This window comes from Natator depressus, chromosome 6 (assembly GCF_965152275.1).
Source record: "Natator depressus isolate rNatDep1 chromosome 6, rNatDep2.hap1, whole genome shotgun sequence".
In the NCBI taxonomy this organism is placed as follows: domain Eukaryota; kingdom Metazoa; phylum Chordata; order Testudines; family Cheloniidae; genus Natator; species Natator depressus.
The window spans coordinates 80,164,684-80,236,772 of record NC_134239.1 but is presented as its reverse complement, the minus strand read 5'-3'; positions in this window follow the sequence as shown (position 1 = coordinate 80,236,772).

Below are 72,089 nucleotides of genomic sequence, written 5' to 3'. Positions count from 1 at the left end.
AAAACGCTGGAAAAATTTTGTTTGAAAATTTTTGCAACATGGTCAGTTTTTTGGCCAGATCGATTTATAGTGATAAAGGAGACAGCCAATTAAATTTCCAAACATCATAGTAAAAATAAGCGATAACCCTCTCATTAACTTGGAGGGCAGGACAATGTTCTATGCAAAATGAAGATGATGAAGAGAAAGAGACACACTAGGATTCACAGCTGGAATGATGTTACATAAATAAATCTGTTATTTATAATTATACTATTTGGCCCCAGAGAGTGTCCCTTAAGTGCTATACTGAGGTTCAAGGCCAGAATTTGAGCCATAGCATTCTGTTTCCCTGAAATCCATTAGCATACTAAGTGTTCATTGAATCCTGATCAACTATAATTTTTTATTTATAATTGTTACAAAAATCTGTAGAAATCAGTAAGTGTTGGCAAAGGGAGGCCTAAAAGATTTGGAAATTTGGCTTGGACAAGCATTTATTAATATTAAAGGTAAAAGCTGGAATTTGCCTCTTGGAGGGGAAAAATGTACTTCTGGGAGGGAAAAAAACTAAACTTATCACCAGACTAACAAGCCATGTTCAGATAAGTATCCACACCTCATTGACATATAATAATTCTGGAAATACAGTACAGTATACATAGATTTTTCTGGTGCTATTTCTATATTTTTATTTCTGAAACTGGGAAGTGAAGAAATAAACAAAGGGTAAAAACAACAAAAAGAAACAACAACCAAAAAAATACCACTTATTTAACCCCACAGAGCTGGTCAGAAAATGCTTTTTTTTGTTTTTGTCTTTAGTTTTTGCCTGTGGAAAATTTCAACGTTTCAGTGAAAAATCAGAAACAATTTTTTTTGGCCCAACCCCCAGAACTTTTAGCTGAAACTGAATATTTGATATGGAAATCCAACCAGTGCCTCATGTGAGTTGTAGATCTGTTGCCTCATGCTTTCATTTTGTATGGACTAAACTTTCTGGCAGGACTCCCATGAGGCACTACAGTCCACCCTCCTCCTAAGCAGTCACTGTGCATCATGGAAGTTGCTGTTCTCAATATATTTACATTTGTTTGACTGTCCTGGAGCACTTTCTGCACCTTTACGGAGGTGTAACCATAGCCACTCTGCACTACTCTCCTACACAAAACAACCAAGAGATAATGAGTTCTTTGATATATAATGTCCCCAGATAGCACCATTGAGGCATTGCATCTCATCATCTGAAGTGAGGTCCAGCCTCTGGAGAGACATATATGGAGCCTGAAGTGTTTTTGCATAATGTGTGTTGTATCAGTGATGCATTTCTTTCTTAGTACTAATCTTTGTTGTTGAAGCAAACATGGGGTCTTAGCACCAATCTATAAATAGAATAAAAACACTGATATTTCCCAACACCATTTAAACAAGGAACTTACCTGTATTTTAACCAGTCTTTGAACCATGCAATTGGATAGGCCATAATTAAGTCCCATGAGCACAACAGAGTTAAACTGGGTCACTCAAATGGTAGCTGTGGTCTTGGTGGGACCTTAATGATATGTTCTGTAAAGTTGATGAACTCTGTGCAAAACAAAAGAATGATGTGCCTCTACTGAATGAGATTTGTTCTAATGGAAAAAAAAAGGAGTTTCCATAATATTACTCAGTTTAATTTTTTTTTAATTTTTGCATCAGCTAGGCTAGTGCAAAGGGGCTATAGGGCACATGTAAACCATGGAGGAGAATAATCCCATGCAAGGGGTCTCTATACCAAGTGTAAAGCCAGCTCCTTTAGCTCTGTTCCACCTCTGCAGGAGTCCCTGAAGCAAAGAGTATTCAAAGATAGGGGTGTGTTCCAGGATGTTCTTATGCCTTTGTGATTCTGCACCTCTGCAAAGGCCTATAGCGGTCATTGCAAGAGGGGAGAAAGTTAGGACACATGTGAGGGCTATCCTAGTCTGAATCAGAGGCAGAACTGGCCCTCGGTAGCAGGTGAACAGGGAATGCACAAGCTACATCTTCTCCTGTGTCCATGTGCTGGCCCTGGCCCAGGGATGAACTTGGCTCAGAGATCTTATTTATTTTCTCTGTCTCCCTTGGGTTCAGGAGTCAGTGAGAATTCAAATCTTACCTTGCAGATTTATTAATATATACGCAAAAAGGTCTGTGTCTCATTAAGATGCTTCTTCCACGCACTGGGCTCATTAGTGGCTATGCTCTGATTAAAGCGTAATGCATTTCTGCACTGCCCTGGAACAGACTAGAAGGTAGACTGTGACTTAGAGAGTCACAGTTTGTCTCCCAGATTCCCCCTGCTCCACATGGAAGCAATTTTCACCTAACCTATACCTCGCACATGTACTTCATGATGCTCTTCTCTCCATGGTACAGATAGCTGGCACAAAGAAGGTAGGAGGCATCTTCATGAATTCATGGAGTCTCCAGAAGAGACCATTAGTCTGACCTTCTTTAAATCATTGGCCATTAAATTTCACTGTTACTCCTTTATTGAGACCCCAAACTGTATTTCTCTAAAACATGACTGGTGTTTGATTAAACCATATCTTCCAGAAAGATATTCGGACTTGATTTGAAGACATCAAGAGATGGAGAATCCACCACTTCCCTTGGTAGTTTGTTCTAATGGTTAATCAGCCTCATGATTAAAATTTTTGGACCAAATTTCTGTTATGAATCTGTCTTGCTGCAGCTTTCAGCTATTGGTTCTTGTTGTGCTTTTCTCAGCTAGATTTAAAGAGCATTTTAGTAACTGGTATTTTCTCCCTTTGAAAATACTTATACATCTTAATCAAGGCGCAGGTTGAGCTCTATAAATCCCTCACTATGAGGCATTTTCTCCATCCCTCAAATAATGTTTGGATCATTTCTGCATCCCCTCACCTTGTGCCCCCTTATTCCCGTGAACTGTTGCACACTGTAGGCAACAGTCTGGCCCACTATAGGAACATTATTTCTGTTTTTATTTTTTCATTATGCACTTTTGGTGGAGTTATTGAAAGAAGTTTAGTTCAAAGAAATGAGCTTTGGATTTTGCTCAGAGGCCATTGAGATCCATGATCATTTGGTTTTCTTCAAGTGGTGCATGTGCAGGGAGGTTGTGGAAGCTCCTTCACTGGAGGCTTTCAAAAGGAGGCTGGATAGCCATCGGCCTTGGATGGTTCAGCCACAACAAATCCTGCATCTTGGCAGGGGGTTACACTAGATGACCCTTGCAGTCCCTTCTAGCATGATGACTCCATGATTCTATGTATCAGTGACCCATGAACTGCAAAGTGCCAATGTTGATATATAGGATATGAGCAACAGTGGTTCCAAATTTAGACCTGGTGTAAGCTGGCATAATTTCACTGGCTTGCAGTTCAAACCAAGCTTGAATTTGGCTCAGTGTTTCCAAACAGACTATTTGTTTCCTCAGCCCTTTATGACACACGGTGGATATATCGATAAATTGTGACTCAAATCAGTCTTGAATTAGAGAATGTCCACACACAGAAAAATAGTATATTTTATTCCTAGACAACATGTATTTATGTGGTTATAAATGTTTATTTATGCGAGTGAATTTCGAAGAAATTTAAGGAGGAACTATTTAGATTTGTGTATTTTTCTTAAAATTTCATAAAATACACAAATAGAGAGCATAGCTAGTACTATGCACTGTGACTGGGTTCTGATGATTCAGGACACTATTTTTCAAGTGAAATAGCTGGTATTGTGTAGCAAATTTTTCCTTTCACTGCTAGAGTCTTTGAAAAGAAGATGAATATAATGCAGCCTGTTTTTGCCTTCTATAAAGAGTCCTTTAGGAAGATAATAGCAGGGAGAGAGCATCATAATAATAAACACGAGTTCAGTATTTGTAAGAAATATGTCCATAAAATCAGTTGAAGTTTGTAATTCTCCATATGTGTCACAATAACTAGAACTTGAAGCAAAGTTACATTTACTAGTTCTAAACATCATGTCAATATATCTTCTAAGAGTAAAAAAATTGTTAAATGTGCATGGAAAAATAAACTCAATAAATTTGATCAGTTTAACAAAAGAGAACAGCCATTGATGATCCCAATGTAAAAGATTACCCTACTCTTTCTGAACTCTTGCCCATCATAATACAAAATTATTTCTTAAAAAATATCAGTTGTTACTAGTATGGGTGGTTGAATAATGAATTATTTTGTTAATAATTATTCAATGAAAAATTGCCAACATTCAGAAGTATTTGCAACAAATTATTTGGATAGATTTAATTTCAATGTGTAATTCACTGCATCATCAGGAAGCAATATGGCTTGTTTTTTAATCATTTCTTTTTCTTTAGAGGTGATATTTTTCCCTGGGAGACTGAAAGTTAATCATGATACTGAATTGTTTTTTTGCCATCACATATGAAAAATTACTATGTTTTAAATAATGAATATACCTTGCATACAAAGTGTAATAGGGTAAATTGTCAGAAGGGTAGCCTTCATTTTGCAGGTAATATATATGGCTGCATTTTTGAACCTATCATTTGAATTACATGAGGAAATCTCAGTAGTTGCACCTCTTAATGTTGTGAAAGTTGGTGCAAATCATGTATCAGAAGCATAGTTACTGAGATTTGTGCCCATAATTCAGTTTGTAGACTCAAATGTGGGCACCTCTGCTAACCACAATGGTGGCAGTATCACATGAGGAAGAGCAGTGTCCTGTTATATATTGTGTCTCAGGCATTGAGGTTTTATAGGTCAAAACTAGACCTGTTTGAAAAATTTCTGATGGAAATTTTAAGTTAAGCTGATGTCACAAAATGTATACATTTGCGGCAAAATATTAATTTAGTCATAATGTGACAGAAAATTATTGAAACATTTTGTTTCGCTAACATGAAAACTTTTCCTTTCAACTTCATCATTTTTATTTTATGTTGTATTCCAATTTAAATATATTATAGCAAAATATAATATAAAAGTAAAAGATATTTCAACTATTATTATGTTATATATGAAACATTTCACCCCATCAAAATATTTTGAAATATTTCATTTAATGAAAATTCCAAGATTGACTTTTCATCCTAATTAGGGAAAAATACAATTTTGAAATCTCAGAAATTCCAGTTTTTGACCAGCTCTAGTCAAAACAAATACCTAAAAAAAAATCAACCTGAAAAACAATATGCAACCAGTGCAGATCATACAACACTGACATATGGGCTCACAAAAAGAAAGATTCACCACCAGCTTTATTTTCTGAAAGGTTTTAAGAATGCAAGGTGGAATTTTTAAAAATTACCTAAGTGAAGTCCTATTGAAAGTTAATAGGGATTTTGCTCCCAAATCACATAGGCATTCTCTTACATAGCACATCACAGTAAGTCAATCTTAAAGTGAGAAAGGTATAGATGTGACTTGCTTGGTCCACATCTGAAGAAATGGTCACAACCTCTTGGTCATACATAGCTTAAAAAAAACCACCCTGGCTTTTTGCTACCTGATCACCTAGTAGTAGTTTGGAAATAGCAGATGGGAGCCTAACCAAAAATCCAGACTGCAAACCCAATCAACCAGCAGTGGGCATCCTCCTTCAGTTAGAAGGCTGATGTCACCCTTACTATATCTTCTGTTGCTTTCCCCAAGCCAACCAGCATCAATTCTATTCGACTGAGTCTTGTAGACATTTTCATGTCACATTGGTGTTCCACAACATGTTTTATCTCCAGGTGGATAGAACCATACATGAAGAAATCTGACCCTACTCTATGTCGGACTAATTAAATCAGACCTTATTGTCTGCTGTTCCAGATCAGATTTTTCCTTGATACTTCTTTCCTGAATACATTTAACTAGCGCTATTGTATTTTTCAGTGTTAATTAGTAAAGGATTTGGGCTGATCCAAAATGAAAAGGTGGTCCAAAATGGAGAGTTTGGGAACAAAAAATAAATTAATAGACATGAAAAAAGACTGAAAAAAACTCAGACAAAGGCTAAACGATACTAAAGATAAGACACAGAAATGGAGATACTTTAAAAAAACAAAAAGATATAGCAACAAAGATGCTGAATGTTTCTAAAAGAAGGGCAGCATATGAGGGCATGAAAAACCAAGTGATGTAGCTCTTTACAATTTTCTCTCAAGATGATTGTTCAAGGAAGCAAGCACTATGAAAGGTAAATATGTGGTCACCAGATTTGTCCTTAAAATAGTCAGGATCCAAACCATTTAGGTCAAAACCTTAAACTTTAATCAGAAACCAACTGGAAGGCAGTGCAGACTATGGAGTACAGGTGTAATATTCACTTTACATGAAATAACACTTACTATCCCATATTCTGCAGAAGCTATCATTACCAAATTGTTGTCAGGTGTCACTCCATTTTAGAGATTATTGCAGCAAGTAAGCCCTCAAGTGACAAACAAATGCATCCGATGAAGTGAGCTGTAGCTCACGAAAGCTCATGCTCAGATGAATTGGTTAGTCTCTAAGGTGCCACAAGTACTCCTTTTCTTTTTGCGAATACAGACTAATACGGCTGTTACTCTGAAACAAATAAATGATAGAGCTGGTCAAGAATTTTGTTTGATGAAATATTTCTGTCAGAAAGTGTTGATTTGTCAAAATTGAAACTTTTCCACAGAAATGTATAATTTTTGACAAAACTTTTTAATCAGGAAGATTTCTCAGGTTCAGGATAGAATTAATGGTCAGAAACCAGCAAGAGAGAGAGAGAGAGAGAAAGACCAGAATAGCCAATAGCTTGGCAGTTAGGACAGTCATGTGGGTTTCCAGCATCTCAGATGATCACCCTAAACTCCAGGCTGTAGAGCAGTGGTGGGCAAACTAGAGCCTGAGGGCCACATACGGCCCTCCAGACATTTTAATCCGGCCATCAAGGTCTTGCCGGGGAGCAGGGTCAGAGGCTTGCCCCGCTCCGTGCGGCTCATGGAAGCAGCAATGTGTCCCTCTCCGGCTCCTATACATAGGGGCAGCCAGGGGGCTCTGCACGCTGCCCCCACCCCAAGCGCGGTCCCTGCAGCTCCCATTGGCTCGGAACTATGGCCAATGGGAGTTACAGGGGCGGTGCCTGTGGACGGGGCAGTGCGCAGAGCTGCCTGGCCGCACCTCTGCATAGGAGCCGGAGAGGGGACATGCTGCTGATTCTGGGAGCTGCTTGAGGTAAGCGCCACCCGGAGCCTGCACCCCTGACCCCCTCCCACGCCCCAACCCCTGCTCCCCCTCCTGCCCTCCCAACCCCTCATCCCCAGCCCCGCCTCAGAGCCCGCACCGCCAGCCGGAGCCCCCACCCCCTGCTGCACCCCAACCCCCAATTTTGTGAACAATCATGGCCCACCATACAATTTCCCTACCCAGATGTGGCCCACGGGCCAAAACATTTGCCCATCCCTGCTGTAGAGCATCTATCTTTTGGACCCAATGAATATTTAATTATTTATATAAAGTGGAACACATCCAACAGGGGAGATTAAATTAGGCCAAGCCAGGGCTTGAACTCAGGTCTCCGAGAGTGTAGGGGCGTGCCTTAGCGGCTGAGAAATTGGGCTTCTTAGGTTGCTGCCTGAAAAACTTAGAAAGGTTTCATGTTCATTCTGATGAAGAACAAAAATAAATTTTCTCTTGAATGAGTGGATATTATTTATTAGTAGTATTAATTATAATTTATTTATTATTTCTTCCCATTTGTAGAGGATCTATCTAAATCTCTGCCATTTCTGCTAATCCTCACAAGGTAGGACGTAGAGGAGAATGTTTCAGTCACAGCTCCCAAGCCTAAAAAAGGTTTCTTTTTGGTTTAGAATAAACCAGAGCATGTATATGGCTGGGGCAACAACCCTAGAAATCCTTTAAAGGGTTTTGGGCTGTATTATAGACATAATGTTTGGATGTGGGTTTGAAATGCCTTGATGAAAAACCTGAATAATAACATGAATTTAAGAAACAAAGCATTTATCTTCTTTTTTATCTCAATGACCAGTTTAAGAACAGTCCCCAAGTGTCTTTATTCTAGGGATTCCAGTTTTTTTTGGTCTCATTTCTGTCTAGAACTGACCATAAGACCTTTCATCTGAGATTTTCATGTAGAATCTACAGCAGATGGAACTGGAGCAGAGGCACACTTTTAAAATTGGCAAGTTGGGTGACGAGCGGAAAGAAGCATGACAGAAACATATTCTAGCAGAAAAGCTTTTCTCTTACAGTGAAACAGGTCAACTTCCACGGGACTGAAAAATATTTTACTAACATAAAAACAGTTTGTCCCTAGAGAAACTGAAAATATCCTATAAACTCTGTTTTATTTTAGCAGAAGGTGCAATCAGAGATTAAACCATATACAGCATATTTTTCATTGCCAAAGGAGATAACTACTGTTCTATTACAAGTCATATGCCTGTATTAAATACTAGCAAAGTCATATAAAGAAACTCATATTACTAGTATTTGTAGATTTCATTGGAAAGCAGAATCATGTGTAGGAACTGCGGTCAGTTTACCCTGGGGGTAACTCCCTGATCCAAATACAGTTATGCTAGGAATGAATTTGTCCCGCTGGTTTTAATTTTTGCCATGTTTTATTACTGCAGTATTATTCTGTCTCTTTAAATGTATAGTGATTATAATCATTGGACAGTGACATTAGTACTGTAAAAATATTACAGATATAAAAGTCACATAAGTGAAGAAGAAACTCGTTGGAATTACTTTAACTTTCTAAACCTGAAACTGCACTGGACTGAAAATCAGCAATTCCAGATTTGCCTAACAGTGCATTACGCTATTAAATGTGCAGCTCTAGGACTGGGATCGGAAAAAAGGATCACTTGGGAATCCTGATGAAAGACCATGTTTTAGACAGTGTGCTGTACTCAGCTCCATTATTATTTTCTTCTGGGATAGGAGGCAAATACTGAAACTCTGCTTTGCAAGTAGTCTGACATACTTAGTAGTATCTACTTTTTCAAGCCATGCTAAAATAGGTCTATATAAATTTAAAAAAAAAGACAAAAAAAAAAGAGATTTTGTCATCATCATGCATTAGCTGCTATCTTCAATCTCTTGGTCAAGATGAGAATGTGTAGTTTAATTTGTGTACAGACAGGGTGAAATTCAGTCCTGTGCGGAGGTCTGCACAAAGAGGAGGCACCACTTAAGCCACCAAGTCAGGGCATAGTGCTGGATCCCTGCAAAAGGGTGACTTTCACCTACTGATTAGGAAGGATATTTTTAGAATGGAAACCAGGGAAGTGCAAACCAAATCTTCTAGTTTACAAAATGCCCTGAAGTTCAACCATTTCCAGGAGATCAGCCAAACCTTTTGTGGAAGGACTGGTTAAGTGCTGTGGGAGTCTACAAACAGAACCCCATATTGTTTTATTCCAAAAGATTTGGCCTTCTCTTCTGGATTCAGATGGCTATTCTATTAAAATCTTGTGTGCAATGCACTTTTGGGTGCTTTAGACAGGAGACATTCAGTGAATTCTCTGTTCTCGTGGGGGCAAGATCAATCAAATTAGAGGTTCACTGAGTGGCATCCACATTTGAGGAGAAAGGGTGTAAGAAGAGAAAGACTTGGGAGAATCAAAGAAAATGGTTGGAAATGAGGATAGGAGAGAGAAGATCTCAACGTTTTAGAGGTCAGATAAGGTTTGGCTAGGTGTCCAATCAGTTGTGGGTTTCTCAAGATCTCAGAACTTTTTGAAGTTCTTCCACAGTTGATGAAAATAGGGTTGCCAGGCATCTGGTTTTCAACTGGAACGCCTGGTTGAAAAGGGACCCTGGAGGCTCCGGTCAGCACCGCTGACCAGGCTGTTAAAAGTCTGGTCAATGGTGCTGTGGGTCTAAGGCAAGCTAGTCCCTACCGGTCCTGTCTCCATGCTGCACCCCAGAAGTGGCCAGCAGGTCTGGCTCCTAGGTGAGGGGGCCAGGGAGCTCCATGCGCTGCCCCTGCCCTGAGCACTGGCTCTGCACTCCCATTGTCCAGGAACAGTGTGTGGAGCCTCCTGGCCTCCTGCCTAGGAGCCTGACCTGCTGGCTTCTTCCAGGGCGCAGCGTAGAGCCAGCCACAGGCAGGGAGACTGCCTTAGCCTCAGTGCGCCACTAACCGAGAGCCGCCCCAGGTAAACTCATGCTCCAACCCCTCCCCCAACCCTGAGCCCCCCCAAACCTGAAGCCCCCTCCTGCACCCTGAATCCCTTATCCAAGTCACCAAACCCCAGAGCTCGCACCCCCAGCCAGAGCCCTCACCCCCCCTTGCACCTCAACCCCCAGTCTCAACCCGCAGTACCCTCCCACACTCCAAATCCTTTGGCCCCACCCCCCAGCCTGGAGCCCCCTCCTGCACCCCAAACCCCTCATCCCCGGCCGCACCCCCAGTTGGAGCCCTCACCCCCTCCTACACCCCAACTCCCTTCCTCAGCCCAGTGAAAGTGAGTGAGGGTGGGGGAAAGCAAGCCGCTGAGGGAGGGAAAATGTGGTGAGCGGGGAGCAGGGCCTCAGGTGAGGGGTGGGGCAGGGTGCAGGGCCTTGGGGAAGTGGCAGGGCTAGGGTGTTCAGTTTTGGGCAATTAGAAAGTTGGCAACCCTAGATTAAAACTATGTCCATCCTCGTATTTGCAGTGTCTTTTATAAGCTGATAGTATTTCAGTGGGAATCCCGGTTAGATATTTCATTGTATCTTCTAGTCAGTTAACTTTCCATTTATTCATTACCTTTCTCTATCCTCACATCATTAAATATGCCAATACAGCTCAACAATGCAAACTTTGCCTGATCTGACAGTTTAAATAATTTTCATCTACAATTTGTCAGATAAGTCCAGCTTTCACTTTGTTCTTTATAAGTCACTTCATAGATAATTTTAAATTGTAATTTTTTTATATTTGTGTGATCATTTTGGTTTTTTACCAGGCAGAAATTGTAATGATAAAAAGAGGAGACATAGCATACTGAATACAGCTATGATGACTACAAAATGTCCTCTTTCTTATAGGAAAACATGTTTGTCGTAGTGCTTAAAAAAAACCCTGTAGTTTTTGTTCAAATTATTTTTTTTCAAAGAGGGACATAATCCAAATCTGCTGGAAACATTTATTATTTTAAAATGATAAAAGTGAATATAAGATTTTTTTTAAAAGCATAAGTCCTTTAATTTAATCTCTTTGAGTTTTATCACTTTGTGGATAAAATAAGTCAATATTTATTTTATGATACAGAAAAATATATTTATTTTCCAAAAAAGGCTATGATGCATATGAATATATACTATGAGTATAGTGTAAAAGTATAAGTAGACAAGACAAAAAAGAATTTGAAGACCAACTAGCAAAAAACTAACAGAAAAAAACCCTCAGAAAATCAGAAGCAGGAAGCCTGCCAAACAATCAGTGGGGCCACTGGAAGATATAGATATTAAAGAAGCACTGAAGGAAGACAAGGCCATTGTGGAGAAGCTAAAGAAATTCTTTGCATCGGTCTTCACTGCAGAGGATGTGAGGGAGAGTCCCACACCTGTCCCATTCCTTTTTAGGTGACAAATCTGGGGAACTGTTCCAGACTGAGATGCCAGTAGAGGAGGTTTTGGAACAAATTGATACATTACACAGTAATAAGTCACCAAGACCAGATGGTATTCGCCCAAGAGTTCTGAGGGAACTTAAATATGAAGTTATAGAACTACTAATTGTGGTATGTAACCTATCACTTAAATCAGCTTCTGTACCAGATGACTGGGCGATAGGTAAAGTGCTGCCAATTTTTAAAACATCTTCAGAGGCAATCCTGGCAATTATGGGCCAGTAAGCCTAACTTTGGTACTAGGTGAACTGGTTGAAACTACAGTAAAGAACACAATTATCAGACATATCGATTAACAAGATTTGCTGGGGAAGAGTCAACATGGCTTTTGTAAAGGAATATCATGCCTCACCAATCTACTAGAATTATTTGAGGGACTCAACAAACATACGGACAAAGTGATCCAATGGATATAGTGTGCCTGGACTTTCAGAAAGCCTTTGACAAGGTCCCTTACCAAAGGCTCTTAAGTATATTAAGCAGTCATAGGATAAGAAGGAAGGTCCTCTCATGGATTAGTAATTGTGTGAACAAAAGGTAGGAATAAATGGTGAGTTTCAGGATGCAGAGAGGTAAATAGTGGTATCCCCCAGAGGGGTTTCCTGGGATCATATTCATAAATGATCTGGAAAACAGGGTAAACAGTAAGGTGGCAAAGTTTGCAGATGATACAGAATTGCTTAAATTAGTTAAGTCCAAACCAGACTATGAAGAGTTACAAAGGGATCTCACAAAACTTGGTGATTGGGCAATGAAACAGCAGATGAAATTCAATGTTGATCAATCAAAAGTAATGTACACTGGACAACATAATCCCAACAATACATACAAAATAATGGAGTCTAAATTAGCTGTTATCACTTAAGAAAGAGATCTTGGAGTCAGTAGTTCTCTGAAAACATCTGCTCAATGTGCAGTGGCAATCAAAAAACCTAATAGAATGTTAGGAACTATTAAGAAAGGGATAGATAATAAGACAGAAAATATCATAAGGCCACTGTATAAATCCATAGTATGCCCACACCTTGAATCCTGCATGCAGTCCTAGTTGCCCCATCTCAAAAAAGATATATTAGAAATGGAAAGGCTCAGAGAAAGGCAACAAAAATTATGAAGGTTATGGAACAGCTCCTATGTGAGGATAGATTAAAAAGACTGGAACTGTTCAGCTTGGAAAAGAGTCAACTAAGGAGAGATATGATAGAGGTCTATAAAATCATGAATGGTGTGGAGAAAGTCAATAAGGAATTGTTATTTACACCTTCACATAACACAAGAACAAGGGGTCACCCTATGACATTAATAGGCAGCTGGTTTAAAACAAACAAGAGGAAGCATTTATTTACACAATTCACAGTTAACCTGTGGAACTCGTTGTCAGGGGATGTTGTGAAGTATAACTGGATTAAAAAAAAGAATAAGATAAATTCAAGGAGGATGAGCCCATTAATAGCTATTAGCCAAGATGGTCAGGGATGCAACTCCATGCTCTGGGTGTTCCTAAGCCTCTGACTGCTGGGACTGGATTGCAGGGATGGATCACTTGATGATTTCCCTGCTCTGTTCAGGCCCTTTGAAGCATGTGGCATTGGCCACTGCCAGAAGAAAGGACACTGAGCCAGATGGACTTTTGGTCTGACCCAGTATGGCCATTCTTATGTTATTATGTTCTATCTAAGCTATGAATAGTTTAATTGCCACACTAGAATAGATCAGTGGTCCACCTCATCCAATATCCTGTTCCTAATAGTGATCAGTGCTAGGTGGTTCAGAGGAAGGGCACCCTCCCTATCTACTTCCCTCTCATAGCTACTATGGCAATACTATACCATAGGAGACATGTATGCCCTTTAGTATGAGGGTACATGCAGATGATATCTGATTCATACAGGCGTTTAGTGCTTCTATAGATACATGTCCCAGTATGAAGTCGGATCCCAAGTTCATCTTTACTGCATGGCATGGAACACATCAAAGCCATGGAAATTCCAATGAAAGGAAATATGGCTACACATTGTTTCCTCCATCTCTATTAAACTGCCACAATCCTCTCTGCAAAAATTGCACATGGAAAAAAGGGTGCAACAGGCAAATAGCCATTCTAAACATCAGGTTTCCCTGTGTAACTAGACTGAAGTCTGTTTGGAGCAACTTTTACTAGCCCTCCACACTGTGACTCATTTCAGAAGGGTAATAAAGCACAGGTACTGTCTGTGAACCAGGACAGCCAGATACACTGGTACTGCTGGAGCTGAAGTTAAGAGGAAGAGACCATCCAGTGGGTTGGATAAGGGCCCACCACATAGGGAAGGGCTAGTGTGTCTTCTGGCTGTCCAGCCTTGTTTAGCCAGGATGTTTTGCAACCCCACTGGTCTCATGGAACAGGGTTGGAAAAGAGGGGCTGTGGGAATGCAGTTAATGACTAAACATACCAGGTTTTGGATTAATCTATTCTCCACCACAAGCTTGTAAGTAGGAGGGAAACAGATGCCTATATACAAGTTCAAATGTCCTGTTACAACTCCCAAATTCCTGTTTTTAACTAATTATTATAAGGGACTATTTATTTTCCTTGACCATCTTGCCTTTGATTTATTTTTCTTTTCTGTTTTCTGCCCTACCAAAAATCAAACATCATTATATCCATCTGTCCACATGGCATTGATAGATTTCCATGAGAGCATTCAGCAGTCAGGAAGAGTGAGAAGAAGTGGGAGCAATCCCTAAAGGACCCTCATGTTATTCTTCCTCAAGCTGGGCCAGACTGTATGGGAAAACTGTTTTATTATGTCAAAAGAAAAGGAGTACTTGTGGCACCTTAGAGACTAACAAATTTATTTATAACAGTAAATATTTGTTATAAATAAATTTGTTAGTCTCTAAGGTGCCACAAGTACTCCTTTTCTTTTTGCGAATACAGACTAACACAGCTGTTACTCTGAAACCTATATTATGTCAGGGGTTCTCAAACTGGGGGTCGGGACCCCTCAGGGGGTCATGAGGTTATTACATGGGGGGTTGTGAGCTTTCAGCCTCCACCCCAAACTCCACTTTGTTTCCAGCATTTATAATGCTGTCAAATATATAAAAAAGTGTTTTTCATTTATAAGGGGGGGTCACACTCAGGATTGCTATGTGAAAAGGGTCACCAGTACAATAGTTTGAGAACCACTGTATTATGTATTCTAACTGTATATTGTGTTATGGTATCGTTTTAAAAATTTGTTCACAATCGCCATTTTGAATTCTGTAACGTTGTTTTTTGGGAGCCATGTTGGTCTCCCTTCTTGTTGGGCTTTTGGCACCCTTTTTTCTGTAAGGTGGGAAAAGACTGGTCATGTGATCCGGTAATTCTGCCCACAGACAAGAGAGTATATAAGCTACTTTCACAGGCTATAGGGTGCAGTCCATCATGGTGGCAGCCCGTGTCCGTATTGGTCATCGGTCGTCGTGAGCAGTCTCCGAGAGACAACACGTCAACTCACCCCTACTTACCTGAGATTGAGGGATTCTGGTCCAACAGCTGATTTGATCCATGTTCCTCCTGTGTGCATCACCAAGCACAGTAGAAGGTTGGGGTTGTCCATCGTACTGGAGCTGAGACAATCAGTCGGACACGACCTTCCCTCTGGGACTGGTGTCTCGTCTGTAAAGTATAGATTTCTTGACTTAGTCCATAATATCTGTAAGGGCTAGAAGGCCTGGGCTTTATGATCTTCATTCCAAACCACCAAGTGTTCTTTACTTACCTGTACCCAATAAACTGCCTTTCATTCCCCTTTAATCTTGTCCCTCTTCTGTTTCACTGAGACCATAGGTGACAGACCCTAAATCAGGGATAATCTGAACTTCTGTCATTAGCAGGGGTCCTTTAATACCCCCCTTTAATTCCCTTTTCCCTTAACAAGACCACCTCTGAGGCTTCCCACTGCCAAGGAAGGGGAAGAAGTGCATTTGTTATTGTCCTGTAAGTAAGCTTCCACTATAGGAGAATCTGGTAGCGTTACCATACTGGATCTATTCTGATTTTTTTTTTTTTTGGAAACAGCATCATAGAAATACTTCTTAGGTTTGCAACATAATTTGAAGGAGGAGCACCTGGAGATTAAAAAAGAAAGAGTAGGAAGGCAATTGATTTTCCAAGTTCATGTATGTATCCTACAAGAATTATAGAACAAAGTGGGGAAAGCTGTAACCATTGCCCTTTCATAGATAGTAAATTATGGGAAAAACCCATGTTTTACAAATTCCATAATTTTATTTGTAAAGCATCTCTCCCTTAAAGGGTATGATATTAAAGGGTTTGATTGGTTTTGTTTTCCTCAGCGTCACCTTCAAAAGTTTGGGAAACAGTGAGGGAAGGGATGGGATATGTCATGGTGAGGAATGCAATTGATTAGAGTGCAGAGATATGAAAAATATTGCAATTCACAGAGGGTTTTTTTGGAAATTGCAGTATATCAAGGAACTCTGCAGTCTACATTATTATCTGGGGAGGGTGATCTCACATCACTTACAAGGACACATTAGTTATTACTGATCATTACCATATATATATAATACTGTAAATAATTGAATATAATAATGTAGTGAGCCACCTACCCAGCACAGTCTAGAAGTAGATGGAGCATAAATATAGATACAGCATGCTAGATAACATGATGCCTTATGTTTTCGTGAGGCATACCCCACCAAAAAATGCCATTTAACACTATGTACTATAGCTTCTACCCCATGGCAGCACAGCCATACAGTAATTATTTCTTCTTCCAAGATTTACAACACCTACATTATTATTTAAAAAAACAACAACCCTGAAACTAGGAGTGTAGCCAATGATAGAAAGGAAGGAGTATCACTGGTTGGCATTTCAAGCAATGCTTTATCTGTTTGGCCAGTCATTTATCTGTTAAGAAAGTCAGGGTTCCTACTTGCTGCTGTGAGAGTCATGTTCACAGAATTTCTCCTCATCTTGATATTATGAATCACAAAACCATGAATATCAGTGCTGCAAATGTATTATTCGTGTCTGCAGCAGAATCTTCTTGATGAAAAGTATCCATGCATATACTGTAAAAAATGTTCAGTACTCCCACTTGCTCTCTGGCTATTAACAGTTTCCCAAGTGCACTGAATATTGATGCTGAATAAACACTGAAATGAACACATTAAAAACCTGACTATAGTAAAGGCCACTTTTAAAATTTCAGCTAGCATTCAGGATCATCCCTTATGGCAGAGATTTTGTCCCAGACACCACAGGAATGAAGACAAGACACCAAAAATGTCATTTGACGAGCCCATTACTTTAACAGATCTGGGAAATTGTTGGGCAAGAACTCATTCAGCGCAGATCAATCTTCCTTTGGTAATCCATACCATCTGGGGAAGGTCTATCCACAGTCCCTTTGAAACTTTAATTGGTCCTAGCACCATTGCTGGGATCCACTACCCACTGCTTATATAAGGGATGAAGGTCTGGGGGAAAAGGGTGGCTCCTCACTATACCAGACATTAGGAGCCCCATCTGCTTTTGGTGATGCCCTCTCCTAATCCTGATTCTAATTCTGTCTTATTCTGGCTTCCCCTAGATAACAAATACCTACACTAGAAACCTGCCAAGTTTCAACAAAATGAACCCCTTCCATACGGTTGACAACTTTGTAATATTTAAAAACCGGACACTCCAGCAGGAGTGCCGGAACCTCCCCTTCCCTGCCTATTCCCATGAGGCGCCGCTCCTGCCCTGCCCCTTCCCCCTGAGGACACCCCACATTAGCTCCTCTTTCCCCCTCCTTTCATCACTCGCTGCTTTTCCCCACTGCCTCCCTCCCTGCGTGGGTTGTGAGGGACTCACCCGCAGAGCCAGGGCTAGGAGCTGCTGCCACCTGATGTAGGTAGGAGGTGGCCCTGGCTGAGTAGGGGCTAGCGTGGGTGATGATTTGGCGCCTCCCAACCTCCCCCACCCACAGTAACCAGATTTTGGTGTCTGGTCAGTAGATCTGACCGGACACCATCAGGTCCCCTTTTTGACTGGACTTTCCGGTAAAAAACTGGACACCTGGACATCCTACCCTTATAATCTAACCTGTCCAGCAGGTCTCTGAGCCTGCAAATGGGAAAATGAAAAACACACCATCCAGTCCCATCTGACAGTGAGGGAAAAATTCATTCCCAATACCAAAAGACAACTAGTATGATGCCCTCAGAAAGGCCTGGAAAGCTGAGCCCACTCTAATCCCAAGGTTGTGGTGGGGTATTGTTCTCAGATGCAAAATGACGTCTCAGACAGGGGAAAGGGCATATAAGCACTTCTCTCATATGCAGGGGAACCAATGAGATTTTGCTGCACCCTTCAATCGAACCAATCAACTAGGAAGCCTGTCTTCTCTCACTACCCCTACTCCTCAAGCCAACAAGGAGGCTAAAGTGGCCAGGAGAAGGTGGGGATAAATGGGAGCAATTGTCAAAAGAGCCCTGAGGTTTTACCCCCTCTCCTGACCCAATCTCTGAGTTTAAAAGGTGTGGGTGCACTTTTTATTGTCCTGTAAAATGACCACCAGAGAAGAAGCTGGCAGCTGTCATTTTACGATAATAATGAGAGCTAGTTTAAAAATTTCCAGGAGAATGTTTTTCGATCGGAAAATGCCATTTTTCTAAATTGAAATATGCACATTTAGATGATAAAGTCAAAACATTCAATTTCAGCATTCTGAGCCTGGAATATTTCAATTTTCCATTTCAAAATGCACTTTATTTTATATTATAAAAAAGTAAAAATAAAGAATTCAAAATCAAAACAGAACATTTCAATTTTATCAGACTGCTTTGATTGACCTGATATGAAGTTTTGTTGAAAATTATTTTTTGAGAAATTTCAAAAGTTGATGTTTTGTTCTGATTCAGTATGAAAACAAATTGTGAATTTGTGGAATTTTCTGTAAAACAGAAATTCCAGTTCCTGCACAGCTCTAACAATGATAATACAATTAAATGTCTGTAAATCATAATAAATTTGAATAAAATAACCATTTGTAGAAGGCATTCCATTCTATAGCATTTTAAAGTGCTTGTACAAACTTCCCTATACTCACTGTAGATGTGTTTCAGCTGATAATGCTGATTCAGCTGTCATAATTTCCTTTTCTTTCTTATTTTTATTTTGTGTTGAGATTTTGTGTTTCTTCTTTTCTGTTTTTCTATAGTAACCAATAAGCTACTCTGTACTATTACTGCAGGCATGTTAACTATAACTATAGTGCTACTTATTGTGATACTTGGGGTCCAAATTGTGGTTTTAGGGGGTCCAAATTGCAACATAACTCCTCCTTTTCCCTCTGGCTGGCTTTTCTGAGAAGGGAGGTGGCTCTGAGCTCAGGTTCAGGAAATTTAGACTTCTACTTGCCGTAGTCACTTTTCAAAATGGCACGTAGCCACTTATGTCACTTGGGCACTTTTGTAAATTTTACCCTGCCTACATACATTTCAGATAATGAATGTGCTTGGAAAATTCATTCTAGTTTTAAACCAGCATTCTGATAGAAAAGCTTTTAAATATTTAATAAATTATGTATGTAAATGTTTATTTAGAAATAAGTTGTCCTATTACCATATTTTAAAAAATCAGAAATATGCTCTGATTTGTGTCTGAGGTTTACTTTTAAACCCACTGTGATGGGTTGGCGCACAGAAACCCCCTTGGAAACTGCCTACTGATGTGCTGGGACTACCTCTAACCCTGTTTTCCCTGGCAGCTTGGGACTTCAGAACCCTGCCTGTTTTACCAGACATGTTAGCCTGCTACAAACACACACCCAGGTCTGAACCACGTCCCCCACAAGATGCAGGCTTAACTGAAAACAGCTTAAGAAGTGTTCCTGTCTCCAGTACTCATATATCCAACTCCCAATGGGGTCCAAACCCCAAATCAATACATTTTACCCTGTATGAAGCTTATACAGGGTAAACTCATAAATTGTTCACCCTCTATAACTCTGAAAGAGAGATATGCACAGCTGTTTGCCTCCCCCCAGGTATTAATACATACTCAGGATTAATTAATAATTAATCCAGAGTATGTATTGGGGGAGGTTTAGGTTGGATATTAGGAAAAACTTTTTCACTAGGAGGGTGGTGAAACACTGGAATGCGTTACCTAGGGAGGTGGTAGAATCTCCTTCCTTAGAAGTTTTTAAGGTCAGGCTTGACAAAGCCCTGGCTGGGATGATTTAATTGGGGATTGGTCCTGCTTTGAGCAAGGGGTTGGACTAGATGACCTCCTGAGGTCCCTTCCAACCCTGATATTCTATGATTCTATGATTCTATGAAGCCCTAGCTGGGATGATTTAGTTGGGATTGGTCCTGCTCTGGGCGGGGGTTGGACTAGATGGCCTCCAGAGGTCCCTTCCAACCCTGATATTCTATGATTCTATGAATAAGTAAAAAGTGATTTCATTAAATGCAAAAAGTAGGATTTAAGTGGTTCCAGGTAATAACAGACAAAACAAAGTGAATTACCAAGCAAAATAAAATAAAACACGCAAGTCTAAGCCTAATACAGTAAGAAAGTGATTACAGTTGAAATCTCACCCTCAGAGATGTTCCAATAAGCTTCTTTTACAGACTAGCCTCCTTCTAGTCTGGGTCCGGCAATAACTCACACCCCTGTAGTTACTGTCCTTTGTTCCAGTTTCTTTCAGGTATTCTTTCAGGGGGCGGGGGAAGAGGCTACCACCTGAGCCAGCTGAAGGCAAAATGGAGGTGTCTCCCAGGACTTTATATAGTTTCTCTCTTGTGGGTGAAAACCCCTCCCTCCCCCTGTGTAGAATCCCCTCTACAAGATGGAGTTTTGGAGTCACCAGGGCAAGTCACATGTCCAGGCATGACTTAGTTCTCTACAGGAATGTTCCCAAGAAAGCTCAGATGTAGATTGGCGTCTATCAAAGTCTATTGTCAAATTAAGTGTTTCTTGATTGGGCACTTTCTGAGAATAGTCTTTTCTCAAGAAGCTGACCAAATGCTTCACTGAGGCTACTTAAAATCAAACAAGTACACAGCCAACATTCATAACTTTGAATACAAAAATGATACATGCATACAAATAAAATGAATATATTCAGTAGATCATAACCATTGCAGAGATATGTTGCATGGCATATCTAGCATAAAATATATTCCAGTTATGTCATATTTACATTCATAAGCATATTTCTATAAAGTATTATGGGGTGCAACATCACACCCACTATTACTACAGCTTGGATCATTAGCCCCCTGCACCATTGGCCTCTTTCTTATCACCTCTCCCTTTGAATCGTAAGTCACACATACACACATACTGTTCCTCCAAGAAGGATCATGTAGAAACCCCTCCAAGTGCGGAAGCCACAGATGCTTTACAGTGCAGCTGAAAACATACAAACACACACACTCCTTGAGATCACCCCCACCCCTCGAGATAGTATGGGATAGAGCTGGATGTGAAGTAAAGGGTGCAGCAGCACTGTAAATCATCCTTGGATTTTGCACTTGGAAGAGTTTGAATTCTTTCAGCAGCTCACTGGCACAATTTATGACAGTTTTTTATATTCATCACAGACCGAGGGAAGAACACCGCTAGAAAGGGGCCTTGTCTGTAAGAGTTTGAGTCCATGGCAAACATTGCATTGCAATTCTAAGTAAAATGGAAAATACTGCATTCATATATTCTTTGCCAGGTTAACAGCAATTACATTGGTTAATAATCTGTCCTCCGATATTGAAAATACGTTATATAACACCTGAAAAAACACAAAGAAGAAATAGTTTGATGTATTCATTTTCTTGTACTTTGAATTTATTTGGATGGGGAAATAACATTTTAGAGTAAGGAGATTTATTATTATTAATTATTATTATTATTATTGAGATCAAGATTAACAGAGTCAAAATCATAATCACAGGTAAAAGCAAAGTGGTAGATGCAGACTTCTGAGGCATAGAAAATGTAACAAAAGTGCTGATGAAAGCTTGCCAGGAAGGAAAAAAAAAGGTTTCCATAGCAATGTATTATTATTACTTTCTCTAAAAGCAAAAGGCTCTTTTGAATGAGAAATCTGTACTGCAGAAATATATATAATGTTAAACATATTAGAAATATTTGATCAGTGGTTCTGTAACTTCCTTCTTGTAATTAATTTTATATAACTTTGGAGTCAAAAATACAAATGATCAATTCTAAAGTACAGTGGTCTAGGAGAAAAGGAAATAAAAGGTGGCACAGTGTAATACAATTACCAAAGCCACAAATGCACTAAAAAAAAAACCAAACAGGTGAGGCTGTGAGAAGGTATGATTACTCAGAGTATTATTAATGAAATGCAGAAATCATGATTCTGTGTTGCACTGTTCTTCTACCAAGCACAAGAGTTGGGAAGATGCAAGGGGTGAAATTTAGCTTTAAGATATCTCTGCACATCCCACATTTTGGGCCAAATTGGGGGCCTCCCTGGCCCCTAGTGCATTTAGCCACAAGGCTGCTCCCCTAAATATCACAAGCTTATAATGGTCCCCAATGAGCCTGTAGCAGGATTCACTTTGGGGCTAGCAAGTCTAGTAGGCAGGCTGCATCTCATGAGTCTCCAAAGTCCTGGGTGGCCTTGTCAGACAATATTGGAGATTGGCGGCCAAATTATCATCTGTCCTTCTCTGGGTTCCTCTCTGGCTGGACTAGGGGTGAAGGGAAGGATAGTGAGACCCAGGCCTTCCATCTTCACAAGGTCCTAGCCCAGGACCCAAGAGAGTAAAGGTCGGGGTTGGGAAGCATTTCTGTCCCCTCTAGCTGATATCCCAGACCAGCCTTACCTGAGCCACTTCTTACCCCCCACTCTGCCAGTGCTCTCTTTAGTTTGGGGCATGATCACAGCTCTCTCCTCTCAGAGAGCTGTTCAAGCAGACCCAATGAGTATGACTACACTGCAATAAAACACTCATGCCAGCTGACTTAGAGTGAGGCTGTAGGGGCTATAAAATCACAGTGCAGACACTCAGGCTCAGGCTGGAGCCTGGGCTCTGGAACACTCCTCCCTTGTGAGGTCCCAGAATCTGGGCTCTAGCTTGAGCCCTGGAACCCTGAGACAGGGGTGGATCCCAGAGCCCAGGCTCTAACCCAAGCCTGAACATCTACACTACAACTTTATAGCCCTTTAGCCCAAGCCCTGAAAGTCTGAGTCAGCTGACACAGGCCAGCCTATTGCAGTGAAGACATAGCCCAAGATTCAGATAGTCAGTCAGAGCTTCCCAACTACCTTCAGTTTCCAGTGATTTCCCCCTCATCAGGGAGAAGGGGAGAGAGAAAGGGGTCAAGCCCCTGGTTGCCCAGTTGGGCCTTTCCCATAGTCCAGGTCCTTCCCCTGTAGATTCCTCTATCCAAGGTGGTACTAACTGGCTTCATTCCTGCAGGCAACCTCTCCTTCACTCTCCCCTGCTTGATTGCCAGAGCCCCATTTTAAGCAGGTCCTCCATTTGGAGTAGGCTCTAGAACTGCTGAGGGTGAGGTCTTCTAGCCCAGTTCTACTCCATCACTCCTTTTGTGTTAGTGAGGGGTTTGTAAGCCCCATCACAGAGCCTCTGTGCCAGTACAGAAAAGCCAGAACATAGTGTGCTTTGGCCAAATCCCCTCTTTTCCCTAATCAGCCCCGTCCCCTTTCGGAGGGGGCAGAGAGGTGCCAATGAAGGATTTCACTCTGTGCTTCAGTTGCTCTCCATCTATAAAATGGCTTAATAATACTTACCACCTTTCTATAGCTCTTTGGGATCTATGGATGAAAAGCTCTTAAATAAGTCCGATATTAATAACAATAATTCTTTATATTTTTTATAGAACTGGTTGACAATAGGAACAGCTGATTTTTTTCTCCCGGCTTTCTATTGGAATATTTTTTCCAGTGACAGATTTCTGACCAGCCTGGCTTATTTTATTAAAGTAAATGGGGTGGTGTTAGAGAGGTTTACAGGGCAACTGCCAGAGCTGTCAATTGGCACCTTTCATGAGCACTAAATTTACTTAAAAAGAAAGGTTTCAGAGTAGCAGCCATGTTAGTCTGTATTCGAAAAAAGAAAAGGAGTACTCCTTTTCTTCTTAAAAAGAAATAAAGCATCAACTGTTCGAAGCATAAAGGGACAAATCATGATCTCATGCAGACTTCCCAACTGCCCATCTTCTGAGAGAATAACTCATTTTAGCTCCACAGTTACTACATTCTGCATAAATTTGGTGTCCCCCCTCCCTTGTATCCCATTTTTTCTCAATATTACATTCCACACTTGGGGCTTGGCAGGCAAAGAAATATAATCCCACAGGAGTCAATGGGAGATTGCCCATTTGACTTCAATACAATGGGGATTTGGCCGCAAGATTCAAAACAAGTCAAAAATAAACATTTTTACCTTGTCCTTGGACTATACCAAGGCAACATATATGTTTCTCATGAATGTTTTAGATGTTTTCAGTCTGTTGCCTCAGCTTTATCTATTTTTTGGCTCCTTTGCAATTTTTTAAAATAAATACTTGTTTGTCATTGTGTATGGTATTCTCACAGTCTGAGAACTTTTTAATTCCCTTTTGACTTGCTTGTGGGAGTACTGGTAGTTTAAGAAAAATGTTTCACCTTAAGCTTACAGGCCCCAGAGCCTGCTTTTGTGACATTCCACTAGGAACAAAACAAAGAAAAACTGTTCCTTTTATATGTTCTCTCTCTTTTAATCTATACTGGTTGACATGTCATACTTAGAAAGCCTGTGTCCCTGGAGCCTGAGAAAATGTTTTACAATATTTCACTGTATTATGAGATATAATCTAATAAACTCATCCAACAGTCTATAAATTGGCAAGAACAGACTATACCTTACTTATTCATGCACGTGCCTTCCCTTGCACACACACACACACCCCGCCCTGTACACACACTCATACATGTAGGAGTATTTCACTGATCCGTTAATATATTTCTTAATGAAAATGTAATATTTAGTAAATATTGTAAATAATTCCATGAGCAACACCATCAAAACTGGAGTCTGTGCAAGGTGGGAGAAAGAAATATGATCAAAACTGATACCTGAGAGTCTAAGTGGGTCTAAAACATAAAGGACTTTTACTTTTAAATGTCTGTGTGTGAAAGATGTAAGAAGTAGGCAGAAGCAAGTCTTTAGTATGATATTCTTTTTAGGGTTAGATTCTGCTCTCTTATAATTACAATCCAGAGTAATCCTGATGCTTCTATGGAGTCATTCTGGATTTAAATTGGTTTAACAGAGAGCAGAATCTGATCCTTAGAATTTTAGGGGAAAATTCTACATGTTCTGAGGTGCTATTTAAGTGAATGGGGACCAGTTAGTATTAACATTTAGCCCATAAAGTATAAAAAGTATGAGTGAGAGCTGGAGAAGACTTTTGGGTAGATCTTACTCAAGGGAAATATATTGGTCTTTTACCAGTAAGAATTTTAAAACAGTACTTGTTAATATTGGACTGATAAAGGATTTCCATGGAATTGATTCACTCTTGTCTTTATTATAAATTATGTATACTTTTTTCTTTTAAATTACCTGTACTTGAGGACCAGCATTTCACATAGCATACAACTTTTAAGAAATTTATTCCCTAAACTAGTTCAATAACATTTTTGAACTTAGAATCCTAGTTGCCTTAAACAGTGAACAAAATTCTATTCCTGACATATACTGTTCTTTATAGACTCATAGACTTTAAGGTCAGAAAAGGACCATTGTGATCATCTCGTCTGACCTCCTGCACGTTGCAGACCACAGAACCCTACCCACCCACCCACTCCTGTAACAAATCACTAACCTTTCACTGAGTTATTGAAGTCCTCAAATCATGGTTTAAAGATGTCAGGTTACAGAGAGTTCACCATTTACAGCAAAAGGGAGGGGTAGCTCAGTGGTTTGAGCATTGGCCTGCTAAACCTAGGGTTGTGAGTTCAATCCTTGAGGGGGCCATTTAGGGATCTGGGGAAAACATTGGTGATTGGTCCTGCTTTGAGCAGGGGGTTGGACTAGATGACCTCCTGAGGTCCCTTCCAACCCTGATATTCTATGATTCAGTAGTTGAAACCTGCAAGTGACTCATGTCCCATGCTGCAGAGGAAGGCGAACACCTCCCAGCCCCTACCCCCCAGGTCTCTGCCAATCTGACCTGGGGGAAATGCCTTCCCAACCCCAACTTTGGCAATCAGTTAGATCCTGAGCATGTGGGCAAGAGCCACCAGGCTGATACCTGAGAAAGAATTCTCTGGAGTAACTCAGAGCCCTCCCCTCCAGTGTCAAGTCTCTGGCCGTTGGGGATTTTTGCTACTAGCAGTCGCTGATGGGCTACATGCCATTGTAGACAGTCCCATCATACCATTCCCTCCATAAACTCAGTCTTGAAGCCAGTTAGGATTTTCCCCACACTGCTCCCCTTGGAAGGCTGTTCCAGAACTTCACTCCTCTGATGGTTAGAAACCTTCACCTAATTTTGAGCCGAGAATTGTTAATGGCCAGTTTTTATCTATTTGTTCTTGTGTCTACATTGGTGCTTAATTTAAATAAATCCTCTCCCTCCCTGGTATTTATCCCTCTGATGTATTTATAGAGAGCAATCATATCTCCCCTCAGCCTTCTTTTGGTTAGGCTAAACAAGCCAAGCTCTATGAAGTCTCCTCTCATAAGGTATCAGAATAGCAGCTGTGTTAGTCTGTATTCGCAAAAAGAAAAGGAGTACTTGTGGCACCTTAGAGACTAACAATTTTTTTTGAGCATAAGCTTTCGTGAGGTGAAGTGAGCTGTAGCTCACGAAAGCTTATGCTCAAATAAATTTGTTAGTCTCTAAGATGCCACAAGTACTCCTTTTCTTCTCTCATAAAGTAGGTTTTCCATTCCTCGGATCATCTTAGTAGCCCTTCTCTGCACCTGTTCCTGTTTGAATTTATCTTTCTTAAATACAGGATACCAGAATTGCACACAATATTCCAGGTGAAGTCTCACTAGTGACTTTTATAATGGTAGTGGAGGAGCTTCGTTGCTGCTCTAAATGCCAGAGGCATAATGGGTACTAACTAACTTCTCTCTGCTGGAAATACCTTACCTGATGCATCCTAGAATTTCATTAGCCTTTTTTACAGCCACATTACATTGACGTCTCATAGTCATCCCATGATCAACCAATACACACAGGTTTCTCTCCTCCTCTGGTGCTTCCAACTGATAAGTCCCCAGCTTACAGCAAAAAACTCTTCTTGTTAGTCCCTATATGCATTATCTTGCACTTTGCACTATTAAGTTTCATCTCATTTGTATTACTCCAGTTTACAAGGTCATCCAGGTCTTCTAGCATGATATTCCAGCCCATCATATTGATAATACCTCCCAACTTCGTGTCATATGCAAATTTTATTAGCACACTCTCACTTTCTGTGCCAAGATCAGTAATAAAAAAGTGTTAAATAATATTGGTCCCAAGACCAATCCCTGAGAAATTCCACTAGTAATCTTCCTCCAGCCTGACAGTTCATCTTTCAGTATGACCTGTTGTAAGCTCCCCTTTAACCTTTTCCCTATCCATCTTTCAATTCTCATATTAATCCCCATCTTCTCCAATTCGATTAATAATTTCCCATGTAGAACTGTATCAAATGCCTTACTGAAATCCAGATAGATTAGATCTACTGCATTTTCTTTGCCTAAAAAATCAGTTATCTTCTCAAAAAAGGAGTTCAGCTTGGTCTGGCATGATCTACCTTTTGTAAAACCATGTTGTATTTTATCCCAGTTACCATTCACCTCTATGTCCTTATCTACTTTCTTAGAAATAGGAACTATATTAGCAATTCTCCAGTCATAGGATATGATCCTTGAGTTTACAGATTCATTACAAATCCTTTTCTGTTGGACTTGCAATTTCATGTGCCAGTTCCTTTAATATTCTTGAATGGAGATTCTCTGGGTTGCCCGATTTAGTCCTATTAGGGTTTTTGAGTTTGACTTCCATGTTGGATGTGATAATTTCTCCCTCCACATCCTCCTTGCCCTTAGCCACCCAGCCACTATCCCTAAACTCTTCATTAGCTTCACTAAAACTGAGGCAAAGTATTTGTTTAGGTGTTGGGCCATGCCTAGATTATCTTTAATCTCCACTCCATCCTCAGTGTTTAGCGGCCTCACTTCTTCTTTCCTTGTTTTCTTCTTATTTATATGTCTATAGAACAGTGGTTCTCAAAGCTGGTCCACCAGTTGTTCAGGGAAAGCCCCTGGCGGGCTGGGCCAGTTTGTTTACCTGCCGTATTCGCAGGTGTGGCCGATCGCAGCTCCCACTGGCCACAGTTCGCCACTCCAGGCCAATGGGGGCTGCAGGAAGCGGCGCAGGCCAAGGGATGTGTTGGCCGCCCTTCCCACAGCCCCCATTGGCCTGGAGCAGAGAACCACAGCCAGTGGGAGCTGCGATCAGCTGAACCTGCGGACGCGGCAGGTAAACAAACTGGCCCAGCCCGCCAGGGGCTTTCCCTGAACAAGCAGCGGACCAGCTTTGAAAACCACTCCTATAGAACCTTCTACTATTGGTTTTAATTCCCTTTTCAAGGTCCAACTCTGCTTTGCTTTTGGCATTTCTCACTTTATACCTATATTTTCTGAGCTCTGACCTTTTGGATACCTCCCATCTTCCATATAGGCTTTCTGCCTTCTCTTAATCACCTGTTTGAGATGCTTGCTCATTCAGCTTGGTCTGCAACCCTTCCCTGAAATTTCTTCCCCCCTTTGCTTGGGATGCAGACTTCAGATAGCTTCTGCAGCTTTGAGTTAAAGTAATTCCAAGCCTCTTCCACATTCAGATACCTGAGTTCTTCAGTTCAGTCCACTTCCCTAACTAATTCCCTTAATTTTTTTAAGTTAGCTCTTTTGAAGTCAAGAATCCTTGTTGTAGATCTATTTTTGTTTATCCTTCCGTTTAGTTTAAACTGAATTAACTCATGATTACTCGAACCAAGTTATCTTCTCCAACCAGGTCTTCTACCTCACTACTCACCAATACCAAATCTAAAATGACATCACCACCTGTTGGTTTAGCAACTATTTTGGTGAAAAATCTGTCAGCTATAAAACCTGGGCCCTACTGTTATTAGTAGCACTTGTCCACCAATCTATATCTATATCACACAATTTCCAGTAGTATTTATTTCATTATAAATATTCCAGAGGTCTCTATCTATATCCAAATTGGATCCTGGTGGTCTGTTGCACACCCCAAGCACTATGTTAGGGGAACCTTTCGTAGCTTTCTTCTCCAAAGTGATTTTGGCCCAAGCAGACTTTATCTTATCCATTTCACCACTTCCAATTTCTCTACAATCTACCTCATCATTAATATACAATGTTACTCCACCACCTGTGCCTTTACTTCTTTCCTGAACAGCACATACCCTTCAATACTTGTACTCCAGTTATGACTATTATTACACCATGTTTCTGTTATCCCTATAATATCTGGTTTCATTTCCTACACCATGAGTTCTAGTTCCTCCATTTATTACCCAGGCTCCTTGCATTGGTGTACAAACACCTTAGTTGCTGCTCCTTGTCTTCACCCACATTCCTCGCCTGATTGGATATAGTCATTCTACTGCTACTATCACCTACCTGACTGGTATCCTTCCTCTTAATGTCTATTCTCCTACCCATTGCTCTATCCTGTCTTACTTGATTTTCCTCCCTCTCGATGTTAAAATCAGGTGTGGAGATTACATGGGCATCTCCCAACCATCTCCCCCAAGTTCCTATTTTAAAGCTCCTTTAATTATTTGTGCCAACCTCCATCCCAGAAGTCTATTTCCTTCCCTTCTCAGCTGGAGTCCATCCCACGAGGACTGCCCTCTGTCCATGAATGCCTTCCAATGGGTCAGACATCCCAAAGCTCTCATTTTAGCACTAATGCCTGAGCCATTCATCATCACAATCTTGTCTCGCCTTCATTCTCCTCCTCCGGGGCAGGCAGAATCCCACTGAAGATCAACTAAGCCTCCATTTCCTTAAGCATCTTCTCCAGTCTAGAGTAGTCTCCCTTGATACGTTCCAACTAGAATCTAGATGGTTCCCTTTAGGATCCTCTTCAGCCTCTGCTCCACTTCCCATATCTTAGCTCCCAGCAGACAGCACAACCTTCTGTTTTCCGGATCAGCTCTGGTGACAGGTCTGTCTGTACTTCTTAGTAGGGAGTCCCCAGTCGCATAGGTCTGCCTTTTCGTGGTGATGGTGTGTTCTCCAGCCTTCCTCCTGTTCTCTCTGGCTATAAATCCTCTTGGATTTTATTCTCCCTTGCAATCTTCTGCAAGTCATCCTGTATCCTCCTGGGACTCTGAATGCTGGGTATCTCCCTTGGGTCTTCCCCTCTTCTTATAGGACTAGCTCTTCTCTTCTGGCTCTCTCAAAGTCAATGGCAAAACTTTATTTTCATTGGAGCCAGAATTCCCTGCCCCCACAAACTCCAGTAATATACTGCACTCCTAATAATTTTATTCAGCCCTAGATGATGATGGCTACATGCCTTCACAAGGGAGTAAGAACACTCTTTATAGCCTTAAATTGGCTATGTGGATCTTGGGTTTAGGTGTATAGGAGCAAAAAGGGGCTATTTTTTTCACTTACCTCCTCCCCAGAATATGTGGATGGGGAGTACCAGAGAATAAATATGTAGTGGGTCTTGGCTCCATCCCCAGTTAGTTGGGGCAATGCATTATGGGTAGTAATTGATAATCCGAGATTAAGTTTGCCTGTATTTTTGGGTTCCTGTCTTGAGGTGCAAATTAATTTGCAGAGGATGGGTCCTGAGAGATGTCAGAAAATCAGGCCCTTTTATAGTACTTTTAGTGATATACACTCATCCAGAATATTTTTGAAGATTGGAGACATATGTACTAAAATTTAACTCATAACATCCATTATTGACTAATGATAATTAATAGAAAAATTCCCAAATGCATGTTCACAATAAAATAGTCTTTAAATATACAAGTATATTATACAAAGGTGTTTATGTAATAGATGACTCTTTCCTGTTAATCAGCTAAATTTTACCTCTCCTCTTACTGTATGAAATTATATGCACCTACAGACTGTACATATGTTCTTCTTGTGTTTATTTCCTTATTTTTTCTACTATATTTTAAGAGGATAATACTATATTAAAATTCACAGACTGCTAGCTAGACAATTCTCTGTTCCCCACAGAAGGTGGCTATATATATTCATTGCTTAATCCCATATTCACACATGCACAAAAATAAAGCGTTAAAATAACATCCAAGGGTAAATTTTCAGTGCTCCATGGGAATTTAGCCATTCGACTCCGGTTAATGTTAATGAGTCATATGGCTACAGTCCTGTATGATGCTCTTTAAAATATACAGAGAATGGGTTTGTTTTAAATCAGTAGAAGAGAGAAAATTAAAGCTAAAATGTCATTCTTTACTCAGCCTGCTGTGATTAGTTATGGCAGTTAACATGGAATTGCAAAACAATGGAGGCCTGAGTTGCAGTGTATTGACACTAAACCCAGCCAAACAGTGCAAAACATTTTCCATGAATATGGACACAATTTTTTTAAAATGATTTTGCTTCAGTTATTTTTGCACCCCTTTTGCATTTACTATCTACATTCAGTTTGTGTGACTGAGGTTCACCATTATGAATATTCACAAATTTAAAAAAATCATGATCAAGTATTTGCAGAGAGTAATTTTTAAATTCATGTGTATCAGTATTCATGCCTCAATCACTTGTGGACTTACCTAATCACAAACAGAACTAATACTTATTTGATCAATCACAACTCAGCAATGTAGCTCACATATAGAGTTCCATCACACATCTATTTGCACTGACGCCATAGAAGGAGAAACCCACAGGAAACATATGTGACACTTAGGGAGCGACAACCAATGTGTCTGAGGGTCCTGGGTGATGTTCATCTGGATTGTGGCACTATTTTACTGGCAGCTGGATATGGTGCGATCGATTAGTGGTGTCTCTCATGAGAACAATTTCTGGATCCCCAATATCCCTTTGCCATTCACCTTACTTGCTCGCTCCCGGCTGCCCACTTTCCTCTCATTGTTACCTTGGGCAAGTCACTTAACCTCGCTATGCCTCAACTTTGTCATCTGTAAAATAGGACAATAATTCTTAACCACCTTGTCAAAAGGCTCCTTGCATATGCTGCGCACTGGGAATGACAAGCATAACCCCCATACAATAAAAACTCAGTTCAAACCATGGTTTCCAGCCATAACTTTGAATTTCCTGCTCATGTGGGTTAAAACAGGGGTTCTCAACCTTTTTCTGTCTGAGCCCCCCCACCCCACCCATGCTATAAAAACTCCACGGCCCATCTGTGTCGCAAAAACTGGTTTTTTTGCACATAAAAGCCATGGCCGGCATTAGGGGATAGCAAGCAGGGACATTGCCCAGGACCCCCTGGCACAGGGGCCCCCGTTTAGCTAAGCTGCTCAGGCTTTGGCTTCAACCCCAGGTGGGCTCGGCTCAGAACCTTGGGCTTCAGCCCCATGTGGTGAGGCTTCAGCTTTCTGCCAAGGGCCCCAGCGAGTCTAATGCTGGCCCTGCATGGCAGACCCCCCCGAAACCTGCTCATGGACCCCCAAGTGCCCTGGACCCCTGCTTGAGAACCACTGTGTTAAAATACATATCTTAACGTTCAGGTTTTTTTAAACATCTTTGTGATAGCAAGGGGAAGCACAAATAAGGGAATAAATAAAAGATATATATACACGTATGGCCTGGGAGATTTCTAGCAAACTAGATTACAGTTTTATTTATAGATCATATCATTAAAAATACAAAGGGTAATTCTTGTGGGGAAGAACTGCTCTGGTGTTACATAACATTATAATGTCAACATGCTGGTTACCAGCATTGCTGACATACATCAGGGACTGAACTGGAGATGTCCAGAGTTGAAAACATGCATTTCTACAGCTTGAGCTACAGGATCTCTAACTAGTGACTGTAACAGACTCACATCAACGTGAACACAGAGGGGACACATAACACAGACTGACCAGTGGGGTACATTAGCACTGTAAGTATTGGTTTGCTGTGAAGAGGCTTTGTTATAATGCGACATGATACAGTATGAAATTTGTGAGGATGGGTTGGATAGATAATCCACCCAAATTAGAGTGCATCATTTGGAGATTGAAACCTGTCAAACAGAAATTGTAAAGCTTGAGCACAGGTACAGTGTCTTCCTCTATGAAATGTACAGTATTATGCATACTAACAGAGGTCAATAAATAATAGTGATCATAGGAAAAGAATGCTTGTCTTTACCGTACTTCTTGTGTTAGAAGATAACCTAAGGGCATTAGTGGGTATGATGAGAACATAGGTGTATAAAACGCGAGAGTTAGTGTAGATATGGAGAAGTTGGTATAGGATTGTGGGAGGAGCTTCAGTTCTATTTCAGTAGGGAAACCTGGGTTGCTAAGGAATGCAGGGTTGGCCCATAGCTATTTGTACTATACTGTGACCTATTTTATTATATGGTCATCAAACACAATATGAAACTGAAAAAATGTACATTGGTAATAATTTGATATGGAGTACCTGATGGTTGTACCTGATAATTTGATATGGAGTGGTTCTGATAGCCATATGCAGTATAATAGCTTAGTATTGCGTTTCTTTACCAGCTGAAATATTAAAAGAACATTGACTAAATATCTCTTCTAAAGGCTATATGGCCCAGAGTTATTAAGAAATCCTGCTTTTGCCTTTAGGGGGTTCAGTTTAGTTTTCATACCTGCAGACAGCTTTTGTGTGTTCAGCTTTTGAAGGATGGATCATTTTCAAAGCAAAGGCAGAGGAATGCTAATAAATCACATCTTTATGAAATATTCATTAATTCAGTATATCCTTTACAAGGCTGCTGCCAAAGCAGTGCAGGGTGACAAATTACATTTTTGCACACACAGGAAATGGTTGACAAGATACATTGTCTACATAGAGGGTTTCCTGAATGGTCACATACAAAGCTAACCAACAAAAGTTGTTTACACTATTAAGCAAGGAGGACAAAAGAGCAGCTGTCTATGTCCCTGCCAAGTCTCAGTACCTCCTCCTGTAAGAGGAATTTTCCTCCCAGTATAGACCCACTTTCATCTTGTAAAAGTTTTTATTTCTTAAGAGATACTTTCCCTAGATTGCTCCAAGAGTGAGATCAGCTCATAGGAAACAAGTGAGGCATCCCTCTGCCCATTGCTGTATCTCATGAAAGGATGTGGACGCACCTTCAGGTGTCTCCTATTCATGTGTCAGCAGCCATCAGAAATACAGCGCACAAAAACTAGCTGAATGTTCCTTCACTAAAGAGTCAAAGTGAATCGCTTTCTTGATTGCCTCTTTCATCTCTCTGGCACTCTGAAAGCAACCCCTGGGCAGCAAGAACACTGGAATCAGCTTCGCTATGCTCCATCTTGTCCACATTGCCCTGTAAAGCAACATGATGATAAAGAATAGTGTTCTTGTGAAATCACACAAAGGGTACATCTTTCATTACTAGGCATGTATCTTTTGAATGGCTCAGTAAGAGAGAATGACATTGATTTACAATGTCTTGAAGGCAAAGTTTACTGAAAGCAGACAGAGCCATTAAAATGTAACTGAACTCTTTCCCTGCGGTAGGGGGTACAGCATATACAAGAAATGTTTGCAAACTGAGCTTTCTTTAATTACAGTGCTTGCTAATGATTTATTTAGAAATAAACTCCCATTTAGACAGTATAACTACAGCTGATCAAACTGTTCATTACAAATGTAGCCCGATTACTGGTTACCAAACAGTACATGAACTGAGTGGTTTCCAGTACTGTATTTGTTACAACTATTCTCAGAGTTTGTGAATAAATTTCAGACTACAGATTATTTGAGAATGTTTCGTTTGGCTTATCACTGCTACTTAGTCATATGTGATTGGTCATTCCAGTATCATTCTGATCTCTGATTGGATGACTTTTTTATTGTGGTTGTTATTTGTATTGCAATAGCTCCCGGAATGTGGTACTCACTATCTATACACTGCAGAAGACACAGTCACTGGACTGAAAAGCATACAGTCTAACATTTCTAACTAACATTTTTAAATGGGAGACTAATCAATGACAAATAATGGTCAACAAACTCTGATATACATGTTCAGATGAATAATCATGTGTGCGAAAATTTGTGAAACTTTTGGGATTCATGTACATCTTTATGTTTATTTGGTTGTCGTCCAATGCTTATTAATAAGTAACTGAATTCAATGTTTTTTTTACTAACAAAAGTCTAAAGTTCTTTTAATAGACTTTAGTTTTGATCAATAAAATCCAAAGTGGGTTAAAAAAACCCTTCATATCTTAATTCCAGCTGAAAAAAATCCCTTATTTGCATTTGGAAGTGTTTGGGTCTCTCTTTCTCATTGATGTCATGTAATAAAGAAAGAACATAAAAATAATAGATGGAACACGCTAATGTCATACAGTTTTTTTTTTTAAATCCACACATTGAAACCATTTTTCAGAACACAAGACTTTCATATTGAAGTTTATTCCAACAACATGTAAAAACAAAACTTATTTGATATTTAGTAGAAAGCAGCTTTGATGGCATCAGAAGATGAAATGGCTCTCATTTCTGTTTTGAGGAGAGAGATGACAAATATGAAAAACTGTCATGTATCTTGTATAATAAAAATAAAAAATTAAAGTTAGCACCTTTAAAAATTAGGCTTTAATAAATGGCAGAGTTGCAGTCTACTTGAGCTCCGTTTTTATATGCCTCAGTATCTTGAACTATAATTCTGGATCCAAATTTGGATCTGAACTTTCACAAAGTTCAAAGGAGTTGAGATCATGGGATTTTTTTTGTTTGGGCCTGTCTCTACATTTTATCTTTGCAATTTACATATACCCACCAATTGTTTCAAATAGAGTAAATTCTACATATCGCAGTACTGGAGTTATGCAAACAATTCTACTCTCAAATAAACTTATATTTGTCATTTTGCCAGTTCTACTTGGGTTCAGACAACTTTGGAATTTTATTTGAAATTTTCATAGCAGCAGAAAAAGATGTTTTGTAACTGAAAGTTGAGTTCTCTATTTCTTGGTAGAAAATAGGAAAAATGCAGAGGTTTGTGTAGCTCTACAGTACCTTGCCCATGAACATCTAAGAACAAGAAGTAACTTTGCTTTGTATTTAGCCATGTCAATATACCCAGTATGCTCTTCCAGTTTGTGGATATTTCATAGTCATAATAGCCTCTGAGCTCTATGAGCAATGTTAAAGGTTTGATGATTGTTCATAGGCTCCACTGAGATCTTCAAAATCTCTGCTCAACTGCTACTTCACCCTGGAGGCATACACACTCCCTCAGTGTCAAAATACTTAAATATGTAATAGGTAAGGATAAGATTTTGTCACAGAGGTCACAGATTCCATATCTTTCAGAGACCTCCGTGACATTTTCCGCTTCAGCCCCATGCCCCAGTGCAGCAGGTCTGGAGCTGTCAGCTCCCAGGGACCATATGTAAGCTAAGGATTGCTGGTGCACATCACCACATGATATGCTTCCTGCTACACTAGAAGTTCCAGGGCAGGGCTGGTAGTGATATCAACAATAAAAGCTCTATTCCTGTTGGAGACTCCCCGATACTGGAAAGAAACTTCAGCTGGAAAAGACAGGGCTCCTTTTACCACAGGAGTAGCACAAAAACAAAAGTTGGGCTGAGAGAACCTGGCCTTTCAGTTTTCTACACACAAAGATAAACCATACTTTCAGTCTGAATTACTTTATTTTTAGATTAAGGGAAACAAAAAAACAAAGAACAAAGTCTCCATTAGAAAACACTGTGTATGTCTTCTCTATAATTGGGATCATATTGTATCACCTCTTCTGTGTAAAACACCATTCCCCCTTACTCACAGTGACATGTACTTGGGAAATTTATAGCCAACTTATATCCGCTGAGGATCTGGCCCTATAAGAGACCAAAAAATAAAAAAAGCAAATTCACAAATTATATAGCTACCCCCACTGAAACAGAAGAGAGGCATACATTTAAAAACTTGTAATATTCCAAGCACAAATCAAGTTTGCAGGCAGTTGGCTTTGCTATGCTAAGATATCCCTCATACCTTGCCAATGGGCAGCATTGGTATCTGTTGTCATAGGTAGGCTTTTCTATCCTATCAGCTGGAGAAAAAATGCCTGAGAGCACCTTCAAAGTACGGATTGTATTGAAAATCCATACCTGTGCTAGCAGCATGAGCTTGAATTAAATAGTGTGCTATGCCTGTGACTCCATTTTCCTACTTCTCCTGGAGAAATAACTGCCGAGGGACACAAGCAAGAAAACTATAAAATCCCACAGTGAGATTTAATTTACAGGTTAAATGAACTCACTGCAGCAGAGATGAATGTAGCATTTGCTCACCAACTACTACCATAAAAAAATCAGGGAGGGAGAGTGAGAGAGACAAAGGAAAAAAAAATCACAGTTACAGATAAAAGATGTCATATGTCCTTCTACAATGAGGCAACAAATCTTGTGATGACAACATGCTGAGATTTTGAAGGTGGTGTGTGGGAGCTTCTAACAGTGGCCTTTTATGGAGCACTCCAGAAACTGCTTTCATGTGTCCTTGGCCAGGTGAGTGGAATCCTATTGGGAAGCTGTACTATAGAGCAGCTATAAAGTACCTAGCACAGGAGTTGTATAAATGCTAAATATAAAGATTAGTTCCTCCAGTGTGCCAACCTTGTGTTATTTGTTTTCACATCTCTAGGACCAGTGCCAGCTGTGACCCAAAACAGTCCCACTGCTTCCTGCATCCTTTTTCTTTGGTGTCAAGAGTAACCGTTTCCTAGAGGTGCCAATATTCAACTGTTCTTGCTGAACCAATAAAAAGATAGGTGTGAGAGTGGCTTCTGGAAATGTGATGAGGGAACAGTGGAAACCAGCTGGTATCTTATTTATTTTTGTATATTCAAATATATAAAAATATCTCATAGGACCCTTACTATACTGTGGCTGCCTATCACATAAATAAAACAAACAGTACAATGTGTAATAAGTGAAAGGACTGCTCATACATGAATCAATATCCTCCAAACCTGAAGTAACTTTGAAGGGAATAGACTGCCTCTCTAGTCCCTTTCTGGCACAACATGGCAGGAAAAGCTCCCACTCTTGCTGTGGGGCACTGACTGAGTTTAGAGCCTGAATTGGCCCAGATGAAAATCAATATAATTGCTAGAAGAAGCCCCATCATATCATCTGGAGCACTGGCTGTCTGGATCATCTCAGACTCGTCTTTTCTGTTTGTAACTTGTCTGACTGGCTCACACTGACCTGATTCTCTCCTCAGCATAGCTAGAGGAATGAAGCTGCTAGAATTTGGTAAGCAGGCTTCCTGACTGTTTCTTCTGACTGATTGACATTCTTAAGAGAAAGTTACTGCGGAAGAGGGAGAAGGAAAAAATCCAGAATTAGTTCATGTGAATGAAGTTTTATCTTCAGTTTTCTGTGACTTGGGTTCTAAAGTAGTAAAGCTCAGCTTGCATATTTTCATGAATTTGGGGCTTGAGATTGCAAAATGCTGATCTCTCTGACTCCAATCCTGGAAAAGTCTCATGTGCTGATGTAAAACATATGAATATGGGACTAATCACAATCCTGAACTTCAATCACATACTTATATGCTTTGCTAGATTGGGACAAGAGTGCTTAGCCTTTTTTCAGGATTGGGCTCTGAGACTGGAAAGGAAACAAACGATAATAGGTTAAAACAGAAAAGTATTCTAAAAAATTAAGCAGAAACTAGGATATATTTCACGGCTAGATAGAGCAAAATTAAGGAATGAAGAGGCAGAAGAAAGGTGAAATAGCAAAAATTAGGTAAAATCGTGCATGTTTTGGCTAATTATGGAGATCAATGGTAGGGTTATGTGAAGTTTTCAATGCCACGTTTGTAGAATTCTTTACAGAAATCTTTATTAATGCAGAGTTAAGGGTGCCTGGCTGTACCTTGTGCCCTTCCAGAATATACAGTTCAGCAAAACTCCAACTTCTGAAAACACAGAAATACAGAGTTGAAGTACATACCAATACACCCTTAACCCGGGAACTGGCAGTAACTACTGGGAATTATCTGCATACACTTCAGCGGCAGTCACTATATTATATGTAGCTGTGATATGAGGGTCCCTGTCATGTGGGGGCTGATGGGAGGGGTTCTGAAAACCTTTACCAGCCTCCCCATGCATTTGATGGAAGGAAACAGATGCATGTGTACCCTGAGGGATGCAGTTTGCCTCATTTCAGTGCTGAGTTTTGTAGGTTGTGTGAGTTGTGGTGCCCAGGTCTTCTTCGAATGGGAATTATCAACAGCGAGGTAAGTTATGAAAGTGGTCTGTGGGTGTTGTGTCAGATGAAATCCTGTGTGTAAGGGCAAAGGGATTATAAAACGTAGTAGGTATGGGGTTATTCTTGTGGCATAGGCTCAGTGTTTGAGTGTATGGCAGGGTCTGTGTAACCCACCTCAACACAAGTTCTGTCCTGCAAAGAGAAGCTGTTAGACTCTGTTCTATTCTTTGAGCATTCTGCACTATCTGCAATGGCAGACTGAATGTATGACAGACATTGCTCAAAGAAAAGCAGAGTAAAGGCTGTAAGGATCTAAGACCCAGGCATGCAGGGCACTGTGTGACAGACACTTCTATGCTAGTATCTAGCAGCTATAGGAGAGCTGTAATCCATGCACTATAAATCCTGGGGGACTAAACACCACAAAAAGTGCTGCCTACAGGAGACCTGATTGGCAGCATCCCCATGACCTCTGATTGGTCCAGGAGCACTATTTAAGCATGGAAGGCATTCCAGAAAACTGTCTGTGTAACTTGGCAGTATCTGGTTTGTTGTAGCAACAGACCTCTCACCCCTTGCTTTGATCCCAGACTCCTGCATCCAGCTCTGACCCCTGGCTAGATGCCTGGCTCTGATCTTAGATCTGGCTCCTGGTTTCTGACTCCTAGACCTACCTGCTAGGCCAGACTACACTTGCCTAGTTGTGTTGGTGTTTACTTTAAAGCTGTCTTTCCTTGTTTCCAGAGGTTTGCATTTACTGAATTTGATGTTTTGAAAGTGCACGGCATAGCACCAGACAATCTTAACCTAGTGTTAACAAGTGTCTCTTTTTTTGTCAGTGAATTTCATAGGATTATTTTTATAGGAAAAATATTTTTTTGTGTAGGAGTAATTGTAATTTAGGCAGCTGCAAGCCATCATGTAGGTTTGCACTTGAGGTGCTGCTGTTTATAGATAAAGGCCAAGGAACCAATGTAATTCCCAAGTGCTCCTCCCACTCTACATTTTGTTGAAATGGAATAGTGATAATGGTGGTTCTTTGAAGTATTTGGAGCATGTAGCTGCTGATGGGGCAGGGAGAGAAATCAGACACACTGTAGATCCCAAAATCTTGGCATTTTTGTATTCCATGCTCGTACTAACTTTGAGAAGGAGAGAGCCATACCAGCCTTTTCTCACATGCTTAATCTGCAACATAGCTTTTCCCCACCACACACTCCCAACTACTGCTCCCCTTCCCATCCCTCTCTTATTACCATGTAAACAGTTGCTCCTTGCTGTCTGGTGCTCTCTGCTGCTGGGTACACATTGCAGTCAGCAGCTTATTAGAAGATTTTTCACTTCCTTGGTTTTGCAGGCCAAGCAGTGCACTAAGCCAGGCCCTGCACTCCAGCTACAGGCTTTCTGCTCCAGCCAAACCTCTCCAGGCATGCCCCTGGCCCACCCAGTCCACTTCTCCCCCACCCCCATGCCCCACATGGGTATTTTTTAACCTTAACTCTTCATTTTCTGGTTTTCAGAAGTTTAAATTTAGCTACTCTTCATATTCTGGAAGGCTGTTAGGCACCAGCGAAGAACCTTAACTCTGCATTAATGAAGTTTTAAGGTATTTAATTTCCTTGGTTTAAAAAAAAAAAGTCTCAGCACTCCGCGTTACCACAGCCCAGCTCTCCTCCTCCACTGGCTCTAGTTCTTTGGCAGTGGTTTCCCAGCCACAGAATGCATTTGCATCCTGTTAGTCCCTTCATTGACTCTGCAGTGTCTCCTATTTCCCATCTCTGCATGTCCAACACAGCCAGGTTCTTCCTCCTCCCCACACAGAGTCAGGCATCAGCATGAAAAGGACCCTCAGAGGTAGAGGAGCTGGGGAGAAGATACAGGGAGTGAGGGATTTTTTTAAAAGAGGGGGCATGGACATGAAAGGAAGACTGATCCAGTAGTTAGGATTTGGGAGCCCTGGGTTCAATGCTGTGCTCTGCAACAGACTTTCTATGCGACCTTTGGCAAGTCTGTCTTTTTCTCAGTCCCCCAGCTGTAAAAATGGGGAGAATAGCACTTCCCTTTTGCATGAGGGTGTTGTGAGGATAAATATAGTAAAGATTGAGAGGTTCTCAGATACCACACAGATAGCTGATAAGTACCTGCCATTGGCTGATGGATGGGGGTGGTTTGGCATGTCAAAACTGAAGCCCCTCAGCACCTACTACTGCACAGCTCCGACACCTTCCTTTCTACCCAATTCTTTCCTGTGTTGTTCCAACACTTTCCCTTGCTGCTTCAGTTTCTCCCCCAATTTCACAGATCACCCTACTAGTCCTCCAACATTTCCTCCATGGTGCCCATTGCTTTGAGGCCTGCATATCCACACCTCTGTGAGTCCTTCCCCCCCCCCCCACTAGTTTCACTGTACTCCATGTTCCTGGTAAGATTTGGAGTAGTCATGTTGGGGTTGTGAGGAGTTCCTGTGTAATGCTGACAGACACCGGTCATCGGCAGGCAGGATCCAACCTGGGACCTATGGAGTTTAGTTCATGAGACCCTACCGCATGAGCTTCTTATATTCCTATATGTTCCATTCTATGCATCCGATGAAGTGGGCTGTAGCCCATGAAAGCTTATGCTCTAATAAATTTGTTAGTCTCTAAGATGCCACAAGTACTCCTGTTTTGTTTGCGGATAGAGTCTAACATGGCTCCTACTTTGAAACTAGATGGGACAGAACACCACACCCAGGAGGGTGTGTGTGGGTTACACCTCTACCAGCTGGAGGCAGGAAGGGACAGGAGAGTGAAGCTGCAAAGTCCTTGGTCCAGATCTGAGACTAGTATGGGGGAAGGGCTGAAAGGACTATATACACCCATCAGCAGCATAGGAAGCTGGGGGAGGGGTGAAAAGGCCATGTATCGCAAAAATGTTCTCAGCTGAATAAGAACATCCCATGGAGACAAGGACAGCCCAAACAAATAGCTCTGAGATAGGTAAACTGCTCTATTCTCTCAGTGGGTTTTCTCATCCTCCTTCCCAACATCAGTCCTTGTGGGCTTCCCAGAGCCTGCCACACACACAGGGAGGACAAGGAGAGGAGCTCAGATCCCCAGGGGTGCAGGGCTCCACAGATCTCAGGATAAATGACCACAGCATGTCCTCTTGAACCACCAGCTACTGTGACAATGGGTTGCTGCAAAACCCTCTTACCTAGTCTTGGGAAAGCACATGTGCATTTCAATCTCTTTTGGTGCATAGGGGTTTAGTATATACCATTCTAGAGAGTGAAACTTCCTTTAATGTTTTCGATCCTGTTTCAATATTACTTCCAGTGGGTGCTGTGCACTAGCTGAGATAAATGTTGAGCAATTTAGATCAATTGGAGGACAAGCAGAGTCATAGTTTGAGCCCAGGTATGTGCAAAAAAAGCTAGAAGAACCTGTTGATTTTGTAAAATGCTGCATTTTTGCCCCTAGGAGACAGTATTTCAAGAACTCCATGCTCAAATGACCCCAGATCTGTCCCGTAAAAACTACCCAATACCCCCATGAGGCACAGCAAATTTCCAAACAATCTGAGTAAGTATGCAGATTTTACAGCACTTAGGAAAGTTGTCCTTTGAACAGAAAGCACTTCTCAGTCTTAACTTAGTAGAGTTGGACTCTGCTATAATTTCTTGTCTACATATCTTCACTCTCTTCTGGCCAACTATTAAGTGGGGGGAGGAAACTGCTTATCTGAACATCATAATTTTGGACAATTGCATTGTTGACTTTTGTATTTGTGAAAAAAACTGATTTATGACACTCTCTGGGATTTCATGCATGTATTTATTTTTCTTTGATTTATGGATTTCTTCTAATCCAATGCGGTGAATGTGAAGTATCAGAAAGTAAGCTGCAAGTAGCTGTAAGGATATTTGAGGAATTAATCAAAGTGTGTGTAAAAGACAGAGCAGGATCTGAGATTTACCTTTTCTATGTTGCATTCACTCAACTGTTTATACGCTATTCTCTGAGGATGTTGCTGAGTAAAACGTCCATTTCTGATTATGTTATTAATAACTGTTGCTGACAGTTGAATCTCTACCAGAAATGTATCAATTCTCAAACACATACTTTTAAAAAATATTTTAACATTCTCATGTGGTCAATTAATGCCTTTTTCTAGAGTCTGAGTGCAGGAGTTAATGACTGAGATTCTGAACATTAGCATTAACTGCTGTCCTAAACCATGAACATTAGCCTGCAATGCAGCAAATTGTTGACAGCTAATAACAAAGCAGCACAACCTGCTGCCTACTAACCACTGGAATCTGAAATGTTCTCTAATGCATAATTGAGCTAATGCTATTTCTATTTTTTAAATAGTGCAACATATTAAATCAGTAAAACTGAATCTGTCAACTGGAATTGTTTTCTTGAATAATCAGAAATACTTCAGATTTCTACCATTAAAATAGTAGAACCATCCCAAATTAGTCTCAGTGTTAACACATGAGCTACGATTTCCTATAAAAGTAGATTATTATTGTATGGCGTGTAAATGATCCTTTACTACTGGGTAGCAAAAGCTGCTACTTAACATGTTGCTGCATTTCTGCTTCATTTCACCTGTTGTTTCACTGCACTATACGAAAGAAATGCAGTAGTGGCTGTATATCTGCTGATGGTCTGCTGTAAATTAATGTGCTCTGCAGTGCAGCTACAGAAGCCAAGGCTACATATTCAGTTAGTTGGTTTTCCAGTTGAATGTGTTTTGTTTTTACTTAAATGGAATTTGGCAATATGCTGCAGAATCATGGCTTAAAACAGAGTTGCTACCTGTTTCATCAAATGTCCAGTGCAAATCCACTACAGAAAGATGCCACTTCATTACAAATCAGCATCAGCTTTAGGCTCGTGGCTGTAAATGTGCAGTGAAATGGAAAACTATTCAAATATTAAATTTATTAAACTTTCAGGAATGGAGCAATTTTTGTGGGGAGAGAAATGCAGTTATATGTATTTTTCAAAGGCATAATGCCTTTTTTCTGAAGTGTGTGTCAAAATCAGGAGACTAAATGAGACACAATGTTGCTCTGAACTGGTACGACAGTATCTACACTTCAATCAGACTGTGCACCTAGCTTTAATGTAGCTAGCTTGCGTACCAGTAGTCCACAATGAAGTCCATGTTGACACAGCATACATGTACCCGAGCTAGCTTGATTAAAGCCTGATTGTAATGGTTTTGATTTTGTGAACAAGAAGTTTTATTGTCCCATATGGTAAATACTGAAGTCAGATTTGCCTAATCAATAAAATTCTCTCAAGAGAATGGATCTGCTCAATTTGTCTGTACTTTATTTATCAATCTTTAAGAAGGATAAGGACCTGACTCGAGAGGTATAGGAATGACCCAAACCTTTTGGGTATGTCTCTACAGCACTTCGAGCTCGGGTTTGTGTGACCAGTGCCTGCAGATTTGGGGTTTCTAAGGTCCTGCTTGAGCATCCATGCTGCATGGGAAATATGGGCCTCATAACCACACTGGCCCATCCATGCTGTAGTACACAGATCTGAGTCAGAACTTCAGCTTCTCTGGGCATGTACTATCATATCCCAGGGTACCTACTGTCCTCACCAGCTGAAGCCACTCTGGGGCTTTTTTCGTAGTGGGTTGGGGAAAAACTCTTCTATCCATCCCATGGGAGTTGACTAGAAGTGTGCTGTGCGACTTTAGCCCACGGACACACCAAGCCAAGTCATCTTGTGTCTGCATGCTCCAGAGACAACACAGATCCTGTCTCAGTGGAACAACTTCTCTACCTCATACACTCAGTCCTGTTTCAGACACAGGCAGAGCATCTGCAAGATGGTGGTAGATATTTTGGTGGCAGTTTTTGAATGGCTGAAGGCATCTCTCTGAGAAGGTCACTATCATGCCAGCATCAGTCCAGCTGATGTTGCTTATGCCTGTTGTTGCCTTAGCTGCAGATTTCCTCCTGTGTAGAGCACTGTTTCTGGAGCAGGGCCACAAGCACAGATTGGTGAGATCACATTGCCATGCAGACCTGGGATGACCAGCAGTGGGTCCAGAACCATAAAGAAACATATGTTCCTGGAGATTTGTGGTCTGCTCACCCACATGAGGGTGACCAAGCTAGCCCAGAAGTGGGTGACTATAGTCATCCGCAAATTGGCTACCTCAGGTCCATAGCAAATGAATTTTGGCAAATGACCTTAAGGGTTGTGTGGTAGAGGTCTGTGAGACTTATGTTAGCAAGATGAGTGAAAGCCAGGAATAGAACCCAGGCTCTTGTGCTAATCAGTAGACTAAAGGGAGTACATAAGAAGTGAAGAAGAGGTTGAGAAGGCATTTACCCATTGGAGTTTTCTTAAATGAGTTAATTTGAGGGTGTTAAACTAGTTTTAAATTAATTCTAGCAGTGGTATTTGTAATGTGTAAGTGAAGTTATAATTATAGTACTTTAGCTTGCTGGTGCAAATGAATGGAAGTTCATACTGAAATAGGTACTGCAGTGTATAACATGCTATTATTCATATTACAAAAAGAGTTTGGTTGAGTTGGCACTAAAAGACACCTTCCTCTGTTTTTTTGTTAGAGGCAGTATTTTGATCCAGAGTGGGATATGATTAAGGATCTGTGCTCATGTTTGTGGCCAAACTGGGACTAGTTTTCAGGTGCTGAAAGCATCCAAGCTGTTCTGAAAGGTTTTTATGAAAAATAGTGGAACTCGCATGAAATCAATCTGTTCTTCAGGGATTTCTGCCATTTTAGGCTCAAATTCCCCCAAAACAGTTCTTGTGAGTTTGGCTAAAATAGCAATAGAAAGAAAAACTGTAGGCCCTTTTGAGTTTTTAGACTGACTCCAAAATAATTAGAATCATAGGGTTGGAAGGGAGCTCAGGAGGTCATCTAGTCCAACCCCCTGCTCAAAGCAGGACCAATCACCAACTAAATCATCCCAGCCAGGGCTTTGTCAAGCCTGCCTTATAAACCTCCAAGGAAGGAGATTCCATCACCTCTCTAGGTAACACATTCCAGTGTTTCACCACCCTCCTAGTGAAAAAGTTTTTCCTAATATCCAACCTAAACCTCCCCTACTGCAACTGGAGATGATTACTCCTTTTTCTGTCAGAGAGGGTTGGTTTGTATCTTTTATTTGTATCCAAACACCTCCAAAGACTAAATGGTCCAAAATAGTTCAGCGTTAAGATCCTGGCTGTAATCATCTCCATATTTCAGTATTATGAAAGTGGTAGGGAGGAGGAGTGAGGAGGAGTGTTCTAACTTTCTGTAATATTTTTAACTAATCAGAAATCAGTATTAAAGTATTGTCTTTATTATTCTATTCAGGACAAGGAAGAGGAAATACAAAGGCTTACAGTCCTATTCCCATCTATTGGCAGTGTGTTCTGTTTTCCTTAGCTTTTTATCATGAATTGAAAGCTGTCATTAAAATTCCTGCAGTAAATTTACAGTAATTTAATGATAATTGTTAGAACAGTATGAGAAGTTGGCAATGAAAACTGAAAGCAATTGTAACTTACCCATTTTTGTGTTTCAGTAAAAATTCAACCATAGAACAAGATCACTCTGATCCTGAGAGTCTTTTAAACTTTTAAAGTGATTAATCTAAATCATGGAAAAATTCCACCGTGAATCAGGCAAAACTCAGCTGTTTAGAATGAAGTTTGCTTTGAAACTTGTGGAAAAAGCAGTAATATTTTGCCTCCACCACCCACACACACCATGTACTAAAAAGTGAATATGTGGCCTCCTTGAGCTGCTTGCCCTAATTTAGGGCCCCTAAGCAATTGCTTCATCTGTTTATGCCTAGTGCTGGTGCTGCATAAGAATCTGAAACATGAAATCAAACTTGTGGGATGTAATCCCAAGGACAGAAATAGCAAAGAAAATATTTGTGCAAACACAATAACTTAAGATTGCTTGCAGAATTCCTGTTAATAAACTTGAGTTTTAAACTCTGAGATTGGTGGCAGGGCATTTTGTGTGGTGCGTCCTTTGGAACTCACCCCACTTCTTTGTTTGCCAAAACTAGCTTATTGGGCTTTCAGAATATGGAATCAGGCCCTTCTGTTTTCCCAGGTCTTTTTATTAGAATGGTTTTGCATGGGTGGTGTCTTATCTCTTAATTGATAGTTGAGGCTGCCAAGCCTAGCTCCTTACAAAACAGGCTCTCTCTCACAACTTTTGGCTCAGTGGCTAGTCTATTTGTTTGGAATGTGAGAAACACCAGTTCAAATTCCCCTTTTGCCTGATATAGAACAGGTGAATGAGCTAACCCCGGGCTATAGAGTGATTCCTACTGCCCGGGCCAATTAACAGTGAATTATTTAATTAAATTGGAGTAACTTCCTCAAGAAAATCTGAGGGAGAGCCCCACATCCTATATCTCATAGCTCACTGGTAAAAGCACTCAACTGAGAAGTGGCAAACCTCTTCTCCACTTTATGTAGAGGGGGTGCTTGAATCTGTGTCTCCCATATTCTAGGGGAGGTACCCTAACCCTTGGCTAAAGGTTATAAGAGAGCTCTTCTTCCCCTGTCCCTGGGCTGTTTTGCACGGAATTAGGTGCATAGAGGAAGGCAGCAGTGCATACACCCAGAGGCAGAAACATAGTTAGGGTACTTTTACTGCAAAAACTTAGGTGCTAAGTAAGTTTAAGCACCTATGAGGTTGGATGGCAACTAAGCAGGGTTTTATGGATTGCAGTGGTGCTTAAAACCAGGAATTCAGTCTTAAGGACCTTTGCATGTCAGGGCCTTTGCACTTTAGGTCGGTGGCTGGTAACCTAGGCTATGATCCAAAGCCCATTGAAATCAATAGAAAGAGTCCCATTGGTTTCACTTGGTTTGGATGAGACCCTAAATAGGGGGTTGTCTTTTTTTTTTTTTGCTGGCAGTTGTTGATCGTATGATATGGATTTCTTGATTAATGTAAATACACCCAGCTGTTTGGACGTTGAGTACATAGTTACAAATAGAGATCTAAATAAATACGCCCTGGGAAGTGAGACTGTTCTGGAGCTGTGCGGAAAATACATCCGTATTTTATAAAGCAAAGCCTTCAGTGTTAAATCAAACTAAAACTTGACATCAGAGGCTTCCTTTTAAAAATTTGCATGTGTAAATGGTGGGTTCCTTTAATTTAAAACATATGCCCTAGTACATTTGTGCATATTGTTTAAAAAAGGCTTGCTTTTCAAAATTGCTTGTGACTAAATAGAAACTTAAATCAGCAATTCAGCAATGTACTTAAGAACTTACTTAACTTTAAGCACATGACTGAGCCCATCTGTGACAATATGGAAGAATCTTTCCATGTACAGCTTATGAATTCCAGTTTGATTTTTATGAACTGTATCTTTGTTTTTATGGCTGTCCTTTACTACATCATACCTCTTGTACTGAGGAGGAGGAGAGGGGTGCTGGTGAGGCTGGCTTTGACTAAGATGATCATTAAAGGTTATTAGCATCTGAAGATCTAGCCTTTAATGGAACAGGGAGTAATTGCAACCTAATTGGCTCCGATTCTGACCACCTTGCATAAAGAAAGCTAGGATTTGGAGCACTACAAGCTCTCTGAAAGTAGGGTAAAGACCCACAGAGACTCAGTGGGAAGACCAGGGAGCCTTGGGCAGGAGAGGAGCAAGCTTTCATAGGACAGGCATTTAGTTTTTAACTGAGGGACTAGAAAAGGAAGGAAACTCTCTTTTTTTCCCTCCCCCCCCCATTCCCCTGTAGAAGACTCCATGATTCAGAGAAGAAACTATGTACAAGAGCGGGGATTGAGGACTCTGACCTGAGCCCAAAGTATGCTTGAATGCTGAGGAAACTGAGACAGGGAAATGTGTATAGATGTTGTTGTTTTGTCTAGATCTGTATATTTTTTGTGCTAACTAAAGAGTGATTGTTTTTAGAACCCTTACAAAGTCTCTATATTTGCATCAACTAGAAGTGAACTATAAACCCAGAGTACCTACAAGATGGGAGCCCTTGGAAAGGTTGTGCTTAAGCTACTGGAGCATCTGATTGGGGTGGGGGAATCCTGCAGGGGTCTAGGGAAACTGGGCCACAGGGTCCTATTTCCATGAAGGGGCAATATACAGCTTGTGCTCAGGAAGTGTGACAGAGAGGCCAAGGAAAGAGAGTGCTGCAGGATAATCAGACCAAGGGAAGCTTAAGAGCACATGGATGTAACACAGCATCCAAGTGAGTGTGTGGCTCGGGAACTCTATCAGGGTTATATGTCACTGTTTCTATTCAACCAAGTCCTTGAGCATTCAACCAATGACTTCATTGGGATTTAAGCACATGCTTTCTTTTCTAAACCAGGGACTAATACTCCAAAAGAATTTGAGACTAATAAAAATATTGTAGAACAACTTCTCAGGGCAGAATAATGCTGTGCCGGTCACTGCCTAATGTACTGAAACTTAACATCTTGTATGAGACTTATTTCTTAGTCGAATTGTGAATTCCCTTTGTTTTTGGTCGACTAGGGAAGGCAACCTGGTACAGGTCTTTTGTATTACAACTTTCCAGCTATTTCTGTTGGAATATATCTGTGGGGTTCCAGTTCTGTGAAGAACATATAGTTAGTCAGAACTGAATAAATTGGCCTTTTCAGCAGAGAGAACGAACTTGGGATATGTTCTTTGAATTTTGGAAGGCACAGTTGGATATGCAGGTGACTGGCTGAAAGCTGACAAATTGATGACAGAGGAGACATGAGGGGAGTAGTTGCTAGATGTAGGATGCAAAAGATTTAGTCATGACAGTAGTTCATGGTCCTCCCCCACCCCTTAGTTTAATTCCCCCTCCCTATTTTCCCATTTTAACTGACTGAGGTAATTTTTATAAGAGAAATATGTATCTTCTATCATTATATCCAACAAAAAAATCCATTTTCTCATGTTGTCCTTCTCTTTCTCGGCCTATACACCAGTTCTTAACTGATGGCACACTATAAAACTTCTGAAACCCTTTTATGTACCTGCAAAAACTTTATTTTTTTCATTAATGTGTGATACATGAAAATTCAGAACAAAAAGGGAAAAGCAAACACTTGTTTAGGAGGCAATACCCAACTATCCTTGAATAAAGTGGAGAATTTTTATTTTGTTCAATGAGTTAATTCACAGTGGTTTATTACCTAAAAACAGCAGCTGAGATCAGGGCCCATTTTCTTAGACACCATAAAGATACATGGTAAAAAAGTACCTGCTCCAAAGAGACTGCAATCTAAATATAAAAGATTGGAGAAAGGAAGTATTATCCCTATTTTTTAGCTGGAGAACTGAGGCACAAAAAGCTCTCCACACTGTGGTTACACCAGCCTTGACCACAAGGCCACCCATAATTCCTGCAGTTGGTATACTGTTTGTCTAGTTTTATACAGTTCCATAGTACCAAGTTAACATGTTTCATGTGACACTTTCAATATTTGTTTCTATGTGAGAATTGTTTCTTCAGGAATTTTTAGTCTAAAAAAGATTATGAATGAAGAAATTATTTTGTACTTAAATATACATAAAGAATTTTCTCACTTTCTCAGTGTTATGAGAGTTCTCTGATATGTTTTCCAACATATTCTCATGGTTTCCTTATTGTTTTATCTGTTACATCAATAATTGCATTAAGTACAAGTAACCTTTTTTTTTTAGTTAAGTGTGGTGGAAATGACCCAGCTGCCTTAGTTCTAAGTATTGATAAATACATCTAATAGGAACAAAAAATTGGGTCTTGAGTAGTGAGGGGGATTTAAAGTAATTGATTCATGAAGGTTGCTTGTAAAGTTACCAATGCCTGCTTTCTATTTCTTGAAATCTGAACCATAAAATATTCCCATGGCATTAAAAGTTTGTCCCACAGGGGGGTGTCAGGAGACCATTCTTGCATGCCCAGTGCGGTTTTTAATGTTTTTTTCCCCCCAACTGTTAGGAAACGTCTGAACAGGTATGGATTGTTATGGAATCTCTTAAATCTACATATCCTTTTTTTTCAAAAAGGTCACTTAATTATTCCACAGTTTTAGCCAATTGCGTATATCTTGTAGCTTCTGAAGTAGGCCTACCAATCAGTGGAGGTTTCTAACCCAGGAAATAGCTAAAGAAGTCTGCAATCTTTTCAATATACAGAAATGAGTCATCCTTGATGCTTTATACCCAGAGAAATTGAATAAATACAAAGATTTGGGGTTTTTTATAGGTTCTAGGATGATGTGGTATGAAACCCTGGGTCCCCAATTGAGCTGGGATTTCACCCTTGAATCAGAAACAGGAGATACATCAATATATTCATCTAACATTTTACTTTTACCTAGGGAAGATGAGGGTAAATTGTTCCATTCTTTTGTAATTTCTCCTGTATATGTCTCCTTGTATTTTTCTCCAAAGTAATGAACAACAGAATCAATTTATTTTCTCTAGCCCTCCCACATTCACCTGGGTCTCTTTGGGTTACCTCTTGCCCCAACGGATTTGAGTGTGCCCCAGGACAGCATGCTAGAACCATTAAGGGTTGGAAGCGAATCGCTGGCTAGGCAAATAGTGTAGGATGTAGACTTTTAGTTTAGTGGAACATTGGTCCACCTTCTACGAGGAAAGGGGGCAGTATAGCTTGGATGGCCTCCTCCTCAGCAGAAGGGGAACCAGTCTCCTCCAGAATAGGCTGGCTAGAGTTGTCAGAAGGGGGTTAAACTAATAGCAAAAAGGGAGGGTAAAAAAGAAAGATGTGAGGACTCAGCACAAAACTGAGATGTTGAAAACAAAATTAATCAAGAAAACAAGACATGAAGAGAAGAATCCTTGAATGTCTACACACTAATGCTATAAGCCTGGGTAACAAATGAGGAATTAGAATTGCTCATTTATTAGCATAAATTTGATCTACTTGGTACTACTGAAACCTGGTGGGATGATTTTCACTATTGGAATGTTAAAATCAATGGCTGCAACCTACTGATGAAGGATCAAGTGGACAAAGGGGGAGAGAGAGAGTGGCTATCAACATTAAAAATGGCATTACCTGTTTCTGAGTCACTGATATTCACAAACATTTCCTTTGAGTTGTTTATGGAGCAATGTCCTAACAGATACTGCATAAGATGGGGTACTAGTCGATGTCTGCTACAGACTACCAGATCATGCTAGGGAACAGGAGGACTGCCCCTTTATGCACCTGTAACCCTTCTGCCCGTCAGAGTTGGCAGCAACAAGGGCCGGGTTTAATATCTAGGGGATCCATTCCAATAACACAATGCAAACCGGCTCGAGCCCCTACCCAGTGACCTGGGACAAATATATACCACCCCTGCTGGGCGCCTCCAAGAGGCAATACTTCCCCTCTCGCAAGCACATAGTCTGAATGTAGCAAAAAGCCTTTTAATAACAGAGAGAAACAATGTGGCATTATGTTGGGGAAACACCACCAACAGGATTAATAACACAACCCATGAGCAAAAAACCCACCCCAAGTAAATTGGGGCATGCCCTTTCCCTTTGGTTCTTGAGTCCAGCAACCCCAAATCACCCAAAGTCCCAAAAGTCCAGTGGCCCAAAAGTCTCTGTCCCTGGTCAGGGCAGCCCCAGAGTTCAAAAGTTTATCTACAGAGCTTTACCTCCCAACCTGGGTGGAGATGGGGGCGGAGGTAAGAGGCACCTTACATGATCTGAAGCTGACCGCCCCACAGCTCCATAGGCCTTCGCTCCGCTCCGCCAGCCGCCCCACGAACTGCTTCGCTCAGCTCCGCTCTGCGGCCCACACGCAGCTCCCGCCGTCCCACGAACTGCTCCGCGTCCCACCAGCAGCTCCCGCCGTCCTAGGAATTGCTCCACCAGCCTGTCCACAAGGCACTCCAGCCGTCCCGCAAACTGCTCCACAATATATCTTCAGGCTCCCCCACTACTTAACACAACGCTCAGTGATTTCAGCTCTTAGTCAGTTCAGCTCTTTGGTGAATTCAGCTTGTAGTAGGGGAGCCTCAGTGCTGGTGCACTATTAGCCCAAAGTGAGCTCAGCAGCCTGTAACTAGACTTCTAATGAAATCAAAATTAGCTCTGATATTCCACAGTGGAGAGAGGAGGAAATGCAATTAGCATGTAAGGCCCTCACCAAGGGGCCCATGCCACCAAATATTAATACTTATCCCAAGCCTCTCTCAATTCACAGAGTTTTGGAACCCATGACCCTTGCCAAGCGAGTGCTACTTAGTTGATGGTGAGTCCCTCCATCATAACAAAAGGCCAAGAACAGTTCCAAGCACAGTTCCCATAATCCAGGTAATAACAATTTATTCTTCCTGCCCCAATAACAGAGACACTGGGGATGCCACAGCAGCCAAAGTGACCATTTGGGCAGCTATGGCCTCATTCTAGGTGGGGTGGGTGTGCCTATGCAGATGAGATCGGCCCCTGAAGTTCTTTTCCACAACTTGCCACACCTCACCACCAGATGTCAGGGTGGAGCTCATCCTGACACTGCTTACACACCTATCTACAAGTTATAAGGGGGTGAGGGAACTAGGAGATCACGGGGGACTTCAATCTCAGTGACGTTCTGGAAGTCTCATGCTGCCAGTACTAAAATATCCTTGGAATTTCTAAACATTATAGACATGGGCGGCCGGTGGAGCCCCCCGGCTCCACCCTTTCCACCTGTGCCCTCCCCATGGTCAGAGCCGCAAGCCCCCTGTCCCCCACGGCCCAGAGTGCCCCCCTCCTTGGCCACAGTAGCCTTGGACTGGCTAAAGGCCTGAGCATCTCTCGCCCCCCCTCCCAGCCCAGAAGCCCTAGCCTCCCTCACCCCCACCCCACCCGGGGGAGCCCTGGGCTGGCTGAAGCCCCAAGCCTCCCCTGCCTGCCTGGAGGAGCCCCGGGCCAGCTGCAGCCCAGAGCGCCCCCCTCCTTCCCCAGAGCACCCTCCCCCGCACGCAGAGGAGCACTGAGCCAGATGCAGCCACGCCGCACCTCCCCGGACCCAGTCCACCCAGGGGAAAATAGTCTGTTAGAAGTTGCTTTCGATATGTCCCATGCAGGTTCCAGGGTGGCTGAGGAAGCGATATGTTCCTCCTCCGCTGCCCTGGAACCTGCATGGGGCATAATAAAACAAAAACTTCACTGCCAAACCTCGCAGCTGGGGTCCGGCAGTGCCGGGGGAGGCAGAGCCTCCCCTGGCCTATTATACCTGTCGCCCATAATTATAGATGACAATTTCCTAATTCAAAACATGATTCAGATAATACAAGCTAATTCTATATTAAACCTTGATAAAGAGGAACTGATCACAGAACGAAAAACTAATAGTAGCTTAGGTACAAGTGATCATAACTTGTTCACATTTATAATGTGCATGCAATATAAAGTCCAGACCAGTAATATATATTTAGTGTTCTAACAGGGCCAATTTCACAAAGCTGGAAACAATTATGAGCCAAATCAACTGGGAGGAATTTAATCAGAAGAAAGGTTTCAGAGTAACAGCCGTGTTAGTCTGTATTCGTAAAAAGAAAAAAGAAAAGGAGTACTTGTGGCACCTTAGAGACTAACCAGTTTATTTGAGCATGAGCTTTCGTGAGCTACAGCTCACTTCATCGGATGCATCCGATGAAGTGAGCTGTAGCTCACGAAAGCTCATGCTCAAATAAACTGGTTAGTCTCTAAGGTGCCACAAGTACTCCTTTTCTTTTTTCTTTTTAATCAGAAGAAAGTGAATGATAATTAGGAATAATTGAAGGATGCCTTACTAGGAGCCCAAAAAGCTAATCTATATAAGAAATGGAAGAAGGGGAAAGTTGATAATGAATATAAGTTAGAAAGTATTGAAAACTGATAAGGGAAGCAAAGGGATACAAGGAGAAATCTATGACCAGCAGAGCTAAGAATAAAGAGTTTTAAAAATATATTTGAAAACAAAGCATCCTGACAATGGTATCCATTACTAGATGGAATGGTTGAATTATCAATAATGCAGAAAAGGCAGAAGTGTTCAGTATTTCTGGGGGAAAACAGACGATGCAGTCTCATTATGTGGTGATGATAACTCTTTGCATTCCACCTGTATTGCTGGAGGATGTTAACCAGAAGCTACTAAAGTTAGATTTTTTAAAATTAATACCCAAGAGCTGACTGAGGAGCTTGCTGGACTGTTAATGTTGATTTTCAATAAATCTTGGAGCACTGGGAAAGTTCCAGATGACTGGAAGAAAACTAATGTGCCAATTTTTAAAAAGAGTAAACAGGATGACCCAGATAATTATAGGCTTGTTGGCCTGACATCAATCCCAGGCAAGATAATGGAGTGGCTGATACAGGACTTGATTAAAAAAGAACAAAGGGAGGGTAATGTAAGTAATGCAAATCAACTTGGGTTTGTGGAAAATTGTTTGATGGGATCTAACTTGGTATTTTTTTGATGAAATCACAGGTTTGGTTGATAAAGGTAATAGTGATGATGTAATATAATTCTGTAATGTGTTAGACTTGATAACACAAGACACTTTGATTTAAAAAAAACTAGAATTGACAAGGCACACATTAAATGGATTAAAAACTGGCTAACTGATAGGCTTCAAATGTAGCTGTAAAGTTGACTGGATCTGTTTCTAGTGTGGTCTAACACGGATTGGTTCTTGGCCCTACACTACTTAATATTTTTATCAATGGCCTGAACAAAAGCGTAAAATCACTTAAAGTTTTCAGATGACATAAAAATTTGGAGAATGATAAATAATGAAAAGGACAAGCCACTGATTCAGCGTGGTTTAGATTGCTTGATACACTGGGAACAAGCAATTTTAATATAGATAAACTATAATTCTGGGAACAAAGAATGTCACGAATCTGAAAGAGATTTGGGAATCATGGTGGATTATCAGCTCAATATAAGCTCCCAGTGTGACTCTGTGGCCAAAAGAGCTAATGAGATCCTTGGATGAATAAACAGGGGAATCTTGAGTAGTAGAGAGGTTATTTTATCTCTGTATCTGACACTGGTGTGACCATTGCTGGAATACGGTTTCCAATTCTGGTGTCCACAATTCAAAAGGATGTTGATAAATTGGAGAAGGTTCAGAGAAGAGTCATGAGAATAATTAAAGAATTGGAAAACATGCCTTACAGTGACTCAAGGAGCTCAATCTTTTTAGATTAACAAAGAGAAGACTAGGGGGTGACTTGATTGCACACTATAAGGACCTACATGGGTAACATTTAATAATGGGCTTTTCAGCCTAACAGAGAAAGGTATAACACATTCCAGTGGCTAGATGTTGAAGCTGGAAATAAGGTATACATTTCTGATGGTGAGAGGAATTAGTGGAACAATTTACCAAGGGTCATGGTGGATTCTTCATCGCTGACCTTTTTTTAAATCAAGATTGGATGTTTTTCTAAAAGATCTTCTGTAGGAATTATTGTGGGGAATTTCTATGGCCTGTGTTATGCAGGGAGGTCTGACTAGATGATCACAATGGCCTTAGAATCTGTGAAAGGCTATGTCTACAGCGTAGCTGGGAGGTGTGCTTCCCAGCGCAGGTAGACAGATTCGCGCTAGCTCTCTAAAAATAACAGTGTGGACACTGCAGCACTGGAGGTAGCTTGGATTAGCCACCAAAGCTTGAACCCAGAGGGGTGGGCAGTCTTTGACTCGGGCAGCTACCCGAACAACTGCCACAACATCTACACCATTGTTTTTAGCACAGTAACTCAAGCAGAGCAAATGCAAGTCTGTCTACCTACACTGGGAAGCACACCTCCCAGCTGCAGTGTAGAAATACCCTAAGGCTACTTTCTCTGGCATTTTGTTTTAATGACCCTTGAGCAAGCTGTTAGGTGCTTATAAGAAAGGGCCTTCTCCCTATTTCCCTATGTGAATAGTTTTTGCAACCCAGGGAGATGCTTAGGGTAAAATATCTACTTTCATTTATGGTTCAGAAATACCACACTAGTGACATGCACGTACAGTATCAAGAGCAACCCCCACATCCATCACAGTGGGCTAAAAACTATTCAACAAAACTGAAAGACCCTGAGCAATCATGCAATGCCCAAACATAGCAGGAATATAGTCAGTTGTATGCTGCTGGGGATACACACAAGCATCCAGGTGTTCAATATGAGAAGAAGTTGCAACTGTCTAAGGAAAGCAGACATTTTGTGGAAAATTGCTTTTGACTAAACATTCTCCCTAAAATGTCTACTTCCTGCAGAAAATTGCAGTCTCTTGTCAAACTCAACACACACGCACACTGATGAACACCCGCAGCAGCATATAACTGACTTTATTCCTGCAGCATTTGGGCATTGTATGATTGTTGAAGGTCTTTCTGGTGAACCTGTGTGGTTTATATGCCCAGGTAAGGCTTTTTCTTTTCTTTTCTTTTTTTTTTTTGGGGGGGGGGGGGGCGGGATTGTACCTTTTAAAAGTAAAGTGGCCTTCTTAACCCACCTGCAAGAGGACTCCCTGGGGCATAGAATATCAGGGTTGGAAGAGACCTCAGGAGGTCATCTAGTCCAACCCCTGGCTCAAAGCAGGACCAATCCCCAGTTTTTACCCCAGATCCCTAAATGGCCCCTCCAGGATTGAACTCATAACCCTGGGTTTAAGCAGGCCAATGCTCAAACCACTGAGCTATCCTTCCCCCCAGGTGGTATTATGGAATAGAAAACACAGTGTGCTCTCCTGCAGACTTAATTTTACTACTTTCTTGTGGGTGACTTCCTTATTTTAAACAAAAGTAATTAAGACTGAAAGTGTACTGTTGCTTGGTCTGGGCCTGATCCAAAATCAGTAGAAAGGCTTTGGATCAGGCTTGCAGTATATAGAAACATAATAAGCCCTATGTCCTTTAACTAGTGAATTACTCTTACAGAGTCAGAAGAGGGACTTGTGAATTCCTGCTTTGTTGCTGTAGTCTAAGAGGAAATTAGGAGGGCAGTGAAGAAACACTTGGGAAACTGTTAAAGAGAAATAATGTTGTTTAACTTACTTATGTAAAGTAGAAATTGTATTTATATTCTGTATACAGTTCTACAGAGCAAGGGGAGGACGAGTAAGCTCCTTCAGCTGAATAAATCAAGGAGAGGGTTTAAAGTGCAGAATGCTGGAAGCATGAGGAAGTTTGGAATTGTACATTAAATATCTCACAGAGGAGGAGCAGGTGGAGAAGTGGGAATGGGTTGATTTTGAAATAAGAAACTCAGATGGTGTTGTTTGAAATGAGAGGAAATGCAGACAATGGTAGAACTTTAAACATGCTGAAGACAAGCACAGACATTTTTTCCAAAGTATGCTATTTTTTTGTGGGAGGAGGAAGAATTTGCAAATGAAATGCTCCAGGGCTTAGACTTGACTTTATTTATTAATTTGAAATATAGAGGTAAAAAAGACAGATGATAGTCTTTAGTTGAAATACTGCAGCCAAGAATAGCTTAAAAAACTCTGTATTATTGAAGTACAAACTGTAGGAAATAATATTCTTAATCTAAAACAATGTCAATATATTTCTTTTTTAAAAAAATTGAAATAACAAAAGCAAAAAGCTGAATCCCAGCTGCTGGAGTCACTAGATGGATTCCCCTCATTTTGAAAGCCATTCTGTTTACCCTCTGAAAATTTGCTCACCTTTTTGGAAGCTTCTGCCCTCACAAAATATGTATTTGGAATCAGAGCCTGGAACTATCAGCGCTTTCAGGGTTAGAATGGGTACAACAGGTTTGCATATGATAGAGACAACGCTATAATGAGCATATTTGCAATAACAGTTTTGTGCTGCACATGTTGATGGGAATTTAAATGATCAGATATAAAGCTGAAAACAAAGGTGGTGACTGAGAAGTGTGCAGCTGTATGGCAGCAGTTCCGGGTAGGATTAATATAAGAAATGTAGCTGAACTGCTGTGGAGTTGGTCAGAAACATATTGAAAGAACACTTTTTAAAATACAGAAGATATACACTAGACATTTGCACCTGTCTGAATAATCTGTAATACCATAATCTGTTTGGGTCCTGAGCCCACAGGCTGCCAGTACCTGCTATGTGTTGGGAAAAGTGAAGGTCTTGTGGCACTTTCAAGTGACTTACTGCTGTTCAGCATGATATCAACAGCTTGGGAGAGACTCAGACCCAGCTATTCATTTTTAAAGCAATCCATATTTGGATCCACAGCTGACTGTTTACAGAATGCTATGTCATGGACTGAAATTCTACAAACTTCAAGAGACTGCCCCACCAACTGAAAGCAGCAACCTGCTGAGTAAGAAAGTAGTTCAGTCTCCACAAACAGCTCATTCCTGGGTATTTCCTGATACAGTGCACTTGTGTGCCGTTGGTAGTGTGTGTTTCCATGTACTGGGAACTGGACCGAAATGACCAAATTAACATTCTAACAGGGCACTGAGCAGGCAACAGCTAGTAACAACTTTTAGTCATTACTCACCCAATCCAGATTAGAGTAAAGGTGGACACCCATACCCTTGAAAAAAGCCAAAGTGAAGTAAACCTAGATTCATCCCTGATTAAGGTACAGTTTTGAGTCTGCAATCTCATTAATAAAACAAATCCTTATTCTGGGAAAGTCCAGGTTTCTGACCCTCAAGTTTGGAGTGTTTGACTCAAGAGTTTTGGTTCTGTCCATGAGGAGAAAGATGAGTCCTCATTCTGATCTCAATTGTAGTGCCTTGAGGAAAACTTGCATGGTGCTTACCTATCTTATTCCTAACTCAAATTTACATTTGTCTCATCACAGTAAGTTTTTGTTTTGTTTTTGGATTTAAAAAAACAGTGCTTTTGTTTTTTAATTAAGTGCTTTGTTCTGTTTGGTGGAAAAATATGCAATTGCATTGTCTCCTTTGCTTTTCATTTATAGAATCATAGGACTGGAAGGAACCTTGAGAGGTCATCTAGTCCAGCCCCCTGCATTCATGGCAGGACTAAGTATTATCTAGACCAACCTTGACAGGTGTTTTGTCTTAAAATCTCCACAACCTCCCTAGGCAATTTATTCCAGTGCTTAACTACTCTGACAGTTAGGAAGTTTTTCCTAATGTTCAACCTAATCTGCCCTTGCTGCAATTTAAACCCATTGCTTCTTGTCCTATTCTCAGAGGTTAAAGAGAACAGTTTTTCTCCCTCCTCCTTCTAACAACCTTTTATGTACTTGAAAACAGTTATCATGTCCCCTCCTCAGTCTTCTCTTCTCTAGACTAAACAAACTCAGTTGTTGGTTTTGTTTTTTTTTCAATCTTCCCGATTAGGTCATATTTTCTAGACCTTTAATCATTTTTGTTGCTCTTTTCTGGACTTTCTCCAGTTTGTCCATGTCTTTCCTGAAATGTGGCACCCGGGACTGGACACAATACTCCAGTTAGGGCCATATCAGCGTGGAATAGAGTGGAAGAACAACTTCTTGTATCTTACTTACAGCATGCCTGCTAAGACATCCCAGAATTATGTTTGCTTCTTTTTTTTTCCCCAACAGTGTTACATTTAATCTAGCTATTTGTTCCTCTTTCTCTGCTACTGTTTTTTTACCATTTGATACCCATTCTCTGGTCACCTGTACCTGCTGCTTAGACAGTCCTAGTGGTTGCTCCTGGCCACCTCCTTTGCTGCTGTCAGCCAGTCAAATACAGAAGTTTGGTTTGAGAACATTCGTTTGAATTCAGAGTGGATGCTCAGTATGTTCATGGCCTTTATTCAATATTTACACAGGCAGACTTTTGTTCACACAAATATTTGGGAGATGGATGGGGTTTTTTCATACAAATCCACTCATATTTGCACTAGTGGGTCAAGTAGATTGAAGATAGGTGGGAAGCACGAGTTACCCAAGCCAAGCTCTCCTGCTTTTCACAGAGGAGGGAAAGCTGCACTCCAATTTACTTGCAGGTGAAAAGAAGTATTTGTATATGGTAAAAACATTCAGTGCTTACTGATGTTTAGTCTTTGTTTAAAAGTGTCAGCCAATAGAAGGGCATGAACAATACTATGTCTGACATGAGCAGGAACACACCATGTATAAAAAAACCCTGCAATGTTTGAAAACAATCCTTAAATTGATTTTTTTCCCCCAGATTATTTGGTGAATGCCATTGTATTTGCAAAAATCCATGACCAGTTTTGCAAATGACTCTTGAACAGAATAAAGGGCAACAAAGTTGCAATGAACAGCCCACAAGAAAAGGTTGGAACCAAGGGAAAGAGAGAGACAATTCCTTATTACCTGCCAAGTCTCTGCAGACCACCTGTGAGTGCTCTGGTCAGACCACAACAGCTTTGCAACTACTGCTCCGTTTGATGCATGTGAACTCCATTTCAATCAACAGAAGCCACGGAAACCCATTTGTCTTTCAGTTATGAGTATTTCTTACCTCATTTGTGAGCACAATATTTGAAGTTAATTCAAAACACTGCAAAATATATTAAGAGGGGAATTTTTGTTCCAATATTTTTTTTGTAAAAGTGGCACATATTTACTTTGTTTACATGTTCTTTCAGCCTGCACTTAACTTCTGCATTAGTTTTTCATTAATTTTAGTGGTACAGGTATGGAAAAAACAATAGCAACGCATTAGGGTATTAACCTTTCAGCAGATATACCTGTTTGCATCTTGCCAGAGTTCAATTTTTTTTCTGTTTCTAATAGGAATGCATGCTCCTATTAATGGGATGAGCTATTTCAATTTAAGTAGAGAGACAGAGTGATGGGGCATAGAAAGGAGAAAAGAGATAAAAGAAAATAGTATCTTTCCCCGCTTAATTATTCAATAGGAGGTGGAACAATTGGTTTTGTTTGCTACATTTTCAAAGCACTGCATGGGGGAATGCATATAAAGTGTGTGCCACCCCATGCATTTTATTGGAAAGTTAGCTTTTAGTATGTCTCCTGCATATTTTGCATACCCAAATATCTCAAGGGACACATGCAGTAGATTAGAAGACAATGTAGGCAGCATCCGGAAGGCTGTGTATCCATTAGACTTGTAGGGTGACTCAAGGTGAGTCTGAGATTGCCATTACTGCAAAGCTCAACTGGTTTATTACAGAGAAGAAGAGTCTATCAACGAGGAAGATCTTTAATAATGCTCTTCAGCATTGACAAATTAAACATGCAAATACAAAAACAATCTCATATTACTTTACCTACTGTAAATTTTGAAATTGTCTTCATGGATCAGTAGGTTATTTAATGGCCTTTCACCCTTGAGGCCACACTTCAAATTAAAACTGTGAGCTTTGAGAAATAACCACTTTCAAATTATGTTCTGAATTTTTATTAAGGCTGTATGAACTTGGAGATCTCCCACTATGAACTCAGCAAGCTTGCAAAATACTTAGACAAGCCAACAAAGTTTACAAGCACAAGGTCATTTTCCCCCATTAATGTGCTTTATTCCCCTTGGAAAAATAAGTTTCTCCAAACAGTTCCAGATGAGAAACCTTCCATATGAACTTATATTAGGGAAAATTAGAACAATCTTCTGTTTATTAAACATAATATAACCAGAGATCTCATAGTGTTTTTGAAAATGAAAGTCTTATCCCAGTAAACAATCTGAAAGACAGACGGAGAGTTTCTGATAATGGAAACACTCAGTTGTTTGTGGAATACCACTGCCATGTGAGAATGCATACAAATAAGTAAAATCAATAATAGTTCTTTTAGATCTCTACAAAATTTTCATCACTTTTAAAAAGCAGAATTTCAAACATGCAGGGTTTTATTCAGATAATTTTTCACAACTTCAGGTGTTGCTAGACAAAACAGGTATTTTCCCATCAAAACACGTGTGTGTGTGTGTGTGTGTTATATAATGTCCATTTTCAATATAAAAACCATATTTGTTAAAAACTGAGAAACTTTTGCCTGAAACATCTGCATGCCTACTGTGTACTCCAAGGAGTGCACTCCAGTTTCTAGTGCAATATTGTTTGTTTAGTGTGGTCTATATTGTAGCATTTTGCTACAGCCCTTTATTAGGGGTAGTACAGAGCTACACTTTCCCAGGGGCAGCATCAGGAGGGATCTTGCCTTGCACAAGAAAAGGCATGCTGGAGATCTCTCATAGCACTGTGGAAAGCAATCTGTGGTATCCTCTTGTATGGTGCACCATACTGCCCTCCGCAGCTGGCCAATTCAGGGAGAGGAGTGTCATGGCCTCCTGTTCCCCCCAGCAAGTTATTCCTAAGAGAGAGCCACTGGGTTCTAGACTCTGTACTCTCCTGAGTGCAGAGCAGTTCTGTCTGGCCCTAGTGAAGGTGGAGACAGAGTCTGGTACCGTGTTTTAAAAGTAAAACAACAGAGCTTTTTTATTTTCCTATTGGTGACCCAAGACCTAACATTTTTGCTTTCATTTAGCTCCAACCCCAACAAAGCGTTCCTCCAAACCTTACCAGTGGATAAATCCTGGTCCTGCAAGCAAAGTTTGATTAAAAAGCCTTTGCTGAGGGAAGTGCTCAGTGATAGAGGGGGATAAAACAGTATGTGGGGATGAAAATTCTGGCCTCTAAGGTGGTCTCAGACAATTCAACATGCACAGCTTAATACAAGTACACCACCTTAGTGCTCTGGGTACTACAGCAACTCCTCACTGAATATTGCCTTGATCTTTCAAACCTTAGACTTGGTCTCTTTCAAAGACTGATTTTGCAATCAAGACTGTCACAACAACTGTGGTCATTGAGCGCAATGAACAGCAAGGCAGAGCCTCACAAAAGTAGGGGATAACTCTTTTGGTGACTATATGACTCATGGCTACAGAATTTCCTGGCACAAGAAATTAGAATGGCTATTGAACCTGCTGCTTGTGTGACCCATCTCTTTGCCATAGCTTTCCTACAGCCCCAATAGAATAACTAAATTAATATATGATACTGGTAGAAAAGTTCACATGGAAATGAAAGAGAAAAGAAGAGATGGGTGAGTTGTAGATTAAAAAGGTATTTGGTGGTCTATAAAACTGCCATTTCAAAAAAATTGCCATTTCAAAAAAATTGGCTTTTCACCAGTTCTTAAAACGCACTTTTATTCCTTTTTAATAGCTCTGAGATCTCCATTTTTGGTTATCTGTTTTTGCTTTTTGTTATCCTAAACCCTTCTCCTGTTGTCTAAATACAAAGCCACACAACACCCTGCTTCACAAGTCTGGCTTTTGTGGCTGCGAAAGTTAAAGAGAATCTGTGAATTACTGTGGATGCTGAAAACGTCACCTTCAGATTTTTCCAATTTAGGGAGCAATAATATCCCAGCTGCTTTCAAACCTAGGTGTCCTCTGTGGTAATATGTGAGTGGCTGGATAGATTATGACTGAAAAACGTGTAACAGTGATTTGAAGTTGTGCATCTTCACTTGTCTTTCTCCAACAACATAGTTAAAAAATAACAGCAGCAGCAACAACAAAGACACATGGATATTAAAGTACCCATCAGAACATGCTAACAAACCAGGGTGAAGTTGCAGATAGTGTTATCTGAGCCTTTCCAAGGATCTGTCTGGGTTCCCAAAAAGAGCATTAATTGCTAATGGACACCCGGGAGATTAAAGACTAGAATATTTTGCTGCAGGCTATGGGTGATCTGATCCCTTAATCCAGCCACAGTTTATATGTGAAATGTTATGCTAATTACCCATGTAAATTGTATCCAGGTGACATAAATTTTGTGATTTTTTTTTGTTATTCTTGGCTTTGACTTTCACTTTGATAAAAATACAAACATAAAGGACATTTCCAATGTAGAGTGGTTTGATCATGAAAGGCTAAAGCACAATAGAAATATTCTGGTCAGATATGTGTAAGTACTGTAGCAACTCCTATCTGCCCTGTGGATATAGGCAGAGATGACATTAGCCTCCTATATTCTCATTCACTTTGACTTCCAAAGAAGTCAAATTTAAGTGCTGAATTTAAGCACTTAAAATTTAGAAGCATAATTCAAAGAGAACTTTTAGCAAATGTGATTTTCATTGCCCCGTTTTCTTTGGAAAAACTCAAGACTGGAATATTAACACTGATGAAGTAATGGAACAGATAGTCGTGATGGGAAATCTTATTAGTAAACAAGAGCTGCATCTGAAAAAATATTGTCATTAAAAGCTATGTAGTAGTTAATTGAGTTTGATATGAAATGTAGTGCCGGAAAGTTAATGACTAATGCAGCTTTTTCACAGAGCTTGGTTACTGCAGGCTCCATAATGATCTCCTTTGCTTCATAGCAACAGTGAAATTAACCTCTCTTTTGTCCTGCAGGTGTTGTGTTCTGATAATGCATATCCTTTACAAGTATGGGCAAATTATTTGCTTTGCATACAAATTGGACACAAAGCTGAATCAATATTAAAATAATGAACACTTTCTTGATATTTTTATTCAAGAAGTGCACACCATGGATCAGAATCCTGTAAACCAATTGCTAGAAGGTGACACTAAAGCAAGCTGAGAAAAGATTGGAATGTAGAATCTAGGTTCTTATATTGCACCCATATTATGTGAATATCTTATTAGACGCACACCCTACTGTCCCAGGTCTGCAGACTGATTCTCCCTGCCTCTCCCAACTTCACCTGGGGAAAAGAATCAGGAGGGAGCAAGGATTGCTAGGTATGGGGAGGGCTAGAACACAGAAGGGAGAAGTGAAAGGGGTATTGAGACTGGTAGCATTGGTAAATCAAATGCTGGGGCAGGGGGGAGGAGAGATGTTAAGGGAGGCCAGGTCATAGGTTTAGGTGGGCTATATGATGCAGGACCTTAAAGGAAAGGACAGGAAGTTTTAACATAATATCAAGCTTCCTCAGTGTCCTCACTGTCAGAGAAGTGACTTAAAAAAACCAGGGTGAGGGAAGCAGTAAGAGATAAGAGCAATGGAAGATAAGAATCGGTGGGGTGGGAGAATCTAGTACTGAAAAAACACAAGAGGAGATTATTAATACATAGATAAGTAATTTGGCTAATGGGATGGACAGAAAGTGGCAACATATAGTAGTGTTGTGGAAGAAGATGTGATAGAACTTTATCATGGCCTGGTTATCAGTGTAGGGGGAGGAGGAAGAGCTGACAATAACACCTCCTCCAGGGTTCTCAGCTTGGGTGACAGAGGATGGTGGTGTGAACAACTTAGAAAGTAGACATAGTTGCGGGGGCTTGGAAGAAAAGAACATGAACTCATATTTTAGTTACATTTAGTTTGGGAAGATGGTGAGATGACCAGGTTGAAATGCTATAGAGACAGTAAAAGGTCAGGTCAGAGTGGAGGAGAATATTTGAGAGTTATGGCTTAGAGGTGACCGCTAAACCTACCTGTTCAGCTGAGGTTAACTAGGACAGGCTATTGAGGGTGGCCCATGAGAGAGCCTTGATGGGTTCCAGAACAGGAATGGGTGGGGAGGGAAGGAACCTCTAAAGGCAATGCTGGAAGAATTGGCTGGAGAAGGAGCAGGGAAGAAAGTCTTAGTCTGAGGCAGGAAAGTATGTCAAGGAGGATGAAAATATCAATATTATTAAAAGCAATAAAAAGATCAACAAGGATGAGGATGGAGTATACACTTTGAGACTGAGCCAGGGATAGGTTATTAGATTTAATTGAGATCACTTTCCAGAGCATGGAGAGGGTGGAAACTAGACTGATAGTGACAGATTGGAAGCAAATAAAGTAGAATAGGCAGTGCTGAAGGAGATGAGATGCTGTTCAGAGGAGAGGGAATAAACATGCTATATTCTGCACATGACTCTCTTATTAAGTTCTGACAGAGATATTTTTTCCTATGAAAAGAAACTGAAGTACTTCAAAGGGTGAAAAAGAGGTAGGAGAACTATACAAAAAAGAAAAGAGAAATTAACTAAGTAGCAAAAAATAGAAGATAAAGGTACATCTACATTGTAATAAAAGAGCCACAGCACAGCTGTGGCTGGCCCAGGTCAGCTGACTTGGGCTTGCAGGACTCGGGTTGTGGGGCTATAAAATTGCAGTATAGATGGTGCAGCTTGGGCTGGAGCATGGGGTGTGAGACCCTGCGAGTGGGGAGGATTTCAGAGCTCCAGCCCAAGCCCCAGTGTCTACACTGAAGTTTTTAGTCCCATAACCCAAGCCAGCTGACCCAGGCTCTGAAACTTGGTGCCATGGGTTTCTTATCTCAGTGTAGATGAACCCATAATGGTATGGGGTTCTTTTTTTTTTTTTTTAGTTGAAATGAGTTTGGGAAGACTTGTGTGACTCATTGCTTCACTGCACACAAGGAATGTGCTCCATACAAACACGAGTTACTAAATTGTATAAAAACCCACACCATTGTACATTCTCTATAGAGTGCATCCTAAGCAGCTTCTTTATATCTCAGTGAACAGTGGTGAGGGGGCTGGAAAAGAAAATACAGTATGTAATGCCTTAGTATCATTTCTTTCATTATGGCCTTGATCCTGCAATTGGCTCAGCATGGAGAGGAGCCCCAGGGAGTTCAGTGAGACTCTGCATAGGCACAAGGATCCATGCACAGTGAGTCAGTACACAATCAGGGTCTATCTCAGCAAGGTGTGAATTACCATGGAGCAACACATCTACAGTTTTGAGGGTGAAGGGAAGTATGCATGGCCAAGTTTTCAAAAATGAGTGTACAACTGCATGTACAGATTTATGCACCCATGTTCTTGCCTGTGCAAAAAAATATTGGTGCACAAACTTGGCACAAATATTTCTGGCTTCCAACCTTTTGGGGGGAAAATAATTCCAGGAACTAAATTTTCAAATTAAGAGACAGAAAATGGCCGCACAACCACCCTTTTAAGCAGCTCATTTTGTAAATGTTATTATATTTCCACACAAGTTATACATTTCTGCACACTACAGATAAGTGACAACTGCTTGAGGAGACTGTTGGAACATGTTTTGGAGAAGTGAGCTGATTACCAATCTTTCTAAACACCATTGTTCTGGACTGGATATCTCTGCTGGATTCCAGGTAAAATGAAAACACAAGTTGCAAGTAATGATCTAGCATATTATAGTAATGGTGTGTTTTATTCTCCTACTGTAAAAAACAAACAAACAAACAAACAGAGGAAGTACTTGATAGAAGAGCTGGCTGAAAGTTGGGATTTCTGGTCCATGGAAAATTCTGAAACCTTGAAAGAAAAAATTGTTTCAAAGAAAAAATTGTTTCATTTAGGAATAAAAAGTAGAAATTTCAAAATTTCCTGTAGATGGGAAATTCTGAAAATTTTCATTTTGAAATAATCCAAACAAAATTCTACCGAGAAACCCAAGCTTTTTCCCCATCTCAGGGTTTCAAGGCTCCTGGCTCCCCATCACCTATAGGGGGAACCAGGAACTTAGAAGTCCAGATAGCCATGGTTGACCTGACAGCTTGGCATCCAGGGCTTCCAGGCTCCCAACTCCATGTCAGAGCCTGGAAACCTTAAGGTTTATAGTCTTGGGGCAGCCCAAAGGGCAGTTTCCAATGAAAACCTGCCCGGTGAGCAAGTTGCAAAACCCTCTAGGTGTATCATTGTCAGAATCAACCTGTTTTGCTTTCAATAATTTGACATTTTCTGATGGAAAAAAATGTTCTGTCAGAACATTTCCAACCAGTTTTACCAGATGGTTTTGATCAGTATCCACGTAGCTCAGCATTCATTATCAGATAGTACCATGAGATCTGAAGTATACATGTAAGTTTAATAAAAATGAAGGGAAAACCAGACGGGAAAGACTTCCAAACATTATGCCCCGGGGAGAAACAGATTTCCAGAGCCACTGGAGAGAGAAAATATTTTGTAGATATTCCTTCTGGGTATACTGAAGTCCTTGTCTGATAATGACTGAAACATAAAATCAGTTCAGGCACAAACCATAGTGAAATGTCAGTAAGATTACTGTATTCTGAATTTTGTAAAATTCAGAAGTGAAACTGATTATTTCTGGAGTTTGTAATTTATGGTGATGGCAGATGTTATATTCCCAGATGCTGAGAGAGTCAATGTCACACTAATTCAACTGTGTTATATGTCAACCAGAGGTGGTTGAATAATAATCACTGAGTAATGTATTATGATTTTGTAACATTTGTAAATTAATTATTTGACATTGTTTGCATTATCTACCGAGTTTACAGTATTGGCCATATAATTTGCTAATATATTTGTCTAACAATTTGATGGATTTCATACCTTTTTCAAATAAAATTAGACTAATATTTTTTTCATTATTCATCCAGCTATCATAACTCTTCTAGTGATTAGAACATGAGACTGGATCTTAGGAGACCTCAGTTATATTCCAGTTCTGCCAGTAGTCTAGCAAGCCTGTAACCACCATTCTTGACAGTTTTAGGAGTAGCAGATTATTCTGCTGCCCCAAGGACACTGAAGGTTCACAAGGCTGATTTTGTTGAGCTCAGAGTGTAGAGTTAAGGCAGCTGCAGTGTGTTTGGCCCATCCCTGATCTTTTCAGGTGGTGGGTTATGTGGTGTCTTTAGTGCACTACAAATTTGCTTCATTCACTACATTGAGTCACCTCTCTGGACTATCACTTTCTTGAAGATTGGCAGGATTTGCTGGTGAATGCAGAGGGTGGTACAGAGGTGAGGGATGAAGGGTAGATTCCAGGTACCCCATGCCGAATTTGTCTGGAGTGATTGGAAGCTTCACTTAGAGTGTGCAGTTGTGGAATGGAGGCGGCTCCACTTATGCTGCATATGTTGTAGCTTTTTTCACCACCATCAGAGTTAGCAATGATGGTGTGCCACAGGCACCAAGGGGACAGCTTTAGGAGTGCATTAGGGCTGGCAGATAAACTTGCAGACCACCACTTAAGTCTATCCTTGTGTCTGTCTGTCTTCCATCTGTGTGTTCTGGACTGTGTTATACATGAGGTCAGACTAAATGATCATAATGATACCTTCTGCCCTGGAAAGCTATAAATCTGTGGACATATAAGTGAACAGAATATTTGTGAAACTATTTGGGGGGTATTTTTGCATGGAAGCAGAATGACTTGGAATTTTGCAAATGAAAGTGCTGTAACTGCAAGATTTCAGTTTCAATTCGTGTTTCCATAATACAGTATGTACATAGGCTATTGCAAAATGATACTCCAGCCAAATTTAGGGCCAAATTTTAACTTTTTTTTAGGTTGGAAGTTCAAAAGAAAAGGGTTCAATGCTGTCTCATTTGAAGAATCTTGTGGGAGAACAGAGGACTAAACAACACGTTTCATATGTGGCCTTGACTCTTACACAAAAGGCACATCCACTGGCAGAAACTGACGTTGCGGGACATAGACTAATAGAGGGGAAAAATATCACACACTCTGAAGGATACTAGGAAAATAATACCTAATATTATGTCATCCAATTCTTCCTGAGTTCAAGAAAAGGTATGCCCATTTTCACTAGCAAGCTTTGGCTTTAGATGTAAAATGAATGTAAGTGTTTCAGCAATTAGGACTCTTGAGACCATGCTATTTTGGCCAATCCTGTGTTGGTTTTCGTTCTGTGTTGCTAGCTGTACCTATTAACTAGAGATCTCAGAAGGTAATTAAATGCTTGGAATTGTACTGGAGCTACACAAATAGGAAATTACTCTAGCCATTTGAACAATAATTATATTTAAAATGTAACTACAATATATTAATTTGCTGGGAGTAATTGATTGCCACAAATACTAAATTCATCATAGTATCATTTGATGACTGTCAGAATCAGTACCATTTTACTGATGATGATCCATACATCATATTACTGATGAAGGAGATTAGATATTTCCAGCAAGTTAATTCTGTGTAGGCTTTTCTTTCATCCTTCCATCTGCAACATTTATATCTGACTTAGTCGCTGCTGTTTCCAAGTCCAATGTCCTGCAGCAAATGTTGCCAGCAATACTGAATACTTTCAATTAGTAGTTCTCTACTTCTCTGGTAGCTAAGCAACTGACCTATGGTGAAGAATACATAATGATCTTCTGCATACCCTCCTTGAAGTGTCAGACAACATGTAGGTTTCAAACATAGATTTGCTGTCCTATGTTGATGGTATTGGGTTAACAGGCAGTAAATTATGAAAAAGCGTATCTAATATTTGTTTGATGTAATAAAGGTTAAAACAAACACTCAGAAATATCTGCCTGTATAGATCAGTTCTTGTATATCTTTGCATACTTACTAATAGTATTCATAATTTAACAAAGAGAGTAAATACTTGGGTGAAATTGTATGGTACAAAACCAGACTAAAATACCATAATAGGAAAGCTTATGGTGGATTTTACAATGGATTTTGATGTCATCAGTACATGGATAACGCTCAGTGCTATATCGCTGTTGCTGACAAAAATGGACATCCAGGTCGACAGTATGTTTTATTTATTTAGGAGGGTGGTTTTTTTATAGAACTGTGAGCAAAGTAGTCACACTAATTAAAAAAGCACTTGTGTAAAATGGGGATCTGGATGAACAGTAGCAACTAGTTCAAACTTAATCCATGGGAGGGGACTCAATTATGAAGAATTGGCTGAACCTCACCCCTGAAGGGGATTTACTCTTCATACACCTTTCTCTTCTAGACTAGACTACTGTAGAGTGCACTACTTAGGGTTGGCCATGAAGGCCATATTGAGGAAGTAGCAGTCAGCAGACTGCCTGAAGACCTTGGCTGAAATTGCTAATGGGAGGAAACAAAAGAACTTATTATGTGGAGGAATCAGGAGGGTTTGACATCATAAATATACCATTTAGGATGTTAGAATTTTTTAGCAAGGGCTTGAAGAATCCTAATATCTAAAGCAAATGGAAGTTAAGCTTTGGACAAAGCTGGATACCATATATCATCTTTTCACATGCATGGAAATTTAAAGATGGATCCAAGTAGCAAAATTCAGACCTTAGTTTGAGATCACATTTTAAACAGCACCAAATTTCAGGAGTATTCGGATTTAAGGTTCTAATTCAGGCCATTCATCAGTATGAATAAGGAATGTGTAATAATTATAAAAATTCTCCTGTGGAAGCTTCTCTAGACTCTTGTACCGGACCGGCAAACGGTGTTCTTGTTGCATACAATGT